We start from the raw sequence: 72,089 nt of genomic DNA, 5'->3' as shown, positions 1-72,089 counted from the left end.
TAAACATTCTTTACCTTTTAAAAATATATCAATACAGAGAATAACATAACTATTTTAAAAATATTTGTGGTATAAACATATATCAACCCTTTTCAAACAAAAAAGACTAATGTTTAAAATAATATTAATTAATTATCATAGCTTGCATCCTGAAATGTGAGATAATTTAAGTGAAACAATGTGCCAAAGTTTTATATTTGTTTTAGAAATTACGGAAAGTATATAATGCATCCTACTTTTTTAATTACTCTACATTTTTACATTATTCTATATATATATATATATATATATATATATATATATATATATATATATATATATATATATATATATCTATGAATCTTATAAGTTAAATTAAATTAACATCAAACATTGCATTTCTACAGTTAGCATGGCCTCGATTTAGAATTCATATTGGTTTTCTTTTTTGCATACTAATTAAAAAGACTTTTCCATTAATAAACTCTAGCAACGAATTTGTATAATTATTTACAAATATTCTTCTCACGTGTCAAAATTGTTAGAAATGACTTGTGGGCTTTAACTCAAATTTCAAGCTAAGTTGGTGGTGATAGTATAACCTTTTCACTACAATTGTGTTGTTGTGGTCGGACGAACTCGAGCTTGGGTAACTGTGCTTGCGCATAATTTTTTATTACCTATTCTTTTGGTAATTTACCCTTTTATCCCTTATACATTCCATGCCAAGGCCTGGACACCTCTTAACACAATCATTGTTAGTCAGACTATTTCGTTTAACGTGCGCGCGTCGTCCTATTCCGACATTCACTCCCTGTCATGACGTTCCAATGATCGCTCTCCTTATTTTTTCGAAAATTACTCTCAGCCACATCCTGCCATCTTCAACTTTCGATAAATTGGACGGAATTCATTTGGTTTCATCACATTGAAAACATACATTCCATTACTCTCTTTTCTTATTCACATTCTCTCAAAGTTTTGAGCGTTTCATATAGTTTTGTTTCTATTCCCTGTTCCGACTGGAAAGCTGTGTTAACTTTGGGGAACAACCGGCATCACGATTAGCACCACACTCAGCCGAAATTGCTTTCAGGGCAATGATTCGTCATGACACGACAATTACCTATTGATCGATATTCTCACATTATTCCAACAAAAATAATAGTAAGGATGACTTCTATTTAATTCGTTAAGATAGTGTAATTTGTTTTTGTTAGTTCATTTCATATTTGTATTAAAAGATTGGTGTGAATGTATTCTCATTTTTAGTTTAATTTTCAAAAAGGAAAATTAGAATGGTAGAAGTAAAGTAATTGAATAAATTCTATTTGACTGAATAAATGGAATGATTTAACAAAAGATTTGCAAAATTAGATTCTTTCTTATCCCATTTTCCCCTCTTATTACTATTAAATCAAAATTAACCTACCAAATTACATCTAAACAACTTGTCAAAATTTATGTTAAAAGGACCATTTATGTTTTTTTTTTTAATTATAAAGATAAGTAATTTTAATTAGGTTAATAATTTAATTCCAATTTTATTATTTGATACCATATTCCATTATTTTATATTATATTATACACCTAAAAGAGACAATGAGGGGAGTTTTTTTTTTTTTTTTTAATTTTAATTTTTTTTTGCTATACAAGGAGTTTCATCAAATTAGTTTTTGAAGCATATTTCTTCTTTAGGCCTTCCAACAACTTTGTTTATGACTTTTAAAAGGTTAGTGGTCAATTACTTGGTTTTTATTCTAATTTTACTTTTCTCAAAATTGTGAAGGATGGCGTGATTGAGGTTTTTTCTTATAAAACTAGCCCTATTTTTTTTTTTTAATTTATTGAAACATCTCCCTTTTCAAACGAGATCTATCATCGAAATTTCACTAAAACGTTAAAAATTTTTAATTTTTCATTTAAAATTTTCCAACTTATCATTCTCCACTTTATTGATTGTTTTGGTTTGTCCATGTATGTAGATAGATATTGTATCGATATCTACGACATTCTAACTATTTTTTAAATTTTAATTATTTTTTTTCATATTTAGGAGAATTTTGAAAATCCAGATTTACGTGGATATTTCAAATTTTCTTAAATCTTTTTGTAATAAATTTTTTAGTGTTTCATGAATTTAATGAATCAAAGAGTTTGGTGGATTTTCAACCCTTTTATTCAATATTTCTCCCTACCTCATAACTATTATCCTTGGGTTTTAATATGTTTTGTTTTTACTTTTATGGAAATGTAGATTGTAGATTTTCTATAAAAAAAATTGATTTTTTAATTATTTTTTTTCCAGAACTTTGATGGTGTAAATTTGGATATATATATATTTTTTTTTTGTAGATTTTCAACCCTAATCAAGATTTCTCCCTCACTCTCATATTGTTGCCTTTAATATATATATATATATATATATATATATATATATATATATAATTAGTTTCTACTTTTATGAGAATGCAGATTTTTTATAATATTATTTATTGTATTCTATCTTTACACATTTCTTGTCAATTGAGTTCATTTATTTTTGTGGAGAAGAAGTAGATGAAATTTCAAACTTTTGCCATTTTGATTGAAAATGAATTGAGTCTAACATTCATATTTCAACAACAAACCTCTTTTAGTAATTTAATCTCAATTGGTTCATCAAATTTCCCTTATTACTACCATGGGAATCCAAATCATACACTAAACTAAGTGATATTCTATAATCGTATTGATAATAACGATGAGATGACACAATATCAAACTCGTTAACATTAATCAAATCCAGACAATAAAAATAAAAAAGGACTGATTTCATATTTAAGAGAGAAGATGGTGATAAGAAATTAATGAGTAATTTTGACGGGGAATATATGTATGTAGTAGCGTTATACTAACCCTCCATTGAATTGATTTGTTGAGGGATGTGATTAGTCAATTGAGCATCTTTAGATTTCCTCTCTTTTTTTTTTTTTCTTAATTCCCCCTTCCACTAATTATTAATTATTAAATAACAAACTTTTAATGCTTATTAACTTTATTATTTTCTCAAAATATTTAATTTATAAATTCTTGCGGACCACATTTTTCATAAAGTTCTTTCTTTTGCAAATTCTTATGCAATTTTTGAAGTGCCACCTACCTAAATGCTACATTATTATTCCAATGTTATCTCCCCAACTACATTTAATTACAATTAAATATCCTACCAATATTTTTTATTACAAATATATATATATATATATATATATATATATATATATTTTATTCTCCCCATTAAAAAAAATCCCTTCTTTTAAGTTTGGGGAAAATGTTTATGGTTTTGCTTTTTTGTTTTTAATTGATTATTAATTTCGTCCTAAGTTTAATTCAATCTTAATTTTAATCTTGTTTTTGAAAATTATTGATAAGAAAAATGTACTACTAAGTTTGAACTAGAAAAAAAAAGTGTTTTTAAGTTTGTAATCTGCCTAATAAAATACAATATTAGTTTAATTTATTTCAAGACATTATATATTTAATAAATTAATGTCTAAACAAACTTTTCATTAATTCGATTGAATAATAAATATATCATATAGCAACTAACTTTGGTTACCTTAAGATTCAACTATTATACGTACGGAGATTTTATCGACCTTTTTAATATATTTAAAAGTTATTTTTAGAAGTTGTCAAGTAAATAAAAAAATTAAAATATTTTACTTTTTAAATTAAATATTTGAAAATATACTTCAATTTTTCACTTAGTAATTAGTATTTTATTTGGTATGTATTTGTTTGAATTGATCTTTTAATAATTTAAAATTTTTAATTTAGACTTAGACTTAGTTTTGAGATTGTTGTAACTTTTAAAATTACTACGGACAACCGTTTTTATTGATAAATTAATTGTTCGTATTCATTTTTCTAATCATTTGTTTTTTTATTTTAATTTTAGTTCAATAGAGTTAAGTTTATAAATATCATTTTATCTATAAGGTTGTAAAGTTTGTTATATGCTTAGAAAAATAATAGTTTAAAAAATAATAGTTATTATTTTTAGAAATTGACTAGAAATTCAAGTATTTGTTGAACATTACATGTTAAGCAAAAGTAAAAACTAAGAAATTGTCTTTTATTCAATTAACTAAGCGGACTTTATATAATGTTTTTGACTTTAAAGCATAGTAGGGTGTAATGTAGAGTATATATCCAAGTAACATTAATGTATACCCAAATAGAAAAATATTCAATATGGGTAAAGACAATAATAATAATAATTTGTGAATTTGAGCAAACCATAAAAACTAAATATTAATTATTAATGCTTGATTTTTCTCAAAAAATAAAAAAAATAAATGGAGAGGCTTATCATAAAATCCGTTCAACCAAATTCCAAGTTAATACTTTTATTCTAAAGTTAATTAAACTTTTATCTTCAAAAGCGTATCATATTGTTTTTGTGTCGCCACCAACCAACGGCACCGGCACCGGCACCGGCCACGGCGCTTGTGGTTTAATATTAATCATTATTAAATCCTCATAATTACATACAAAATTTAAAATTATGCTTCTAAGTTTGTACCATACCTTAACCTTAACACACTTTGTTCCCCAACTAACAACCTTCATTACTCTCCAACTAATAACTACCACTCTTTTTTCTCCATCTCTCTTTTATATCAGTTTCTAACCATGATTTCCATTTCCATTTCAATTTCAAATTTATTTTTTAATTTAACTTTTTTTTTATTCCTTTAATTTCTATACCATTTACATTTTTCTTAATATAAGCAGTGGCGCTTTTTTTTTTTTTTTGTCGTGTATCGTTTATTAATTATGTTAGCATTATGTCACATTCATAAAAGAATATGTTTATGTTTATGTTAATAGAAATAAAATATGTTTACGTTAATAGAAATATTTTATTCAATCTTAGAATTTATTTCTATCGACCAGACTTAGAAAAAAAAAAGAATATTTTAGAACATACCTCAACTAATATCAAATTTGTACTTTCAAAATTAAGATAAAAGATTCAATCACATCACTTCACGGATTGTCAAAGAATTGTGAATTGTGTATATTAATACCATCAAAATTAATAATAAAACAAAATTATTTTGAAATATGTCAATACGAACTAAAATATTTATTTAAATTTTAAGTAGTTCACACCCATGTGTGTGACCGACCTCCTATCAAATAGTTGACTTTTCTTATCCATGCTTTAAGTTTGACTTTTCACTCCACGCTCATTTAATTCTTTTCCATAAACGTTGATGTCAAATTCATATTTTGACTTCTCGCCAATAATGAAAATAAATTACTTATTTATATTATCCATTTATACTTTATAAATACGTATATCTCATTCTTCGATTAATATCCAATAAAAATAGAAACCCAAGTTGCCCATTTTATTTATTTATTTATTTATTTATTTATTTATTTATTTATTTATTTATTTATGGCACGTATAATGAAAGCTGTTTTTGTCAAGAGCTTAATTTAATACTAGAGGAAGGAAATATTTTATCTTATTATTTATTTAAAGAAAGTCTTCCCATTTTTGCATTTTTAAGTCATCAAATATACTATTATATAATTTATATACTAAACGTTCACACAAAACCAAAAATGGAAACAAAATAATTTATTGTTATCTTGCCTTAAACAGAAGTGTATATATATTTATAGACAAATATTAGTATTTTATTATATCATATTGAAATAAAAAATAAAATTAACATTTCTATTTAAAGTCTTAAGTATATATGAAATTCTATAATTATTTGCTAGAATGTATAGGAGAGTGGCCATTGTTTACTCAAAATGTACAAATGATATTTAATTTAATAAAATACAAAAATAGAAGTACAAATCATTGAAACAAATAATAGATTTTGTTTAATTTACTCAAATTGGACAGGTCATTGAAATAGATTGGCTTTGTAAAATTAATAACTTTAACCAAATATTATTTTTAGTATAAGTGCAAGCCATGACCTCACCTCTACTTATCTCTCATCCACGAATTCATGTATTGGATAACGTCTCTTTTGTTTTGTTATTTATTTCTCAAAAATATGTTTCAAAATTTATAGCAAATTTTGAAAGCTATGTATAAGAATAATAATGGAAAAATAGAATTTGATTAAGAATTCAAATAAAACTTATTAAGAAAAGAAAAACGATAAACAAAATTGTGAGATGATAATTACGAATATCTCTTAACCAAATATTTATTAAATGTAGGCTAAAAAATTAATTTATACATGTACAATAACAAAGAAGAAGTTGATTTATTTATCAAATTTTTAATACACCAAAATTGACCCCTATCTTTCTTTTTTCCTTCATTTAAAAGTTGGATTGGAATTCACAAATAAACTTGTCACTCTCTCCCCATCATTATATTTAATAAAGGTCTCATTAATTTCTGTATTAGTTGACATTCTTTTTTTTTTATTATTATTTGATCTCACACAAATATATATTTATTGTTTCTTAATTAAATAATTGTGAGGTAGAGATCCAATCATCTTAAAATTGTTTACCATAATTAAGCTTTGAAATATGATTTAATCGCATGTTAACTCGATACAAAATTTTATAAAAATTGACATAAACAAAGCAATATGAGTGATAGAATTCAAACCACATACTTTGTTATCGTTAATGCATAATGCACATATATTTATCAATTGAGTTAGCATATCGTACATAGATAACTATTTTTTTTCATGCTTATCTCAAAATGTGATTATTATTACATTACAGTTTTTTTTTTTTTTGGTATAGAATGTGAAAGGAAAAATAAAATTAATAGTAAGGAGAAATGGCCCAGAACACATGCCGAAGTTAAACTTAGGTTAATTAAAAGACTAAATTAGAGGAATATGTGCATTTCTCTTCCACAATCAGCTGCATAAAAGTTGCCCTAAGAAAAGGTATTCTATAAATTCTTCTTCTTCTTCTTCATCATCATCATCATCATCAATTTTTGTTATTTTTATTTTATTGTTTCCTTTTTGGTTCCCTGTAATTCATGATTGTTTCTTTTGATTTCCTTCCAAGTGAAAATTAGATTCCTTTTAGGGATTCTCTATTGGAGTTGGGATCCTTCTAAATTCCAAATAATGATTGAAGTCATTTGAAAAATAATTATGACTTTTTTGGGAATATATATTTTTAGTTATTTTCCACTTATTTAGTAATGAATTATGTGATAGATTAATAGTTGAATTTATTGGGATAATTTTGTGATAATTTTCAATGGAATAGATAAAGTGAAAGAAAATGTTAGGAATAGATAGGGAGAATTTATATTCTAATTTTGATTCGATTAGAGTTTTTATTGATAAAACAATTATTTGTTTTAGAATTTTTTATTTATTAGCTAATATTTTCAGCTCAATAAACTAAGAAAACTTGGATTGGATCCACCTTTCACCTCCTGGTTGTGAGTAAACTAACTAAATTTGTCTTATATACAAATGAGTATTAATTTATCTAAATTATTACAAATTACAGTTTTAGAGTATAAAATGATTGGTTAATATATATAAGTTTAATCCTTAACCTTTAAAGTTTATGTTTATTTGATTTTTGTATTTTAAAAGTATTTATTAAATTCCTTTGATTTAAATTTGTGTTTATTAGGTTCATGACAAGTTCGAAATTTAATAATTAATTTATATTTTATGTTTACTAAACCTTTAAATTTCAAACTTTAATTATATTTGTCCTATCTATTACTAAAAATTAAAAATTTATTTTTATAGGACACAAATTTTTAAAATGATGCTTTTATTTTTCCTCCTAATTTATTCGAAAACTATGTTAAAAGAGGAGTTGTGTCTATCCTATTAAAATTCCATTTCGATTTTGGAGATGATAACGTCTGTGAATTTTATTTTAAATGGGAAAAGAACATATTACTTATGCCTACAATAAGATTCCTTCTTTTCAATTACACTAATCTTTTATTTTCATCTTTTATTTTTTACATTTGAGATAAACTACGAATTTTATTTAGATATAAAAGAACATGTGGATCTAAAAAGATAAAATGTCATCGACAATATATCTGACAAATGGTCGTTACGACAATCAGTAGAAAAATAATAATACGAAAATTGATAACTCATTTAGATGCAAAGTCACCTACGTTTAGAAAGCAGTGTATCTAATGAAACAAAACTTCACTATATAAAGAATTTAGCAATTACAACAAAAATATTTATGTGAAAGAGTGAGATCCCTTCATAATAGCTATATTTAGGCTCTCTCTAAATATTAGATCAAAAGAGAACAACCTCTCAAGATCTACTTAATGACGACTCCATAGAAATACTCAATAACAATACTTGAAGGTTGAGAGGTTTAGACAAACATGTTATTACCAATAATGTCTTTGACATGTAGCTAAAATTTTATCTTTAATAGAATCAGCTAAGTAAAGGAATAATAGAAGCAAAAAGAAAAAAGATATATGATATTGTGCTCTGTTTTTTATATGTTATTAAAAATATTTTGCTCATGTTCTGTTACTGTGGTAGGGTAGGCTGCTGCATGCATGTTTTCGTCAAGCAAAATGTGTTCTTCATTCTTTATTTTTTGCGATTTTAAGTTTTTGATTATTATTAGATGCCTTTGTACAAGTAGAATAATGAATGCATGGGTAAATATACTCCAAACTCAAAAATTAATTAAGAATATTAAGGAATGAAATCAGCTAATAAATGTACTAATTATGTATTTGTTTAGAAGAATATATTTGACAATAGCATGAGGTGGTGATATATAATGAGGTGATGCTTTCATGTTTGTATATAGTTGCGAGCGAATAACTTTTACTTTGAGTAAATCTTTATGCATTAATTATATTTTGTACTAGGAGTGACTCTATGACACGTCTATTCATTTTTTAGGTTTTTAGATGGTTAAAATAGACTGTGGTGACAATCATATATTATTAGGGGAGCCTAAATGTTATAGTTTGATGAGATCTCAACATTTTGTGCTTTTTAGATCAGTTTTTGAAAGTGAAAGAGATCTTAAACTTCACCGAGTCTAAGTTAAAATCATTGAAAATCAACTTTGTAGTGAGGTATTGTTAAGTATATATGTCTAACGAATAAACTATATTGTACCCGTTGAACTTTAATTTATTACTAAATGAAGTTGTTTGCTTCCACCTAAATTTAGACCACTAGATATTTAGGTGACATTACATAGAATTAGATTACCAACTTTTGTATTATAATTTTGTTGTGCTATAGGTTGTTACATGATGTCCTCTGACTTTATGGTCGACAAGAATCATGCCGATAGATACTCATTTTTAAAATTTAATTTTTCTACCCACCTTAAATTTGAGCAATTGTAACCATTTAATTTCTTGGTATTCTTAATTTTGGTAAACAAACATAAACTTTAAAAAATAACAATATTCCAAACAAGACTTTTGTATCCACTTAAATAAATATTTTTTCATATTTATAGAGATTATATGCCACACACAAAACTGTAGAATAAAGAGAATGAAAAGCAAAATCGAAAACTTCAAAATTAATAAGGATAAGAAAGCATATTATTACATATGTGTGTGTATAGTATATATATTAATTAATATATATATATATATATATATATATACACACACCATGATTTCAATAAGTGAATTTGGTGGGTGTGAAAAGAAAGAAGAAAAGTTCTAAGTTAATTAATTATCAAACATACACTCATATCCCTTTCATCCAATCAATTCTTTTTTTGGTGATAACTCTTTAATGAATCACAATTTCGGAGAAATGTCTTAAAAATTAATTTACTTTTTTGTTAATTCATATCTTATTCCTATTTTAGAAAAGGAAAGAAAAAAAAAAAAAAAAAAAAAACAAAAATGAATTCCATATTTCTTTTTGGGTTTACCTAAATTTATCCAAATGGTCAAAAGTTTTAATTTTAAAGTCGTTAGAGGCAGCCTCTCATATTTATTTATATATTCTTTTCTGTTTTTGGGTGTCTTTCTTTCTTTTTTTTTTTCTTTTCATGAATCCTCTCTTTTATACTTTCCGATAAATTATAGTAAAAAGACGTGTTATTTTAAAATTTAAATCTTCCCTTTGTAGACTTTTCTATTCTTGTAACATTTGAATTTTTGTCTACACTTAATAACAATAATAGGAATATGCAAATTGACGGAAGCAACGAATTATTCAAGAATGTACCACGATTATTCATGTTGAAAGTGACAACCTATGATTAGTTTGAGACTACAAAATGGAGTTTGGCTTGCACCTTGCTCACGTGCTCAACAAGTCGAGAACTTCACAAAATTCTTAATGAGGTATGTCTCGTGTATGCCTCGGCACAGCTCAAGGAATCATCTTAGGCCCAAAATATGGCTAAGGGAAAATGTTAAACATCAACCATAGTAAAATATCTAATGGAATATGCCTCTCACCCACCCAAGTCTTGTGAGTAATGCAACTGATCTGAAACCTCTATGGAAAAGGAAACAGGTCAATCACATTTATAAATATATCATGATGGGAAGGGATAAGTCTCTAATCTCAAACTTTTTACTTATTAATTACACAAAATATACTGTATACGTGTGACTTAAACATAAGAGTTGGTTTGTATAGTAAGTTCGTCATACCAATGTGCAAATCTTTTTATTTTATAGGCCATGTTTTCCTTAAATTACAAATCTACCGTTGTTGTTACTTGAAGATCAAGTGTATTTGTCACAATCGAAACATAAAATGAGTTGATTATTGGATTAAAGTATTATATAATAATAATTCGCTAAGAGATTAAAAATTTAAATATATTTATGTAATTAATAGTGGTTGATTAAAATTGTTTTTACTTTAATCTAAAAACCAAAATTTATTTGAATGTGATTAGAAAAAGAATTAAACTAAATCTAACTTTAATAAGTTTTAAGTAAGTGAGAGATCACATCTCTTAAACCCAAACCACTTCAATATGTTGGCCATAAGAAACTCCCGTGTGAACGTTATATAATTAATGTGCTTGATATATATATTATTCGTGAAGACGTCGTAATTTAAGGCAATATCATATCAAATCTTATACATACATATATTTTAGATAATATCTATACTACACGAGAAAACATTATAATTGAAACAAGATCATATCAAATCTCAAACACGATATTGAATACGGAAAAAGTTACCATCGATAAAATAAAGTTTGAATGAATGTCCAGAAAGCAATAGAATGATCATAAATAATTTAGACATTAATTAATTAACTATTTATCCATATGAATGGAGGTTGGTGGAGGGACCAAAATAGAAGACCAAAACTAACTTTTTTCTTTTTAAATAAAGAACCTTGAAGATCAACCAACATTTTCAAATAGGAGTAGTTATAATGACTTAAACTTCCTTCTTTCCTACCAACTAATGACAACTTTTAATTTAAATATTTATTAAGCAAATCCTAAAAAGAGGAAAAACAAAAATAAAATTAGTTTTGAGAGGATTTTCAAGGTCCCATATTGATTTGATGGGGTCCCAATTCTCTTGAAAATTCTACAATTTTTGCTTTGGTTTTCACAAATTTTTCTATACATTTTGATTGAGAAAAAAAAAAAAAAACAATCTTTTCTTTATTTTCTATGTGATGGATATTTATGTGACATATATAGTAAATTGTATTATTGTAAATGTCGGTATGTTATTTCAATTATACATATGAAATTTATTATGAATCATGTAAGGTCTATTTTATTCTTGATACATGTGATTGCAACTTAAAAGTGTGTATTTTTCTTATGGTTATTTTTTAATCATATGCTTGATTGATCTATGAAATTTGGTCACTATACTATTCAATTATTTATATATTGTCTTAATAATTTGCTTGGTTAAATTCCCGTGGCTTGAAATGATGTAGGGTTTTTCTCGTATAAAATTGAATTCTAGCTATAACCACACATGGATGATTTGATAGGCCTCGACCCATAATTTTTGAAAAACAATAGGACTACCTTAGGGTTAGGGTGATTTAAAATGAACATATATTAAAATTGAATTTTTGTATTCATATTTTTATATAATGTGAACTTAAACATACAATTTAATTAGTTAATGGATTTTGGATCGTGACCACAATTTATGTATTATATTATTGTCTAAAAAGACAAATTGTGTAGGAACAATATAAGATTCTATTTGTCTTGTATTTCTCACCAAACAATTGTTGGTGATTACATAGCTCAGGATAATATTATTTTAGTTCTACAAATGTTAGGGTGACAGAAAATTTTAACATTTTTACAAATTAAAAGTTTCTTTTTTTTTTTTTGGTTTAGTTATATTAATTTGAATTCCCAATATTTTCAATATAATCTTCTTTTTAATTACTTATATTTATACATATATGTGTGTGTGTTCTTTAATTTCCATTCCACTTTTATCTCATAAATAGGTCTCTAACTCTTTGTTTAATTGAAGAATTATTGTTGGCATAACTAGTTGTTTTTTTTTTTAAAACAAAAATAATTATTAAAACATACTTTACTTGGTCTTTTTCTTTAAAAGAAATTGTGAATGACTTTTCTTACATGGAAAAAGACATGGAAAGTTTAATTTCTTCACTTTGAAGATTAAAGGCTCCTAAACAAGAACACATTTTAAGTCAAAAATTGGATGCTTCTTTAAACCCCAATATGGAACATATGTTATTGTTTAAGCCTTTATTGTTCTTAAAAAAAGTAGATAATTTTATGTAAAAGTAAAGTAAATTAAAAGAAATGAGCATTGAGGTTGTAAATTATGTATGTATAGTGTTCAAAATTTGAATATATACCGAGTAATCATACATTTGATTGTATGTAAACACGACCAAGTGATTAGACTCTAATTTTTACTTTTAAATATTATATTCTCTATTATTCCCTTAACTAAAACTCCTTTATGAATATTAGTACTACGTTAATATACCATAGATCGAATATATCTTTTGTCGAACTTTTTTCATTATTAGAATACATCAAGTGTTTTAATGTTTAAATAATCGAGATCGAGTTTCAATTAATCTTATTTTAAATGATCATAGTAAAAAGCTACAAGATCTCTTTTCTTTATTTATATCTCTATTTTTTCTAACACTAGCTTTTTAGAACACTCGTACGTTGGATCCATATTTTACTAGTCTTTTTTGTTTTAAAAATGTAAATTATCATTTTTCTTGCATCGTAAAAGATTAACCGAACCCATGACATATATATCTCGAAAGGGGCCTCTAAACAAGAGAATTTGAAGTCAAAATTTGTATTCCTTTTAAACCTCAATAAGGAATTTTTTGCCAAATAAAGGAAAAAAGAAAAAGAAAAAAAAAAGTTGTATATGACAAGAAGAATCAATTAGGGCAAAACTCAAATCAATTATATGAGAGCTATGCTTTTCTTATTATTCACTGTTGAATAGAACATGATGTGTGGGCTATGTTTTTTTGTATACCTAAGCTTTTATAAGCAATATGAGAGGTTAAGGACAAAAGTAGTCATAACTATTTTAAATATATATATAATAATAATAATTAAGTGGAATAAAATTTGCCACATCTCTCTTCATGTGAAATATAATTGTTGTCTATTAATTCTAATTTAGTTAGTGCCTTCAACCCCACATGTTATCAACATTAGCCTTTGATTTCTTTCTCCCCTTAGATTAAACAAAAATTATATAATATATATATACATTATATAATATGATCTAAACTTTGACATTTCCTAGGTGACACATTATATCATAGACCTTTAATGAAATCAAAAGGCCAAACAAAGGAAAGCCACCATCCTTAATTTTAATTATATTAACCCATTGTTTGATGAGTTGGACATGAGCAAAAAAAAAAAAAAAAATTCCATGGTGCATTCGACAAGGGATGGTCTCTGCATAGGCTATTAGCTTCAACTTAGCTCAAACCAATCCTTTTTTTTTAGATCCATTTTGACATTTCATTATCAAATTTAGCTTCATGTTATGTTTTTCTTTAACTTTGTTATTTCTAGATGTTAATCATACCCATTGGTGGGATTTTTTTAATTGAAGGAGCGGAATTAAATGTTATGTTAAGATTTGTTTTTAAAACCATTAATAAAAATAAGTTTTAAACATGTATAAGGCATAATGGAACTAATGTAATATTAAAAACAAATGCTATTAGAATTAATTTAATTAATATGAGTTTTTTTTTTTTTTTTTTGTTCTTTTCTTTGCTTATTTGAAGGAGGATCCAATGATTTTTTCTGCTTGCAACAGTTTTGGTAGGTTTTTTAGTGGAATTATCGTGAAATGTAGAATTACTAAAATATTTATAAAAATACATTAATATTTTAATATTTTTTTAAAAAAATGCAATGATATTTTGAGATTCTATTATTAATAGATCACTCCTACGAGGGTCTAATGTCTAGCACGTAAGATTTAGAACCCTATCATATCAATAATATTAATAGGTACTAATAGAAATTTATATTAGTGCTCATTACCGATGAAATTTGAAATTTTTCTACACTTTAAAAATAACATTGATCTATTTTAATATATTTGAAAATGTTTTTTTTTTCATTCATGTTAACTTAATTTGAGTTTTAATATGATGTCTTTCAAAAATATATCAAACGACAAAATATTTATATTATAGAGAACGATTTAAAAAACAGAAAAAGCTCACAGGACCGTAATAGAAAATATAAAAAAGGTCCCGTCAACGACGCATGTAATATATTTGGTACACGATCGTTTATCCAAATTTAAATGATTTATTTTTTCAATTCTTTATACACCATTATTTAATTTGATAGATTTGATCGTGGCTCCAAATCTAAACAATTTTTTTTAAAAGATTTGATGTTCAGATTTTGCTAAACGATTTTTTTAAAGATTCTTTTCGACATGATCGTTTATATTTGGGTAAACGATTTTTTTTTTTAATTAAGATTGTTTTGGTACACGATCATTTAGATTTGTCTACATAATCGTTTATTTTTTTCGTACATGATCACATATAAAAAGGAGAAGAAAGACAATAAAAGGGAAAGACAAACTTGAAATATTTAAAAAATAACCAACTTCATAGATTTTGTTACACGGATGATAATTATTTTATCGATTTACTATATTTATGAAAATTTTCCTTTCAAGAAAACAAGAGCTATATGTCACAAGGTAGAGGTCTAAATCACTTCTAAAAAATTATGGTTCAAATTTGACATAATAATTTGTTTGAAGTTTTAATGCATAAAAATGGATTTTTTTCCCTAGACTTATAATAAATGCATTATGTATATGGTCTTCCATGTTTGAGTATTATAAAATTATACAAATTATTGTTGGTAGTCTTTTTTGTTCATGGAGGACCCATTCGTTAATAATTGTCTAAATTAATTTACACATTCATTTTGATGATAGATATGAAGTTTTGTTTCTAAACTCAAAATTTAAAACATTGTAGTAGTTGTTGTTTAACTAATCATACCTAAAAAGGATTCTGCAACATCTAATTCTATATCAGATAAACATAAAAAAAAAAAAAAAAACAAATGGATTTTCTTCGAAATAAAACATGAATACAAAATTTCATCGAGATATCGATGATTGTGAATTTAAATATAGCAAAATGAGCTAAAATAATTATAAAATATAGCAAAATTTCAACATCATTAATAATAAACATCGATGAATTTCTATTGATATCTATTGATGATATTGATACTTATTAATAGAAATGTATCAGCGTTTATCATTGTTTATTAATGGAAATGTATCGATGTGTATCATTGATAGAATCTCAAATTTTACTATCTTTTTGTAAGTATTTTCAACATTTTTGTCATTTACGATAATTTCTCTTTACTTACGATACAATTAGATTATAATTAAAATTTAATATAAAATCAAAAAAGTGTAATGTTGCATTTGGATTGCATTTTCAAATGTATAAGTTATTTTAAAAAAAAAATAAAGTGTTTCGAAGTCACTCAAAATAGTTTTTTAAATGTATTTTATACAATTTCAAAAAAAAAAAAAAGAGTTTCTTCCTAAATATTATTTTCAAGTCAGTCCAAACAGACCTTAAATGTAACCTTCCACATTAAAACTAAATGTAATGAGTTACAACTCAAATATAACCTAAAATGGAATGAAACAATGTAACTCAAAAATATGAAAATTACATTAAAAACACATAAATTAGAGAATTGAAAAAAAAAATGAAGTTTGAGATACACTTAATTCAACTTGACTTCATTTGATGTGACATGAATTTAATTCGACACTTTATCATAGATAAAATCCGAATGCATTTAATAAAAGTAGATTTAAAAACTGTTATTCAGGTAAAATAAGTGAAAAGAACTCGATTGACGTATTTCAAAGGACAAATTTAAGCTTTGAGAATGGATGAGATATTTGTAGTCGAAAATAATTATAAGAATGGGTGAATGATTGAGTTGAGTTGCCCCCGGTGGATTGACGTTGGTTTAATACATAAATCACGTTCATGCAAAAGCCCAGTTGAATTGTGGACCATTACTCATTGCCCACACACCCTCCCTATGAGGATTCGTTTTTCTCCAAACGGGACCATATGCATATTTGGTGTCTATTACTCCAACTTGTGTGGTCACTCAAACCTTTTCATTGGACCACCATCATCTACGTGACTTACCTCTTCTTCGTCGTAGTAGTCGTAGAGATTGGTACATTTTTTAACAATATGTAGAGAGTGGAAATCTGATCTTTTAACCTCTAGGTTAGTAATATAAATATTTCGTCACTTTTTAATTTTTAAATAATTGAGAAAGAAAGAAAAAGAGAAATATGTATTAACTTTGTAGATCTAAATTTTAAGTACTAAGTACTTCTTTACCTTTACCTTTACCTTTGCTTTGAAAATTGCATCAAAATACATAACATCACTCACTCTTACTTCTCTCTCTTCTAATTTATTTGTTGGACATCAATTGGCCAAAAGAGATTGTGTTCTTTGGTGGGAAGCTTTTACCTCAATCTCTCTCCTACAACATTTTAGTTGGGTTATTGTATCCTAAAGGTAACAAATTGGAAAATATTTGTTCCACCAATGGTTGATATATATATATATATATATATATATATATATATATATATATATATATATATATATATATATATATATATATATATATATATATATAAATACAATACATATCATACAAGGTTTCAATTTTCTTAAAGAAAATGAGATACTCGTTCCCAAACATAATTGTTTACATGTTTGTTTTTCAATATTTACTCCAACTTTCTCTATTATTTGTAATCCTCTCAATTATTAAAATTTTACTATCCTTATGTACATCATGTTAACATAGAATCTTCGAGTATAAGAAAAAAGAAGTTGTAAAAACCTCTAAATTATAGAGTCATGTGGAGCATGATTTGAGTTTATTGGATTGTAAGTATAGTGGTCCAAAGCAACAAGAGCTATAATAGCAAATTTTATTATTAAATCAAGGTAGGTCAACTAACAGATGATTACGTCAGAGGCAACCATGTTGTCTTTTATTAGGAAAGAAAAACTTAGGTGCAGTTATACTCTTGTGCGCATAATTAAAAGTTGTCAACTTGCCGTTTGACAATTTGTTTTTTTTTTTTTTTAAGAAGAAAAAACTATTAAAAACTATCTTTTTAGATGGATGATGGGGAAGGGGAAGAGGGGAGCAATGTGTAGATTGCACCTATGTATTGATCATCATTTAATTTGAAGGAAGAAGTGTTATTGTAATGGAAGAAATTCAAAGGCTAATATCTAAAATGAAGAGTTATCATATGGCTGTGATAAATTTAGCATTCATTTGCATTGTTTTAGAGTAAGAAAATTCCAAGGATTTATTAGCTCTATAACACCCATTTATGACTTCTAAGAGAATCTTTGAACAATTAATTTCGCCCACCACATGTTTGTCAAAATAACACCCATGCATTATTAATTTGGTTATGAAGATGGAATTGTGACATGGGAGACCCACTTAGGCAATTAATGTGTGATATTATAAAATGATGATGCTACTTTGGGGACATTGAATCTAAAGTGACATACTTTCCAACTATGTCACCTACCATTAGGCCCAATTAACACAATTATTTACATTTATATGTCACTTACAATTTACAAATATTGCATTCTTTTATTACTTATAGATGTTGATTGCCTCAGATAGATGTCTATTAGTGTCTATCACTAGTACACATTTGCATTTTGCTATATCTGTAAATGTTTTTAGTAGTTTTGTCACTTACAACTATTCTCCTTTAATATGAGATGATCAATTAGATGAATATATATGCATAGTCATATTTGAGGTAATAGAAGGATATGTTGCGAATATAACCTTTAAGCCCAAAGTAGTAGTAGATGTAGTACAATGCAAAAATAATATATTTAGGTGAATCTTAGGTAATATTTATGTTTGTGTATCTCACCAAATTGTCTAATCATAAGTTGTCGTGTTATGTGGCAAATTCTTTTTATCATTTTAATTTATTTTTATGTTTGAGATGAGGGTGGGATGCGTAGAGATAGATGCTGCCCGAAATGTATTTAAATATTACTAATGTAGAAAAGTTTGCAAATAGAGTGAAATTTAATTCTATCTTAAAGTCTATGGAATAATAGACCATACAACCAATAAGCATATGAAGAATAAAAACACCTCTTGAAGCAAGTTGTGCTAGTACTCTTCTGATTAGCCCCTTGATGAAGAGTCGGCCGAGTCAAGATCATTGGGAGCTCCTCTGGTCAAGTGGAAGTTGAACATTGATGCTTCTTGGCGTGAGAAAGATGGATGGGGTGGTGTGGGTTGGGTTGTTCATGACTTTATTGGACTTTAATTGGTGTTGGTTGTCAACGAATTAATAAACACTGAAAAATCAAAGTTTTAGAGATGAAAGCAATGGAGGTTGGGCTTCGGGCGTTGATTGTTAGGTGTGGCATGGTGCCCTCATCTTCTCACCTGCTAATCGTGGAATCGGATTGTGATGAGGCCATTGATGCGTTGTTGAATGCAGAGGGCGAATCTTCGAAAATTAAAGTCTTTAACTGGTTTTGTTTTATTCTTGGCTAACCATGATTTTGTTTCTTTCTCCTTTTGCTCGTGTGCTTATAATATATTTGCACACTTTTTTGGATTCGAGCATGTGTCGTCCTCTTCGTCGGAACACTTGAAGGTCTGTTTTTGGGGGAGGATGTCTCTGCTGTATTTTTCTTGACTTGAAGTTGTAGTTTATATTTGTGGTTTGATTGTTCTACTCTTCAAAATTAAAATAATAATAATAATAATAATAAAATACAAATTTACTATATTTACAATTTTTTTTAAATGTTGTAATATAGTAAAGTATTAAAATTTGAAAAACTAATTTTGAGTATTGGATTATTTATGAAATTGGAGCAATGGGCCATGAACAATTTTGAATGAGTAGAATTTTCTTATAGGATATATAAAAACAAAATTGAAGGTACCCTAAACAGATTTGGTGGACCCATTCTCAAAAGATTCTTCATCTCAACCTTCCTCTCCCTCTCACCATATTTCTTTTTCTTATAAATAACTAACAACTATTATCATAATTTAATCCCCAATTTTTCTTTTTTCTTTTTTTATTTATTTATATTTTTACCTTTCTTCTTCAAGATCTTCTAAAAAAATATAACAAAACAACAAAATATTTATAAAACAATTCCGAAAACAGAAAAAGTGCATAAGCCCACAATGAAAAATATAAAAAATCTCTCATCTCATCAACCACAACGTAATATATTTGGCATACAATCATCTAGATTTGACGTTACACGATTTGGTTGTTTAGATTTTAATAGACAAATCTAAACAATTTATTTTTTCAATTCTTTGGTTATTTAGATTTGATTACAGAATCGTTTAGATGTAACTACACGATTTTTTTCAAAATTTGGTACACACGATCATTTATTTTTTCAAGATTCTCGGTTACACAATTGTTTACATTTACCTAAACGATTTTTTTTTTAATTCTTTTGATGCACAATCCTATTTTTTATTTAGATTTGGCTACTTCAATCTAAAAGATTTTTTAAAAGAAAAAAAGAAAAAGACAATGGAAAGAAATTAGATTTGGTTACCCAAATCTAAACGGCGTAAAAAGAAGGGAGGGGAAAAGAAGAAAGATGATGGAAAGCGCAAAAAAAGATGAGAAAAGGAAGAAAGACGATAGAAAAAAATAGCAGCGTTAGGAAGAAGAGAGCAAACTTGAAATATTTAAAAAATGGCTAATTTTATGGCCTGGACCGTAAATATTTTAGTAGTTTATCATATTTATGAAAATTTAGTTTTTATAGATATATATGTGTTATATTTAGAGTACGAATGAAAATGTTGATTCTTTTTGTGTGTATGTAAATATTAAAAACGAAAACGGGGCATATAATTTTAGATAACAATGGGCATTAGAGTTTTTATATAGGAAAAAAGAAAATTTTGATTGGTGCCTTAATCAATTTTATTTTTGATGTAAAATTATGTTTTACTAAATTAACGAGTTTATGAAGTAGTCTACAAAATAAATTAGCAGATGAATTAAAGAAATTAGATAAAGGAGTAAAAAATGCTGATAATTGTTTAATAGGATGTATCAAAGATTTAATTTAAAAAATAAGTTATTTTGAAAAATTTTAGAGCGTTTGTAAACCACTAAAAATAGATTTTTAAGTATATTTTAAAAGAATTTCATAAAAAAAATAGTTTAAAAAAGTGATTTTTTTTTTTTAAAAAAGACTATCCAAATGAAATTTCTTCACAAAGAATCTCTTTGCGTTTTGGTCTAATTTAAAGAAATTAAATGATACAACTTAATCAATTTATGGTTAAATTTGATTTTTAGTTATATATATATTATTTGTACTTTACATTTCCCCATTAATATCTTAGAATGGTTTTTTAGTGTAAATAGTTTGCTCTTGAAAAATCTCTATTTTTTTCTTCATTTTTGTACAATTGAGTATTTTTTTTCTCTTCTTTATGATATGAGTGATGAAAACAAAATTAATTAAAGATTGGGGCACAACGTGAGATTTGTACTAAAGCCCAACAACACAAATATTGTGTTTTCAATGGGCTTAAATTGGGCCACTCCTTCAATTACAAACCAGCCCACCATTGAGCCCATTGACTCTTTAACTGTATTTCTAGGGTTGACTAGATAAATGGCCAAATTTATTATTGTCGGTTTGGACAAATAGCAAAAATAAATTCTAAATCTACTCTACTCTACTCTACTCTACTCTACTCTCTATGTGTAAAGAAATTCCTTGTCCCAAAAAGAGAGAGATGAGGTGAATGAGAAAGAGAGAAAGATCCATGAGGAGTGGAATTGTATGGTAAAACATTGAAGAAACTTATGAGATTGTTAGTGCAGTAAAAGCTTTTGTTGGTGCAAATGATCAGGAGGAGAAGGAAGGAAGGAAGGGAGGCCCCCAAGATAGCTTAACTTAACTTTTCTTTTCTTTTCTTTTCTTTTATTTGAATCTTAACCCCTACCCCTACCCCTACCCCTACGTATATGTATATCTTCCAACTTAAATTAAATTATTCTTTTTCATATTTTTTTTTATAAGAAAACTATATTATTTTTAATTTAATCGTCTCTAATTCTAGTTTATTTTTTTTCAAAATTAAAACTATATCAAATCTGAGAAAATAAATTAAATTTTAAATACTTTGAAAAATTAGGAATTGATAGGAAAATAAAAGAAATCATGGACTATGATTTTAATAGTTACAAATACAATATGTAAAAAAAAAAAAAAAAAAAAAAAAGTCAACATCCTAGATATAGTATAGAAGATATATGAAAATAGATAATGGTGAAAAAATCAAGAAGAATCTCCCATTTAAATTAATATAAACAAGATTTTGTTTTAATTAGAAATTATGGATCATGATAGAATAAAATCTTATAATTTTATATTTCCATTCCATAAAATAAAATAGAACGTATATTTCAAATAGTTTAAATTGATATAATAATATATTTTGAGATAAAAGTAGATAACGAATTAAAATATATCAACATGAACTTAAAATAATAAAGATATATAATATAAAATGAAAGATATATTATAAATTAAAATAAAAATGTTGAGAAAGTCAAATAAATTTTTTTTTATATATTTTTTAAAAGGAACTTAATCAAATATTTTTAAAAAGTGGTTAAAAAAATCAAATCTAATGTAAATCCATCAATTCAAATATCAAAAGGGTAGAAAAATTCAGCTCCTTTCTTTTCTAAAATATATTTTTTTCATAAAAAGAAGAGAAAAAAACTCATTGCTTATTTAAAATCTTTTAATAAAAAGAAATTAAAAATACACTTCAAAATAGATTTAGATTTTGAAGGATTATTAAACACTCTAATTTTTTAGATTAAATCTTTGAAAATACTTTACAAACACACTCATAATCAAATAATTTACGCGGAAAGAAATGATGAGAAAATTATAAAAGTAATAAAACATGAGTTGGATATTAGGAGGGAAGATCTTAGGATATTCCAAAGTAGATACTTATTGGAATCATATAAAATTGGGTAGAATACAAAAGTGTTAGGAAAAAAAAAGAATGAGTAAAACATTTGAAAATAAAAGTCAAAATTAGGGAAGTGTGGTTGTATTGTATTTGTATGTGTATGAATGGGAAATGGGAAATGGGAAATGGGAAATTGGTTAGTGATTGTCCAAAGAAAACAACAAATGAGGAAGGGGGAGGGCAGCTAGACATACTCGTGGAGAATGACAGGTGGCGCTATCTATCTGCCCCTTTACAAACAACGAAGCTACCAATGCAAAATCCAATAATATTTGAAAGATATGTCAATAAAAAAAAGCCTTGGAGTTGGACTTCCCTGCCTCTCACCACACCACACCACACCACATCGTACCCTTTTCAACCCATCAATATATATAACACTAAACATGTATTATATAACACTAAACATGTATTCTACTCCAATCTTACCAAATTCACTAGTCACATTTGGTGTGCCCAACATCCAAAATATTCACACAAACCCAAATCTTTTACCATTTTTATTTTTCCTCTTTTTTTCTTTTTTTTTTAATTTCTTTATTTCTTTATTATATTATAATTATTTTAATCTTATATTTTCTCGTTTCGGTTTCACCTTATTCTTACCGCAAAATCTAATTTTTAAGTTTTAATATAATTCTAAACAATTGTTTTAACTCAGTTAACTTTATCTCTATTTTATCTATTAATGTAATAAAAAAATTTGTAATTAAAAATATATTATTTGTTTCCTTATTTATCATATAGGCCTTTGTAATTATTTGTTTCCTCATTTTTCATATAGGCATTTGTATTTATCCTCCATGTTCCTTGACATAATGTATACAATAATTATATTCAATAAAATACAAGCACATGGTATCAGAGCCTTTAACCTAGGTTACTGTTCTGTCGTCGCTGCCACCTATCCTGCAGTGAAACTTGCTAACGTCTGCGTTTCTTCTGTCTTCGTTGCACTCTTTGATCTTCGACGTCCGCGCTTCTTCTGTCTCCGCTACACGCTCCGCAGTATGCGTTTCTCCATACGTGTTTTTCGATACGTGTTTCTCCGGTCGCCGTCGGCAGCACACCCCGATCTTCAACCTCTGATCTCAGCTCTTTGTTCTCTGGTCTCTGTGAAACCCAATCGAAGCCGACCACCGATCTCAGTTCTCAACTCTCTACACTCTTTGATCTCTGATCTCTACACTCTTCGAAGCCATCCTTCGGTCCGTTCTCAGTTCTTCATTCGGCCCCATTGCTCATTGCCGCCGTGATTTCTGTTTGACCTCGCTGTTCATTGTCGCTGCTCTCTGAATTTTATTTCTTATGTAAAACTACTCAGATCTGTTGACCAATATTGTGTTTTGTTTATACGATAGCTGACTTATTTCTTTATTGTGAGTAGATGGAGAAAAGTGAAATTGCTCGTCCAATCAACACGATTCCTGATGGCTCTAATTATATTACATGGGCAAATCAAATGAAAAGCTTTTTAATTAGACATAAATTATGGCGTATTGTCATCGGCGATATTACCAAACCGACCAAACAAGACAAGGAAGATGATAGCAAATTTATCAAACGTCTTGAAGAATGGGACAACAAAAATCATCAGATTTTTACCTGGCTTAGTAACATATCAATCCCTGCTATCCATACCCAATTTAATGCTTTTGGAAATGCTAAGGATTTATGGAATTTTTTATCTACACGGTTTAAATCCGTCGGATTAGCTCATTACTATCAGTTGCATAATAGCCTTGTCAATCTCAATTAAGAAGTTGATCAATCGGTTAATGAATATCTAGCAGCGCTTCAACCCATATGGACTCAACTTGATCAAGCTAAAATCAGTAAAGAACATCTTCGTCTTATTAAAGTCCTTATGGGACTACGCCAAGAATATGAACCTGTTAGGGCCGCCTTACTACACCGCAGTCCCTTGCCCTCATTGGATGCAACTATCCAAGAGATATTATTTGAAGAAAACCGTCTTGGCATCAATCTCTCCAAACATTACGATGTTGTTCTTGCAGGCACTTATTCACCATCTAGAGCATCAAGCACATTTTGTAAGAATTGTGAGCTCACTGGTCACAAATTCATTTGTCCTAAAATAGAATGCAGGTACTGCCATAAGCCAGGTCATATTCTGGATAACTGTCCCATAAAACTGCCTCGACCTCGAAGCTATCCTACAAGAACAAAGAACTTTACTAAACCTGCTACCTTCTCTATTGTTGCTGGTGCTTCAGATAATTCCACCCCCCCCTCCCGTTTTTAGATAAGTGATCTTCAAAGCCTGTTAAATCAGTTAATTTCATCATCTTCCTCTGCACTTACCGTCTCACCAGGTAATCATGGCTTCTTGACTCTATCTGTTGCAATCATATGACATCTAATTATTCTCTTGCGAACACTCCTAGCCTACTAAATCTTTACCACCCATTTATGCTGCTGATGGCAATTGTATGAACATCACTCACATTGGCACCATTAATACCCCCAGTTTAAATCTTCCTCATACTTACTGTGTCCCAAACTTAACCTTTAATCTAGTGTCCGTTGGTCAACTGTGCGATCTTGGCTTAACTGTCTCTTTTTCTCCCAATGGTTGTCAGGTTCAGGATCCGCATACGGGACAAACGATTGGGACGAGTCGTAAAGTGGAAAGATTGTTTGAGCTCCTATCACTTCATGTTCCTCCTTCTTCATCTATCTCTGCTCCTGTCACTGATTCTGATACATATTAGTGGCATCTTCGTCTTGGTCATGCTTCTCCTGAAAAACCGCGTCATTTAATTTCTGTTAACATTTTAAACAATGTTACCAAGTTTGTCCCTTTTAATTGTTTAAATTGTAAAGTTGCTAAGCAACCTGCTTTGTCTTTTTCTCCGTCCACTTTTATATGTGATAAACCTTTTGATTTAATCCATTCAGACATTTTGGGTCCTGCCCCTACTACCATTGTCCATAGTTATCACTATTATGTTTTATTCATTGATGATTTCTCTCGATTTACATGGATTTATTTTCTCAAACACCGCTTTGAATTATCTCCCACTTATATTGAGTTTGCTAATATAATTCACACCAAATTCTCTTGTCCTATTAAAACCCTTCACACTGACTCAGTATGTGCCCTCCTTCTTTCTGCCTCATGCCCTGAGAAATTTTGGGGTGAAGCAGCTCTTACATCCATCTATACCATCAACCCTATTCCTTCCTCTGTTCTTCAGAACATCTTTCCATTCGTAGACTATATGATACTCCTCCAACTACTCTAACCTTAACGTCTTTGGTTGTGCGTGCTTTGTTCTCCTGCATCCTCGTGAACACACTAAACTTGAACCACGTGCTCGCCTCTGTTGTTTCCTTGGCTGTGACACATAACATAAAGATTTTCGTTGTTGGGATCCTCTTTCTAATAGACTTCATATATGTCGCCATGTCACATTTTGGGAGCACACTATGTTCTTTCGCTCGTCCTCCTTCCATTCCTTCTTCTCTAGTCCTCAGCTTTTCTTCACCGATACATCTGTTGAACTTTTTCCTCTCTCTGAGTCCACTCCTGATACCGAGCTTGCTTAATTTGCACCTACTTCTGTAAACTCAAACCATTCGTCCGTCTCTAATAATGGTCCTAAACTTACTCCAGACACCCCTCATCGTCGTTCTACTCGGGTAAGGGAACCTCTCATTCATCTTCAAGATTATCACTATTTTTCCATTATTGTTTCCCTTGTTGAACCTACCTCTTATCAAAAGGCTAGTACTAACCCTTTATGGCAGAAAACTATGAATGATGAATTACAGGCTCTTGAAAAGACACACACTTGGATCTATGTTGACTTACCTCTCGACAAAAGACCCATTGGCTGCAAGTGGATCTACATGATCAAGGCTCACTCTGATGGTACTATTGAGCATTATAAAACTCATCTTTTTGCAAAAGGATATTCGCAAGAATATGGTATTGACTATAAAGAAACATTTGCTCCTGTATCTCGGATGACGTCTGTTTGAAGTTTGTTAGTTGTTGCTGTAGCTAAGCAATGGCCTCTTCTTTAGATGGATGTAAAAAATGTTTTCCTTAATGGGACTCTTTCTAAAGAAGTCTATATGAAGCCTCATCCTAATACTTCTCCTCCTCACAAGGTGTGCCTCCTTTGTTCAGCATTATATGGTCTGAAATAGGCTCCACAGGCTTGGTTTGCCACATTTAGCTCTACAATCACTCAACTTGAATTTTCTTCTAGCCCTCATGATACTGCGCTCTTTACTCGGCACACACCCCAGGGTATTGTTCTTCTCCTCCTTTGTGTTGATGACATGATTATTACTAGTAATGATCCACAAGCCATATATGATCTCCAACGTTATCTTGATCAACATTTTGAGATGAAAGACCTTGGGTCTCTTAACTACTTTCTTGGTCTTGAAATCTTTCGGCGCTCAGACGGGTATTTCTTATCAAGCCAAATATGCCTCGGATCTCTTAGTCCGCTCAAGAATTACTAACTCCAACACAGCTTCGACACCATTAGATCCCAATGTTCATTTGACCCCTTATGATGGTGTTCCTCTTGAAGATGTGAGTATGTATTGACAATTTGTTGGCAATCTCATCTATCTAATAGTGATCGCCCAAACATTGCATATGCTGTTCATATTGTCAGTCAGTTTATGGCTATTCCTAGAACCATTCATTTTACTGTTGTGTTACGTATTCTTCGCTACATCAAGGGAACCTTGGGGCATGGACTTCAGTTTTCTTCTCAATCCTCTCTCATATTATCTGGCTACTCTGATGCAGATTGGGCTGGGGGTCCCATTGATCGACGTTCTACAACAGGTTACTGTTTCTACTTAGGTGATTCTCTCATTTCTTGGCGTAGTAAGAAACAAAGTGTTGTCTCTCGTTCCAGCACTAAATCAGAATATTGTGCCCTTGCTGATGCTACCGCTGAACTCATATGGCTTCGTTGGCTTCTTGCTAATATGGGTGTTCCCTAGCGGGGACCCACTCTCCTTCATTGTGATAATCGTAGTGCCATCCAAATTGTCCACAATGATGTTTTCCATGAACGTACAAAACACATCGAAAATGAGTGTCACTTCATTCGTCGTCATCTCTTGAGCAACACACTTCTTTTACAACCTGTTTCCACCGTGGAGCAACCAACAGATATCTTCACCAAAGCTTTACCATCTACCAGTTTTAATCAGTTACTTACCAAACTCAAGCTGACAGATATCTACCACCTTGAGATTGAGGGAGAGTATTAATGTAATAAAATCTTTTGTAATTAAGAATATATTATTTGTTTCCTTATTTATCATATAGGCCTTTGTAATTATTTGTTTCCTTATGTATCATATAGGCCTTTGTATTTATCCCCTGTTTCTTGATGTAATATATATAATAATTATATTCAATAAAATACAAGCACATTATCTATTTTAGAAACAAATGGGGATAAGGAAGTTGGTGCCTTTTCTTTTCTTTCTTTTTTCTTTTTTGAGGTTTAGAGATGTAACCAATGATTTGATTAAATTGGTCAATTTCCATATATATTGGAAAGAAAAATATCCAATGTTTCTCAACTTTCGAACAAACTTTAAATTTTTCATTTTCAAAATTATATTTGAATACGCAATTTCAATTATAATATAATTTTACATGGAATAATATCGGGTCATTTATAATCTAAAATAAATATAAACATGAATATTGCAAAATGAAAAATATGTATATATTATCATTCATTATTTATTAAAAAAATTATATATTGGACCCATATATATACGGGGCTCTTGCAAATATAGCAATTATAGTATCATAAATTAGGCTCATAGCACATTATTTTTACATTTACAAAAATTGCAAAATTGAAGTCCAGCCCACATTTTAAAAATACAAAATTATGAAGCTACCTTTCAGTCATTTCACATATTTTTCTTCCCTTCACGTTTTAACTTTTCATCTGATACCAAAATATACGGTTGATACACCAATATATACTATTGATACACCTGATTTGTTTCACTGATGTACTGCTCATATTTTTTTTTTTTACTCATACACTTTCTTTTACTCTCTAAGACTTCACTGAAACACTTAATATGTTATTGATACACTTGCTCAACTGTTGATACACTCAATCAATTAAATACACTTGATGCACTAAACATGATACACTTTATGTATTGTTGATACAATTGTTATAGTATGTTTACAATCTTAAGGACATGTTGAACATCATTACCGCCTATAGGCAACAAATTAAAATCGAAAGTTCAATACATAACTCGACCTGAATTTCGGTATGAATCAAGTTCACAGAAGAATTAAATGATGATATCACTCCATCAACCAAAACACAATTTGTTTTGTAATCCATGTAGCAATGTTGCTCATCCCATTGATCGCTCTGAAAAACAATTACTGCAAGCTTAACCATAACTATAATGAAATGCAACAATTTTGTGAAAATAAAAAACACGTAGTAAGTGTATTAGTCAATTAATACATATAATATCAGTACATCATACCACTGATATAAAAAACTGATACAAATTAAAAAAAAAAACGTAACTAAATAAAACCTAACGAATCTGCAAAGTCCCTTTCGGTAAAAGATATAAGGAACAAATAAAAGAGATGAGGAATAACAAATTGTAGCCTTAATTTCAATAAATAATAAATATGAGTGATTCACATAAAGAAGAAGGAAAAGATAATGATCAAACTCCCTTACCAATTTCGGACACCAAAATACGTACATAAGTATAAGAAAGAATATTAGGGCTTTAAAAAAGGGAAAGAAATACGTACATAATTCTTGTTTTCTCTGGAGAAAAAATGAGGAGAATAGGAGAAGAAGACGAGGAGAAGACGATAAAAAAAAAAAAAGCAGACGAAGAGGGAGAAATCTAAAAGAACGAAACAGAAGAGAGAAGAGAAGGACGGTGGAGAAGAGGGAGAAGAAGACGAAGAGGAGAAACTGTGAAGAAGAACGGTGGAGAAGAGGAGAAAAACAAAGAATGAAGGAGAACAATAAAAGAAAGAAACGGAAGAGGGAAGAGAAAAAAGTGGAGATTCAAAGAAGGACAATTTTGGAATAATGAAAAATTAAAATAAAAAATATCAACAAAAATTAAAAAGTTGCTATATTTACAAAATTAAAAAGGTTAGTGCTAATATTGTTAAATTAGAATTTTATTGTGCCACCCAATACAATTTTCCTATATATATATACTACTAATTAGTTTTATTTAACTAGGTAATCTCTTTCATAACTTTCCAAAAGCATAAAGAAAGAAAAATGATAGGAGGTCAAGCTCAAAAAATAAATAAAGCTCAAACGACACACAAATTGGTGACTCGATTTAGTGCAATATCACCCATGTAAATGGACATTTTGTTTGATCGAAATAAATTTTTCTAATAAAAAATTAAGTGTTCATAATGACGTCGTGCTTATCTGTTAGATATTTTCTACTACCTCTCGTACAACTTACTCACACTACAAGAAATAATCGGTATTATGTGGCTATTGGAAAAACCAATAACATACCTTTTGTAGTCTTTTTTTTTTCTTTTAAATTCTAGATATCCTAATTTTATTGAAAGTTGAAAGTTTTGATAGCATTTTTGTATAACTATAATGGATCGCGTACTAGCGTGCTAAGATATAGTTTATATATTTTTTGATAAAAACATTTTGGAGCATTTAGTTTTATTAGAGCTATAATACATTTAAGTAGGGATACCTATAATTTATAATAACTTTTCTTTGTGGTTATAACGAACTTGAATCTTATCCCATACTTAATGTATATATCAATTTTTGTACATTCTTAGTAGCTAAAGTAAATTGTTGGAATTGAACTCTTCAGCCAACACCAGAAAGCAACCTCACAGAGAGTTCTGCAACACATGGCTCTCCCACAAAACTCCCAAAATAAGTTTTCAACACTATATATTTGTTTAGTTTTTACAAAGCTTAACTTTATAAAATAAAAAACGAAAAATGAAAGGCCATCAAAGAGGACCTAACCTTTTCGGTTTCAAAACATGGTTTGGTTTTTAAACTATATATGATTAAATGGTAGATAACAAATTAAGAAAATTGAATAGGTGTTTGTAGGCTTAGAGTTATTAATGTAGTATGATTTGTAAATGTTAAAATTGGCAGATGATAATTTCATTTATAGGGTATTTAGACACTCGTAATGAAATATGGATTATTGCATTGTAATGCAATAAAATAATAATTCATATATAGACCGAGTATTTTGAATCCAAGTTGTAATACTAAATCCTTTCGTTTTGACAGTTTTCAATTAGAGTCTATTTTCAATTCTTTTTATTTTTTATTATTTCATTTTCGTTCCACCCTCAACATTCCAACACTTTGATGAATTCTAGTAGTCCTCGTTACATTCTATCTCCCAAACGTTCTCTTCTCGACAAAAACTTGAAGGAAAAATGTTTTCTAATAAATAAAAATTTAAAATAAATAACGGATATTAACACACCAAGGATAGAAAACATAGTATTTAATGAAAAATCAATAGCAAAATTGTAAATTTCAAACTATTTTTTTCAGGTACCTAAATCTTATTCATCATCCCCTAATTCTAATAATCAAATTTTAAAAATAGTTTTTGACTCCATTTGAGTAACAATCTTGTTTTGAGTTTTCTAAAATTAAGTCTATCTTATTTCTTTTCCATCATAATCCACGTCTTTGTTGAGTAGTTTAATTAAAGTCTTATCCAAATATAAAAAACTAATGGGATGTAAATGTATATATGTTTAATTAAAGAAAATTAGGAAATAGGAGGATAATAGGTTTGGTTGTGTCTCCTAAATAGGGAATTTAGTTAAAATTGGGAGTCACATTAAGCAAAAAAAAAAAAAAAAAAAAAAAAAAAAAAAAAGAAAGAAGAAGGAATTGATGAAATATAATAAAATATGAGATATTAAAAATGGATAAGTAATTATATGTAGGTGGTGTATGAGTTTAGGTGTGATATACATTATACATAAATACATACTCTACTTGTTGGGAGCGGCCACGAAACCATGTAACCTAAACAACCGGTAAAAGTGGAGGATAAAGCACACCTCTACCCCACACGTCATTGAAGCCCAAACCCCCACGTGTCCGTTCTTATCCCTTCCCACTTTCTCCCTTTTTTTTAAATCCCCACTCAAAAAGCAACGCCACCATTTCCCCTTTCCCTCTCTCTCTACAAACCACTTTTCCGATCCCCTCTCTCTACAATGGCCACCAATCTCCTCACTTTCACCCCCGCCGGCATCCGTGCCTGTGCCGCCTCCGCCGACCGCCGCTCCGACCTTAACCGTCGCAAAGCCTCATCCTCTACCAACTGGTGGGCCCCGGTCTTCGGCTGGTCCTCCGAACCCGACTATATTGACTCCGCCGCCAACAAGGCTGAACCTCAGAACCTTGCCGGCGCTGCTTCCAAACCAGATCTGGAGACGAAGTCCGTTAGGGGTCGATTTTCCCCTGGCTGCTTCACCGAAGCGAAGGCTCGACAGCTGCGAATGATGACGACGGAAACAGAGTCGTTTCACGACGTTATGTACCACTCGGCGATCGCATCTCGTCTGGCTTCCGACTTCAAAAGTCGTGGCGATTCTTGATTCCGCGGCCGTCGGTCCCTCTTATCTACTACTTTTGCAATTATGTATGTTAAATTTTGTACAAATTAATTGCAAATTCAGGGATTAAAGAGTTGTAAATTTTTAAATTCTGATCTTCAATCATGAGGTTTTATTGAAGAAGCAAGAAGAAGAAGATGATGTTGGTGTAATATTAAATGTATTAAAATAACTTTTAATTTGGGGTTTAGGGGTGAATTATTTTAATTAAAAATTGGGGTACAGCTGCCCACCATGACGTGACATTCTTAAATAACTGATTAATTTGTGGTTATGGGATGTAAGCACTGATCACCAATTTGATTAGGCTATAACAATTTGAGGGGTGCTAATTAACCTTACTTCCCAATATAGAAGAAGAGTAACAATAACCCAATGATATCTATAAACTAGAAAGGTAAATAATTTGTTATAATAATAACAAATCTAATAACCACTTTCTAATCGACTAACTAAACTTCACCTCTCAATCAACTCTTCCAATACTCTCCCTCTCCCTCTCCCTCAAGATGGGAAGAGAATATCTCTCAACTCCCTTCCTGCTTAAAAGAGGAAACAGATATACAGGTGGAATACAAATGTTAGCTTTGAAGAGCTAGTTGACTAGGGGAAGGAGCCTTATAACACCTTTTCAGAACCATCTATGACTCCGTCTCAAACAGTTCCATATGTTTAGTTGGAATTCTCAAGAAAGGCACAAAATCCAGTGACCCCCAATTAGCATAAAGCAAATGCCCGAATTGAGATGTCTTGAACCTTGGATAAGAAAATCCCTTTGCCAGGGGAACTTTTGATATATCTCAACAGATGAGCGGGAAACAATTGACTGAGTTTACGTACAACAAATATGATATCAGGTCTTGAAATGGTTAGATAAAACAATCTTCCAACTAATCTCCTGTAAGCAGTTGGGTCATGAAGGATATCCATCTAAGAAGCAGTCAACTTTAGTGAAGGATCAATGGGCACTGTTGTGGGCTTGACACCAAGAAGTCAGTCCAACATCTTCAAGAAGATGCGAATGTAAATTGTATAGGGTCTTTGTGATAAAAACAAGCCAGAAGAAGATCGGTCAAACGCAAGACCAAGAAAAAACTTTGAGAGATCCCCAAATCTTTAAGTCAGAATTTGTCATTAAGAGCACTCTTGAGCAGCTAAATATGAGAGACATTTTCTGTTATTGTATTTCGGTCTTCAATGCAAAAAATCGTCCAGGTCCGACAAATAATGATGAAAGAAACAAGGCAACAATTGAACGGATTGTTAAAAGGAACAAAGACTGCAAAATAGAAGCTGGATTAGTGAAAGACTGAGTCGTGGAACACGCTCTTTTTAATACGTTTCACGGTTCTGCTCTGAATCGTGCAACAGAATTATGTTTCGTCGTCCTCAAGATAAAACAGACCTTTTTCGTCAATTAGTTTTGTATAGAAACTAATTGGAACCGAAACGTTAAAAAAAGAATAGCTTGGAAAACTTTTAAGAGAATGAGAATTTGAGAGAAGATTGTTTTTTTTTTCTTGTGTGTTTTGAGAATGAGAGTGAGGGATCTATTTATAGTGTGGGCGGATTACCAACGGTCATATTCACAATGGTCACAAATTAATTTTGTAAACGATCAATTTAATTCTTAACGGTCAAACGGTCAAAAAATTAATTTTGTAACGTTTAACGGTCAATAAATTAATTTGTAATAAACGTTTCATAATTCCTTATAAATATTTCATCCAATAATCCCCCACTTGAAAAAGTTTTACTAGTCTTCCACTTGAAAATTTTTAAAAGCATTTTCATCGAGCAGTGTCTGTCTCTATAATATTGTGTTTAAGTAAAGGTGTCTGATGACTTGAACCTTTACGTAGTGACAATAGTTTAGAATATTGTAAAGTAACTGTAGTTTTGAACTTTACTTCTAACACTATCGCACACACAATATTATTTGAGTGAAGTTCTAAAATAGTCTGTGCTTGGCATGCATATCCCAGTTTAGTAATTGCTCTAGGAATCTGCCCAGAATTCCATAAAAAGCGGTCCTCACATCCACATTCACAAAGGTGAATCTATCAAGAATACTCCTGTAGCTAGGTACCCTACTTAATATCAAGTATAGATTTCATTAAGAACAAAGTTTAGCCTCATCATACGCTTCACGATGTCATACTAATCACTAAAACATAAGAATGAGACTTTTAAATATTTAGCATGGTTCTCATTATCTTACTTGTGATCAGTTATTACCCATTGAACTTGTTTCTTGGGATCTCCAGTCTTTCAAATTAGATTTACCTCACAGTAATTCAAGTTTTAATAGGCTTGAGTCTCATTCTTTTTTAGGTTTTAAAAATCTTTTCTCTAGTGAGTCCTTTCGTCAAAGGATCAGTCAAGTTATCGTCGGACCGTACTTAATCCACTATCACTACACCAGTAGTGAGCAATTCTCTAATGGTATTGTGCTTACGACGTATCTATCGTCTCTTACCATTATAATAACAATTTTGAACTTTTGCAATAGTTGCATTACTATCACAATGGATTAGTATGGCTGGTATCGATCTTTCCCATGTGGGAATCTTTGATAGCAAGCTTCGAAGCCAGCTTGCTTCTTCAGTAGCAGCAGCTAGTGCTATCATCTCTGACTCCATCGTTGACTGGGCTAAGATTGTCTGTTTCTTGGATTTCCAAGCCACAGCTCCTCCTGTTATATTAAAAATATAGTCACTTGTAGCCTTTGAGTCATCTGAGAGGGAGTTCCAATTAGCATCGTTGTAACCTTCAAGTACAGCGGGAAACTTGTTATAATGTAATCCTACGTTTTGGGTTTTCTTAAGGTATCTCATTATTCTCTTTATCGCATTCCAATGTTCTAGACTGGGTCTGCTGGTAAACCTACATAGTAATCCTACGGTGTAAGCTATGCTGGTCTAGTGCAATCAGCAGCATACCTCAAACTACCTATTATACTAGCGTACTTGGATTGGTTAACACTGTCACCAGTGTTCTTGAATAATTTTACACTAGAGTCATAAAGTGTACAAGCTGGTTTACTATCGAAGTAGTTGTACTTCTTTAGAATCTTTTCTATGTAATTAGATTGATCAAAAGAAATTCCATTTTCAGTTCTTGTAATTTTGATGTCTAAGATTACATCAACTTAACTTAGGTCTTTCATGTCAAGATTTGCACTTAACATAGATTTTACATCATTTATGATGTGCAAGTTTGATCCAAAGATTAACATGTCATCTACGTATAGGGATATGATAATACATAGCCTACCATCAGTCTTATAGTAGATACATTTGTCACTTTCATTTATTTTGAATCCTTTTGACATGAGTAAGTTGTCAAACTTTTAGTACCATTGCTTGAGAGCTTGTTTTAGGCCATAGAAGGATTTATCTAGTTTGCAAACCTTAGATTCTTGACCGTGAACTATGAACCTTCAGGTTGTTCCATGTAAATCTCTTCTTCTAAATCACCATTTAGGAAAGCAGTTTTAACATCCATCTGATGGATTAAAAGATTGTTTAGGGCGGCTATAGATATCAACACTCTAATAGAGGTGATTCTAATGACCGGGGAAAAAGTATCAAAGAAGTCTATGTTTTTCCTCTGCCTAAATCCTTTTGCTACTAATCTAGCGCCCTTATACTTATCTACTGATCCATCAGGTTTGAGTTTCTTCTTTAAAACTTATTTGTAGCCTATAGCTTTACATCCAGGGGTAAGTCAACTAGGTGTCAAGTTCTATTGGATTCAAAAGAGTCCATTTCATCATTGATAGCTTTTTGCCATAAGTTGACATCTACTAAGGATAATGCTTCTGTTAGATCTTTTGAATCTTCTACGTTGTACATTTCGAAGTCTTCTCCAAAATCTTTTACTGTTATAGCTCTCTTGTTTCTTCTAGGTTTAAGATCTACTTCCTTGTCTTGGGTTTGGATCCTAATTGAAGGTAGACTACTAGAACTTGAGCCCCCACTAGTTTGACTATATAGGCCCCTACTATTTCTAGTTTTAAAAGGAAATTTATCCTCGAAAAAATCTACGTCATTCGATTATATGATTACTTTGTTTTTTAAGTTATAGAATCTATAGGCTTTACTATTTTCAGCATATCCTATGAAGACACATTCATAGGCTCTACTTGCTAATTTTCTTCTTTTTGGATCAGGTATTCTAACATAAGCTAAACAACCCCAAGTTCTAAGATAAGACAAGTTTGGTGTTTTATGTTTCAGGACTTCGTATGGTGAAGTTTGTTTGATTTAGGAATCCTATTAAGAACATAATTAACAGTCTTAATTATTTCACCTCACCAAGATGGTGCTGCTCCTGACTCAAGTAAGATAGCAACTACTAACTCAGTTAGAGTTCTATTTTTTCTTTTTGTTTTTCCATTCATTTCAAGAAAATAAGGAGCAGTAATTTCATGTATTCTTCCTTTTAAGTTATAAAACTCATTGAAAGCAACTGAATCATATTCAATTCCTCTATCACTACGAAGTGTTAAACTGGTTCTTTATTTCAGTTACAAAGACTTTGAACATTTCATAGGCATCACTTTTATTTTTAAGCAGATAAATAAAAGTGTAGTGGTAATTACATACCTTTTACTATTTCTAGTTAAAATGTCATCAAATTCACATAAGTCAGAATGAATTAATTCTAAAGGCTCTATTACTCTAGTTATAGACTTATGCGAGGTTTTAGTTATCTTAGCTTGACTACAACATGCATATTTCTCAAAATCATGTAGAGATAATTTAGGTATAAGATTTAACCTGCTCATGTTACTAATTAATCTTTTATTAACATGACAAAGTCTAGCATGCCAAACATTAAAAGAAGTAACATGTAAGTTGAAGATACAATTTTATTAAACATAGACAACGAAGTCTATTAATGTTATTGATAGAAGCATATTAATGTCTATCATGCATAAGATTATGTTGTACTTTATAAATATTTTTATCAAATTTGTTATTTTTGATCATTTTTCTTCTTATTACTATTTTTAATATTGATAAAAAGTAAATAACAACTATTTGTATTTACTTTAACTCTTAGAAACTAAAAATAAAATAGAGCTTTAAGAATATGCCCGAGTAATTTTCTATTATTATCTTAAAGCTTTACATGCCATTTTAAAAAAATTTAGAAAATGATCAAAAGATCATTTAAAAAATTTCATAACTATAAGTCAGAATTTAATTTAATGGAAAATTAAATTAAAAAGAGAGAATTGGAGGAGAAATTGACCTCGCGGATAAGAATAGCCGCCGGTTCCGCCAAGGTAAAGCATGTTCCCACCGCAAGGTGGCAGATTAAACAAGAACTGACCAGATTCCATTCGAATCTCCTACTCCTTTCTTCAACCCCAGCGCCTCAGAGGTGAAATTAGTAAGGAATTTCAAATTTATGCAAGGCGAAGATTTAGTACTAACCTAAAACAAGAACAGTAATCTCGAGAAGGAAATAGAAATTAAGTAAAAGAAAAAAAAGAAAATCAAGATCGCTTATGGCGGAAGAAGTTGGTAGTCCACAATAACCTAGCTGAAATTTCCAACGGAATCGCGAAAAATCCCACCATGCCTTCTATTTTTTGGTTCACAGCTAATTTCCGATGAGGATCGGTTGGTATTTCCAGTGATAGATAGCCAAAACAAGAAGGGCGATTCGATCGGGAATAGGAAACAGATGCTGGCGGAGATTTGATTTCCGGCCATCACAGTAGAGAAGAAATCGTCTTAAAATTGTTGTTGCACTTCGGTCTTTAATGCAAAAAATCGTCCAAATCCAGCAAATAATGATGAAAGAAACAAGACAGCAATCGAACGAATTGTTAAAAGGAACAAAGACTGCAAAATAGAAATTGAATTAGTGAAAGACTAGAAATTGAATTAGTGAAAGACGGCTCTCTTTAAGACGTTTCGCGACTCTTCTCCGAATCGTGCAAACAGAATTATGTCTCGTCGTCCCAAGATAAGACAGCCCTTCTTCGTCAATTAGTTGCACATCGTCAATTAGTTGCACAAAAACTAATTGAAATCGAAACAATAAAAAAAGATCAGCTCGAAAAACTTTTAAGAGAATGAGAATTTGAGAGAAGATTGTTTTTTTTTTTTTGTGTGTTCTGAGAATGAGAGTGAGGGATCTATTTATAGTGTGGACGGATTACCAACGGTCATATTCACAATTTATAGTGTGGACGGATTACCAACGGTCATATTCACAATATTCACAAATTAATTTTGTAAACAATTAATTTAATTATTAACGGTCAAATGATAAAAAAATTAATTTTGTAACGTTTAACGGTCAATAAATTAATTTGTAATAAACGTTTCATAATTCCTTATAAATATAATCTCCCACTTGAAAAATTTTTACTATCATTTTCTCCTATAATTATTAAGTCATCAACATAAACAAGAAGTCTCAGGAATCATTACCTTTACGTTCAATAAACAATGAGTAATTAAACTGTGGATTAATGGAATCCCAAAGATACAATGAACATCAAGAACTTAGCTATTAACAACAATTAGTCTAAATAAATAAATAAAAAAAGCGTCTTTGGCAAAGCATTTAAGTTATAAAATCTCTAAATAAAATGTGTAATAAAAACATCAAGAGATTTTAGAACTTAAATGCTTCGCCAAACTCATGAGTTAAAATACTTTATTAAAGGGTGATGTCTTTTATTTATTTGTACGGAAGAAGAGTTAGGAGAGAAGAAAATCATCCATCTTTCTGTGAATGTGGGTATAGTACTTTTCTTTCTCTTTATCTAAGATACCTCCGTATGAACTTTTTGTGGTCTTCTTGACTCGTTTTTTTTTTTTTAAATTATTTTCTTAAAGAAATGTGTCTCAAATTCTTTGAGTTTTGCCGTCATAGATGATGACGTTTCTCAATTGGGGCTGATTTACTCCCTCACTTTCAGTATATTCCCCCGATGTTCTAGCTTTTCTCAGCCTCTGGAAGAAGGGGGTGCGGTAGAACTGTAAAAACTCTAGAGTTGAACTGCACGTCTCAATCCTTTTAACTTTTTCTACAAAGCATTTAAGTGGTTCTGGGTATCTTTGAACCTTTTTAAAAAATTAAATAAATCCTTTTACACCGACTACAAAGTTTGGGGGTATTTTATATATATATATATATATATATATATATATATATATATATATATATATATATATATATATATATATATATATATAATTTAATTAACTTAAACATTTTGAATAATTATTGTGAATTGTTTAGGTTAGAATCCCATTTAGGAATATGGAACTCTATTTTAGTTGAATATGATTGTTTTGGATGAGATGTTAAGGTTCGTTTGGATGATAATTTGGAAAGTAAAAGTTGTTTTAGGCAGATATATATATGTGTGGTAGCTTAATTAATTTATAAGTTGGATTCTGATAGTTCTCTATAAGTTATTGCTCAATTATTATTAGTTAATTTTTTAACATGTTTTATATTTAAATAATTATTGTTTTGAAAGTACACTTGAAGAATTTTGGCCTTTAATGTCGGTTTAAAACCAACATTAAAGGCCTTTAATGTCACTTGGCAACCGACATCTTTGTGAGTGTTATTAAAGGCCTTTAATGTCGGTTGGGCTTTAATGTCGGTTTAAAAACGACATTAAAGGCCTCTTTAATGTCGGGTTAAAAACGACATCAAAGGCCTTTAATGTCAGTTTTCAACCGACATCTTTGATGGTGTTATTGATGCCCTTTAATGTCGGTTGGGCTTTAATGTCGGTTTAAAAACGACATTAAAGGCCTCTTTAATGTCGGTTTGTCAGTTTTCAACCGACATCTTTGATAGTGTTATTGAAGCCCTTTAATGTCGGTTGAACTTTGATGTCTGTTTAAAACCGACATTAAAGCCTAGTTTTTGGATTCATTTTTACAAATTTATTTTTATTTAATTGTCACATTATTATCCTATAGACCGACATTGGATCAATGTAGATAAATATGTTTTTCACACGCCAACAAATCAATGAAATTCATATTATGTTAGAAACTATAATATTTGTCTTTTATACACAAAATAAAATCTTAATATTATGTATATACATTCTACAATAGTACATGAAAAAATATTCTAATACAAGAATTAAATAATTAAAAATCCTAAATGCCTTCTCAGTCTTCAATTTTCAACGGTCGCTTGGCAATCTCTGCACAATCGCTTAGCTTTCAACCCGATATGACTTCAATTATCTATAAACAATATCCAAATAAACCATTTATATAGAATAACAAAGCTGTTTGAAGTACTAAAATTGCAGAGAAGGATGAAAAGTTTTTAAGATTTTATATCCACACCCCAATCCACATAACTCTCTTTAGTCTACCTCAGCCATCAGGCTTTCCTAAATCTCTTCAATCTATTATTAGAAATATTCCATAGATGCAATCATATACAATCCTTTTCCCAAATAAAAAAAAAAAACATTTTATGTGGCAACCTATGAACTCTTGTAATTGATTAGCTCATAATATTGCCCGCCAAATGAATAATCAACATTTTTTTACATAACATTATTATGAAAACCAATATCAATCTATAAAGAAATAAGCAACATCAACACAATAAGTTGAAAAGTAAAGCAATCAATGAGACTGTAAGCATGAAACAACTTGAAATGGCTTTTAAGGACCCAAACATTATAGATATATTATTTGCTTCTAGAGAATATTTGCCAAATTTTCACTCAAGAGTTAATAAAATAGTATGTGAAGCAAAGGAAACTAACAAACTTCTAAGCTCAAAGTTCATTACTGATAAAGAACGTCATAAATCATTTTTCTGTTTAATGAGAATTAGAGAAAAGAACACAAACAATACTGACCTTTGCAAATGTGCATTTTCCAGAACCATTCTTTCCCATGATGGCGTGAACCTACTAGGGTCAGAAAAATAATTCCAATTGAACAAAAAATCAATGAAAAATTCAAAATGTGAGAATCCGCTCCTAAAACAATAGTAAAGATTAATTTTGAGCTAACCTCTCCTTCGTAAACAACAAGATTAACACCCTTGAGAATCTTTTTCCCCATCTTTCCCAATGCCAAACAAAACATTTATGCACCTTAAACATAGACTTCTATAACTCCAACATAAAAACTCAAATCCAATTAACTTCCCAATTTCATAACTCAAATCAACACTCTAAACAAACCCTTTAGGAAGCACTAAACCATTTCACATCCAAAAGTCCTCCTATTTCTTCCAACGAAGACAACACATATAGAGAAAAAGCTTACCCATAGACATCCGCAAACCTAAAAAACACATGATCAAATAATAATGAAGTTCAGTACTCAACTAAAGATATAGAGAAAAGACTAACCCATAATTCTTCAAAATTATCAATCAAGACATGTAGATAAAGCATGACATTACAGTAAAACTCAACAAAGAATTAACGTACTATACAATGGCTCACCAAATAAAACTTCTAATAGGCTTATGAAACCTACCAAGGTTTAAAAACTCCTCAATCCAAATAAGTACTTGACCAAGCAAGGTGAGCAACATAGATGTCTCGATTTTACACTAATTAGGAGAGAAATGAAAGAGATTTGAAATGAAGCTGTATAACATCTCTAGTTTTTAGGGAAAAAAAATGTAAACACAACCAACAAAAAAAGGTCAAACCTAAACAAGATGAATTTGAATAATAGAAAACATCAATATCAAAGCACCCTAAGTTGAACTTATTAATGATTATCAACATGACCTCATAAATAATATAAACTATGTTCATTGTGCATCACAAATAAAATTCCTCATATCTTTATTCTAACATAAACGGTTAAAAGGCAAAGCTGAGCAAAGAAACTTTAAAAATTGAAATCATGGAACCTTCTCCTTCCTCTAGACCAGTTTCAGCCGACTTCAGTTTGAGACATCGTGTGTTTTATTTCATGATTTGTTAGATCATTTATTCTTCAATAATTCTTAACAACATTTTTAACACGCTTGGAAATTATAGAAAATTTATAGTGCTAATTTAAATTGAGATGCTAATTTTAATTCAATGTATTAAAATAATCGTAGTATTATTTATTCATTTCTAAAAGCAAGAATATAAAGAAATGAATCTGAGTGTCACAAATTAATGCAACTCAAATATTTCATTATTGGACTAGGTTGAATTCATTATTTAAAGAACTCAAACAATTAAATTTAGTCTAAAAAGCAATTTCAAGAACATTTACTTAAGGGTAATTGTTAACACATATTCACTAAAATGTATGCCCAATAACATATTTAAATAATTATAAATATAACAAAATTTATTAATAATAAATTTTACAAATTTTATTATAATAAATTTTATTATTGAATTGAGAAGAGAATAAAAAACTTATTAGTAAAAAGTTTTACAAAATTTATCAATATCTCACAAACCGACAAATAAAAAACTTAAAAAGTCTCCAAATAATAAGTAAAAGTAAGAAAAATTTAAAGAATTGAGAAGAGAAAGTCAGTAGCAGTACTAAACGTGAGCCTTGGAATTTGGTATATTATGGCTGGCTGGCTGTGGCTTGTGTTGATTGCACTATACATAGATAGCTACCAATATAATATATACAGAGAAATGGTTATTTGTGTATTTGCGTGCAAATAAAGCTGCTATGTTGTTGAAAATTGACCATTCATATAAATGCCCTTATAATAAGAAAAAGAAAAAGAAAGCCCTATTAACTTTCTCTTTAAAAAATTTCTCAAACCTACCCTTCAACATTAGGCCGGCTCACTCCCTTAACCCTAAAACTCTAGCCCTAAACCCTAAATACACACCTTTTTTCTTTTAATGGGATTGTGAAGCATTTTACCATTACTAAAGACAGGAGGGAAAAAGCAAGAAACAACAACACTAAGGATAATGGAAATTGTTAAATCTTCTCCTTTACCGGCCAATTATAGCAACATCAAAAGTTGACCCATGTTCAATTCCTCACTAGAAATACAGTGTAGCCATACCGAGTCAATCAATCTCAACAAATAATAATAAAGGATTTGAAAACCAAACAAAATCAGACAGTGAGTACAAGAATCCAACACGCGAAAAAGAAAACGCGAAACACCGAAAGAAAACGCGAAACGCGAGTAGTTGACAAATTTGCAGCTGCAGAAATGAATCCAATCCAAACATCAATGAATCAATATCTCCAGTATTGTAGATTATGTTTACAATTCGAAAAAGAAAACGCGAAACACCGAAATCATGGTAAAGGATAACGAAGAAGTGAAAGAAAAATCCACAACTAACTGACCAACAAATAGGAGTGATTGTGAAGATATGAAGAGATAAGAGAGAAAGAGGATGAACCTGGTGAGGGTCTGAAGAGACAACAAAGGAGCGTTCCTCCATTTCCATTTCCATTTCGGCCATTTCCATTCCGCAAGAGTACTTGGTTCCAAGATCGATTCCGATCGCCGGACCTTCTCCTTTACTGGCCATAGTAAATCTTCAAATCGTCGATGGAAAAAATAATCTACGAGGATAGGAAATGAAAGCAAGAAAATTTGATTGGTGGCTGCAGAATTTAGGGTTAGAAGATTTCAAAGTTAAAGAAGAGAGGAGGAGGAAGAAGAGAGGAGGAGAATTTATATAGAAATTTTAAGGAAAAAGAAAAGGTAAAGTAAGAGAGAGAAAAACTTGATTTTTTACCAAATTAAAAAAATTAAAAAAAAATTACAAAGGGGCTGATGTTTAATGTCGGTTTTAAACCGACATTAAACATCCGCCTTTTGAAAACCGACATTAAAGCCCATTTTTTATTTTTTCCACCCGACATTAAAGGTCAGATTTGTTGTAGTGGTATTATATATTTTTGTAGGATACATTCAAATTTTTGTCTTTTAATTTCAAGGAACTTAAATTTAGGTCTTATGGTTTATTTTTCAAATTTACCCTATACATAACATATCATAAAAGGATTATCTATAAAATTAAATCAAACCACAAAAACCAAAATTCTAACTTCAAAATTGCATGGAATAATTTAACCCAATTTCATTTGTAATGCATATATGTATTTTTAAGTTGAACTACATTTATAACATACGATATTTCTAAATATGTTTATCTTTATTTAATATAATTCTGTATTTTAAATTTTAAATTTTAAATTTTAAATTTTAAATTTTAAATTCATAATAAAATGAAAATGCGAAAATTATTGTTTTTATAATTTGCACTTTGCTGCGAGGGTTGAATCCGAGAACTTATATTTGTGATATTGATTATCAGTATGCCTTTAAGTTTTTGAAATTTGGTGTAACAATTTGGGAGGATAGAAAAAATGTCGAATTTGTGATCATCTTACACCAGCAAAATGTAAAATCGAATTATTGTTGAGTATGAGGTGGACGTGTTAAAGCTTTCACTATAAGAAAATTGGCGTTTGAAAAAGCATTTAATAGACTTTTGATATATACAATGGTTTACTAATCTTAAAAAATTATTAATTTTCAAATTTGAGAATAAATTTGAACTTTATTAACAACATAAGAGGACGTGAGATTGTGGCCTTCACAAGGAGAACCATGCTCAAGGAGCGCTTTGAGTAAGGTCGTTGTAGAACCCATTTAAAAACACTGTCTTAAAAGTTAAAAGTCATAACAAAGATTATTTTGGATGCTCATAATACTGGGTAACATGATGGAATTTTAATCAGTGAAAACAAATTGCTAAGACTCCACCTCCAAGTGCCAATTATGGACCTCTAAGGATATATATGCATGCTCGGTTATTAACTTGCTGATTTAGTATTGTGGAAGGGGGATCATATAATGCCCAACATGATGGCCAAGTCTTGAACTGATATGATGGGCCTTAGACTTTTTCTTTACTCCTGCAAGACATAGTTATTTCAGTAGACATTGAACCAACCATACATCGAGACTCAGTTTAAATATATGTAATCATGCGGTTATAGAACTATATATGCATTGAAGTTAAAAATAAGATGTTACAACATACATATATATATATATGCACAAACATATATATGCACATATTATGTACTACGTGTACACATGTACACATATAGATATGTACGTGTAGACGGTGTACCTATGTATATATATTTTATGCATATATAGCTTTTATGTATAAATATGTATACAAAAATACTTATATATTATGTGTGCAAACTGGAGAGGTAGAAAAAATTTATGCGTGTTCAAAGAGAAAAATCTAGAATTTTTACGAGAAATTGTCAAAAATATTATATTTGACAAAATATTTACATTTCATAGAAAAAAAAACAAAGTAAATTTCGTTTTTTAATAGGCTTAAATAATTTGTCAATTTTTTCGATTTTTGAAAAAATCTCAGTTTTTAATATGTATATGTATTTTTTAACATATAAATCTTTTTCAACCGTTTTTAAATAATCTTCGATAAAACATATATTATTTTGAAAAGTTTTTCTTTTTTAAAAAAGAAAGATAATAGTTTCGAGAAAAGAAGTATATATATAGAGAGAAGTTAATATATATTTTTCAAAAAGATTTGTGTCATCGATCAAATAAACATTTGGAAACTTTAATAAATATATAGATGTTTTTGAAATATTTCAGTGGTTTTTAATTGCTTTGATAAGTATATTTTAGAGGTTTTCAATACACTTCAAATTGAAAATATATGAAATTCATTTATTAAATTCTAAAATGGAGCGAAAACGAGTCACAATCGAAATATAAAAATCGAAAAAAAATATAATATTAAAATAATAAAATAATAAAATATAATAGATAATATTAATTAATTAATTAATTAAAGAAATCTTTACCTTCTCCAATTTTTTTGAATTTCTCTACGTTGGTGTGTCTAACAACTCCACCAAATTGTAGTTAAGTATTTGATAAACACATGACATGAATGTTGGATGGCTAATGAGTTGACATGTGGCTATGGCAACTAAGCAAACTAATGGATAATAATTATCTATATATTATCCTTAGATGCCTATTACATATATGAAACGTGCTTCGTTAAAAACCTTATTGTGGAAAAATCAAATGGGAAAAAATCCTAGTAAAGAAAAAAGAGCATATATTTCATATATACTTGTAAAAATCAAAATTTACTCCCTCTCATAGAAACATCACTTGAGATCTTTGAGTCGTCACATTTCAATGTTGTGCACCAATTTTTCACAGGTTGCAGTAGGTAGTGATTTTAGTAAATAAATCTATCAGGTTATCCTTTGAACAAATTTGTTTTACTATCAAGTCGCCATTTTCTTCAAGATCATGAGTATAGAAAAGTTTCGATGAAATGTGCTTTGTTCTATCACCATTAATATAACCTCATTTTATTTGAGTTATACACGTCATATTATCTTCGTATAATGTTGTTGGATACTAGAAGGCAAACCACATGATTCCTGAATGTGTTGAGTCATCGATTTTAACCATATACATTCTCGCCTAGTCTCATGAATTGCAAAAATTTCAACATGATTTGAGGAGGTGGATATTATGGTCTGCTTTACTGATCGCCAAGATATAACAGTTCCTCCACATGTGAAGAGATAACCCGTTTGAGATCTAGCTTTGTGTAGATCAGATCAATATCCAAAATTTGCAAAACCAATTAGGTTAAAGTTTGATTTATTTGAATAAAATAATCTCATATGAATTGTTGCTCGAAGATAACGAAATATATGTTTAATTTCATTCCAATGCCTTTTTGTTGGAGGGGAACTGTATCTAGCTAATAAATTAATTACTAAAAATGCAATATCTGGTCTTGTATTATTAGCAATATACATAAATGCACCAATTGCACTAAGAGATGATAATGAAGAACTCCTTAGTCCAAAAGTATTTTTAAAACTTCTTGACCAAGGAGTTCTTCATTATCATCTCGAGGTCGAAATATATCTTTATTCGCATCTAGTAAATGAACTTGCATTGGAATGTTCAATGGATGTGTTTTATCCATATAAAATATTTTCAAAATTTTTCTATATAAGTTGATGGGGTGTAAACGGGTTAGGTTGTTGGGTAGTATTGTTTTTTTTTTCTTTATAAACTCTAATGCTTAAAATGCTAATGTCATCATAAGTCTTAACATAGTCTTTGGATCCACATTACAAAATCTTATCCTGTCAATTTTTAACAAGGCAAACAAATCATGCTCATGTCGGAACTTCCTTTCAACTATAAAAAAAAAAGTTAAAGCAGCAAAAAATCCAGTTGAGCAGAACACTCCAAAAGAAACTAAACTCATCATCCAGTAAAAGACTTTACAGATTTAGAGAAGAAAGCAGCAGAAAGCAACATAAATCCTTCACTTCAATCCATCCAAGGTTTCCCTAGAAGCCAACAAACAATACCCATTCATACAAATCATCAACAATCAAACAAAAACAAACAAAAGAGATAATTAATCACCAGAAGATGAAGAAAACGAAGTGGTGGGGGTAGAGAAAAGTTGAATTTACGTCAAACTCAAAAAGAAAAAACAAAAGAGAAAATGAATTTGATGGAAGAAGGGAGAGTGTAGTAAGGTTGAAAGAAAAGAGTAGAGGGATGGTTTTGATGAAGAAACAAAGCACCCTGGAATCAAAGGGTTTGTCTAGAACAACTTTTCCATGGTTGCATTAGAGATAGACAATACAAAGGTATGTTTTTGTCGCCATTGATTTTTCCTTCTTTGGTAGGATCAGAAGAATAAGGAATTTCAACTTTAAAACTACAGAGGCCAAGAAAGAAAGCAAAGAACTTTCATTTTTTTTTTTTAATTTCTCCCAAAACCCACATAGATTTTTTCTCAAAATAAGACAAAGAAGACAAGGAGACGGAGAACGGAGAAGAGAGATTTCTCCTCATAGCCGTTCGAAAAGCAAAGAAGACGAATAAGACAAGGAGATGTTGAGAACGAAGAAGAGGTTGTGCTGGGAATAGATAAGAGATTATAAGATGAGGGAGATGGAGAAGACGAATAGAGGAGAACGGAGAAGACGAGGATTGAAGGAGAAGACAAAGACAAGGAGAACGGAGAATAGAGAAAATGAGGAGAAGGCGAATCGACTGAAAAAGACGAAAAAGACTGAAGAGAGCGGTGCAAAGTTAGAAAAATAAAAACTTAACCTAATTACTTATATTTATTAAAATAAATAAATAAATATATATATTATCGGTTGAGTAATCCGAGTTATCGGGTTACCCGGGTTATTCTTATACTCCTATAAGTTGATTAATGAATAAATATCCCATTTTTCAAATGCTTGATTTGTAAGTCAAGACAAAATTTTATTTTTTCGATATCTTTCATCTTGAATTCTTTCTTTAAATCATCTATTGCATTTGAAAGCTCTTCAAGACTACAAGTCCAAAAACTTGATGTTTGGAAAGTGAATTTAATTATGCCTCAATTGTTTCTATCAATAAAAACCAATCTTCTCCCTGTCTACATTCTTCAACATATTTTGGTTTAGAATACTCGTTTTCGGATATAATATCAAAAGCAACATTATATAAAAAAAATGTTGTCAACAACTACATTCGTTCGTTTCCATCTTTTTCTTGTCATGACATAGTTTATCGAGATCTCATTATTATCCTCGATTGTTTTATCTTCTTTGACATTTTTGTCAAAAGTCAAATTTTAGATTTCTTCTAGAACATCCACATCTTTGATTGGACTCGATTTCTTTTTCGAGGATTTTTATCTTTGGAACTAATTGGTCTACCACGCTTCTAGCGTGTTCCAAATTCATTAACGATAACATGCTGTGTAGGGATATCAATCTTTGATGGGATATTTGCAGCTGTTATATGTGATTTAGTTACTTTCTTTGCATTTACAAATGCATCTAGTAACTGATTTGCTATATTTTGAAAATGAATTATTTTTTTGAACTTTAAGTTCACATTGGTCTGTACGAGGATCTAAATGAGACAATAATGATAGGTTCCATGTAATTTCTCTTTCCAACTTCTTAATTTCTCCCCCTAATGTTGGAAATTTGTCTCATTAAAATGACAATCAGCAAATCGTGTGGTAAACATATCACGCGTTAGGGGTTCAAGATATTTAATAATTGAAGGGGAGTCAAATCCAACATATATTCCTAGCCTCCTTTGAAGACTCATCTTAGTACGTTGTGGTAGAGCGATTGTAACATATACTGCACATCCAAAAATTCTCAAATGAGAAATATTTGGCTTATGACCATATGTTAATTGTAATGACGAATACTTTAATCAGCTGCTAGTCTAATACGCACAAGTGACGCAACATGCAAAATAAGATGTCCCCATACAGATGTAAGGAGTTTAGCTCTCATATGCAAGGGTCTAACAATTAATTGCAAACGTTTTATAAATGATTCTGCTAAACCATTTTGTGTATGACAAGATGTTCAACACTTATTCCAATAGACATATAATAATTATCAAATGTTGGGGATGTAAATTCATAAACATTATCAAGTTGAATATTCTTAATTGTATAATCAGGAAACTCTGTGATAAGCTCCCAATATGCTTTAAGTTAACAAAGCTAGAGGTCCTTCTAGGATCCTTGTAAACGGACACAAATGAGTCTAACTTACCGAATGATTCCAACCAAGAGTTTAGTTAGAGGATGAATCACTCTTAGATCAAACTTAGAATCTATGATGGTCTCTCCTAGATCCTAAGACGACTCACTCCAGAATTAGATGGATCAAAACTAATCCAATGAATCGATTGAACGTCAAACCTAAGACAAGATTTGATAGAAAAAGACAACACCAAAGGGGTTGAATAAGCAAAAGCTTTTTTTAGTATTCATTCTGTTCCATTTCATAAGCATTACAAGCCTTTTTATAGGCCAAATGGTCATGGATAAACCAAGGAACTCAAAAGTCATTCAAATACACTTAATTGCAAATTGTAGAAAATAAGACCTAGGAACTTAAAACTTGATTACACATCAAACGAGCAACCATTTCTCAAAATTAAAAGATAGAATTGTTTTTAAATTGTCTTAAATATGTGATATGTAATCCGCCCCTCATAATGATAATGTTTGACAACCTTGACATCACGAAATTCCAAGAGATGCAAGTTGGATAGCTACCTCTTCACAAATTCTGCACACTTTTTTCGTTTCACGTGTCATCTTGACTCTTACACAACTTTTCCCGTGCCATCTTGACTCCATGCTCTTCTTGACTTGCTGAACTAATATTATACAAGAATTTGAGTTCAAAATTCTTGGTTTCTCGTTGTGCATTTGCCAGCTTTTGAACATGCAGTATGAAAGCCTCTTGTATCTTCAGGTACATGTAATAAATTATTGATTGAATCCACATCACTCTGCCCTTAACTTAATTATTTGAGTAAGTAATTTTGCAAATGCAAGATTTCGATTTGATAATAAACACACATGTGACCATCTGCTGGATGTGTCTATTAAGAACATAAAATACTTAAGTGGTCAACTTGATGAGTTAATCGATCCATAAATATCACCATGAATTCGTTCAAAAAATATAGGTGATTTGATTCCCACTTTAGCTGGTGATGGTCTAATTATTAATTTGCCCTGAGAGTGAACATCACATGATAATTCATTAGATTGAAGAATCTTCTGGTTCAAGATTCTTCAATAATTCTTCTCATCATTATGGATTCTGGAAGACACAATCGATTGTGCCAAATTGCAAATATGTCTGAATTCATGAACTTCAAACTCATTGTTGCATATGTTTCAATTACTCGTATATGAGTATAATATAATCCAGAAGATAAAGTAGATAACCTTTGTTTTTCTAAACCCTTCGATTAGGTTTGCAGAACCTGATATTGTATTGGCTTTTGCTTCCAACATTGTTAATTTGGAAAAATATTTTTACTTGTCGGTATTGTGTGCGGTAGTTGCACTATCAGCTTGACACATAACTTCATTGCTCATTTTTAAGTTATTTAGCTAAGAAAATTATTCATGCTTCTTCATTAAACAAAATAATTATAATCAGGAAAAAAAACTTAGCATATATATAAAAATGAGAGATAACTGGATGGGTCAAATATATTATCAGTTTGATATGCAAAATTTGCTTCTACATTTTTTTTCTCTCTTTTTTTGTGGACTTTTATTTCCTATGATCATTGTTTAATGTGGTTCTTTTGAGATTTGGATGATTATAACAACCAACCACGCAAAGTAATCATTTTTTATTTTATTATAGTTATAACAATCGTCAAATTTAGAATGTGATTGTTCCTAGTCAAGATTAATTACTTTCATTCATCACTACTAAAATTTACAACATTCACTTGAGGAAAATGTTGTTTCTTTAGTCGACTGATGTTTATGATTTTTTAATCAATAACTCATCATCTCTTTCAATCATAAAAAGATATTAAGATAAGTGTTAGAATTATTAGAATTAGTGGGCTTAGCCCATTGGGAAGATTTACCCTAAATATTCTTTCCTTTTTTTTTTTTATCTCTTTGTACTTTTCTATTTATTCCCTCTTGTACCTATTGTATGAAAAATCAAAAAAATAATAAAACTATAAACATCGTGGTTTTTCTCCCGGTTCTTAGGTTTCCACGTAAGTTAGTTTCTTGTTTATTGCTTTCAATATGGTATCAAAGCGAAGCAACAACGAAACCTTAGAAAAAATTTTAAGAATCACCTAGACCAAAACAGATGCCGTCGCCGCCACTACCGCCGCCTCCACCGCCGTGGACACCACCATGGAAAAACTACTCCAACGGATTCAGACGCCACCGATCTATCCAATGGGCCAACCCTCGTCGCCGTCCGTGCAACCTTTCGGCCAGAAACGACTTCACGCACCACCTCTGTCGGGCACCTGGGTCCATCCATTAATCTCACCGCCCATCCAAACCGCTTCTACGCGACGTCGTCTGTCCAATCATCTCATCCTTCTGTTCCTCCGCCGCTGCACGTGCCACCCATTGTTGACGGACAGCAACCTTCAAAACTGTCAAATCTGTACAGCAGTGCAAATCTATCCGTCGACCCTTTACTGCATCCTTTCTTCTATAGGAACGAGGCTGATCAACCCCATAACTGATCAGGGACTGAAGCAAGCGAGTCATCGGCACCCTCCGGTTATGGACAGCCATATGTTCGTGGTCTCGGGATTAATCAAACCTACAGGAGAACTGTTTTTTAAGATAGTAGTCCTTGGCACAGACTGATCTACCGATGTATTCCAAGAACCCGGTAATTTCGCTTCCTCACATGTCTTCAAATTATATAACTAACTTTGTTGCCTTTAGTGCTCAATCCTTGACCAATGATAATGAGAAACCAATTCTCGTTTGTGAGCACTGCAAGAAACAACGGTATACCAAGGATCAGTGTTGGAAACTCCACAGTCGGCCCCTAAGAGGTAACAAGCGCTCCTCCAACGACCAACAGAACTCAGAGCGTATCGATATTAGGGAGACTATCAGCACCTCTAAGCCTATTAGCCCTACTGCTAGTCAAAACAGCTCTCCTACTCTAAGCGCCATTGTTCAATCAGGTATGTCTTAGTCCCTTGGCTTTATTAGTGTTGATAGGACGAATTCCTGAATTTTAAACTCGGGGGCCACAGATCACTTGACAGGTTTCTCGGAGCACTTTGTTTTTTATACCCCCTGTACCGGTAATGAGAAAATTTGGATAGCTGATGGCTCTTTAGCCCCGATTGCTGGGAAAGGACAAATAGTCCTCTTTGACGGTTTCTCCCTCCAGAATGTTTTGCATGTCCCTAAGTTTTCTTACAATTTGTTATCTATCAGTAAGATCACCCGTGAGCTGCACTGTAAAGCTACTTTTTTACCGGAGTCTGTTTGCTTTCAGGACTTGAATTCGAGAAGGACGATTGGCACTGCCCGGCATAGCAGGGGACTTTACATCCTTAATGATGATACCTCCGGTAGTAGTATCTCTACGACTAGTTTACTGTCTTCCTATTTCAGCACCTCTGAACATGATTTTATGTTGTGGCATTTTTTGTTAGGTCACCTGAACTTTACGTATATGAAATATTTGTTTCCCCATCTCTTTATTAAAATAGATGTCTCCTCGTTATCTTGTGATGTGTGCATTCGAGCAAAACAACATCGTGTTTCTTTTCCATCACAATCATATAAACCCACACAACCGTTCACCCTTATCCATATTGACGTTTGGGGTCCCTCCAAGGTCACCATCTTATCTGAGAAAAGGTGATTTGTAACCTTCATTGATGATCATACCCGTCTTACCTGGGTCTACCTTATCACCGATAAATCTAAGGTTTTCGCTATTTTTCAAAGCTTCTACCACACCATTGAAACACAATTCCATAAAAAAATTGATATTCTTCGGAGTGATAATGGTCGGGAATTCCAAAACCATAACCTTAGTGAATTTCTAGCCTCTAAAGGGATTGTTCACCAAAACTCATGCGCCTACACTCCTCAACAGAATGGAGTGGTCGAGCGACAAAATTGTCGCCCTCTGGAAGTAGCCCTTCCCTTATGCTTTCCACTTTCCCTCCTTCATACCTGTGGGGAGATGCTATTCTTACAGCAGCTCATTTACCAATAGAATGCCTTCTCGTATTCTTCACCTTCAAACTCCCTTAGAATGTCTTAAGGAGTCCTACCCCTCTACTCGTCTTGTTTCAGAGGTTCTTCTTCGTGTGTTTGAGTGTACTGCTTATATCCATAGTTTTGGCCCTAATCAGACCAAATTCACCCTTCGGGCTCAGGCTTGTGTGTTTGTTGGGTATCCCCTTCACCAGTGTGGTTATAAATGCTTTCACCCGCCATCTAGAAAATACTTTATCACTATGGATGTTACTTTCTGTGAGGACCGATCCTATTTTTCCATTAGCCATCTTCAGAGGGAGAGTGTGAGTGAAGAGTCTAACAGCACCTTTGAACTTATCGAACCTACTCTTAGTACCGTGTCTGACATTGATCCTCACCCTATAATCCTACCCACAAACCAAGTTCCTTGGAAAACATATTATATGAGGAATCTTAGAAAGGAAGTCGAGTCCCCCACCAGTCAATCGCCGGCTCCAGTCCAAGACTCCAAACCTCCTCGAGATCAAGGTATGGAAAATCCTACTGAACCTTGCACTAATAATACAATGAATGAGAATGGCAGGTCTGATGTTGCTGTTCTTGAAAATGTGGAAGAAAAGAATAGTGGTGATGAGACTAAGGTTAGAACAGAAACCAATAACAATGAAACTAAACAAGATCATACAGGGAAACTTAACAAGTATGACCCTTCTCTTGATCTTCTTATTACACTGAGAAAAGGTACTAGGTCTTGTACAAAACACTCCATATCTAATTATGTCATACGAGAATCTCTTACCACAGTTCAGAACTTTTACTGCCAACCTTGACTCTACCACAATACCGAAAAATATTCATATTGCTTTAGAGTGCCCTGAATGGAAGAATGTTGTCATGGAAGAGATGAAAGCTCTTGAAAAGAATAACACTTGGGAGATCTGCGCTCTACCCAATGGACATAAGCCTGTGGGATGGAACACTTGACAGACACAAGGTAAGGTTAGTTGCAAAAGGATTTACTCAGACCTATGGTGTTGATTATTTAGAAACTTTTTCTCCTGTTACTAAGTTGAATACAGTCAGAGTCCTTTTTTCTGTTGTTGTAAACAAAGATTGGCCTCTATATCAGCTGGATGTTAAAAATGCTTTTCTGAATGGAGATCTAGTAGAGGAGGTCTACATGAGCCCTCTACCTGGTTTTGAAGCCCAGTTTGGTCAACAGGTTTGTAAACTTCAGAAATCCTTATATGGTCTAAAACAGTCACCCAAAGCATGGTTTGACAGATTCACTACTTTTGTCAAGTCCCAATGATACAGTAAGGGACACTCTAATCACACTTTATTTACAAAAGTTTCCGAGACAGGGAAGATTGCAGTTCTAATAGTTTATGTGGATGACATCGTTTTGTCTGGAGATGATCAGGTAGAAATCAGTCAACTTAAGTAGAGAATGAGTAATGAATTTGAAATCAAGGATTTGAAAAATCTGAAATATTTCCTTGGAATGGAAGTGGTCAGATCTAAAGAAGGTATCTCCGTGTCTCAGAGAAAATACACCATTGATCTGTTAACCGAGACAGGTATGTTGGGATGTTGTCCCGCTGACACTCCTATTGAATTCAACTGTAAATTAGGAAACTTTGATGATCAAGTTCCAGTTGATAAAAAACAATATCAACGCCTTGTGGGTAAATTGATTTACTTATCTCATACTCGTCTTTATTTCCTTTGTTGTGAGTACTGTCAGCCAGTTTATGCAGGCTCCTTATGAGGAACACATGGAAGCTGTCAAAAGAATTCTGAGATACTTAAAAACAACACCTGGTAAAGGGTTGATGTTTAGAAAGATAGACAAAAAGACCATTGAGGCCTATACTGACTCGGATTGGGTAGGATCTGTTGTTGACAAAAAGTTTACCTCCGATTATTGTACCTTTGTTTGGGGCAATCTTGTAACTTGGAGGAGTAAGAAGCAAATTGTTGTGGTTAGGAGCAGTATTGAGGTCGAATATAGAGCTATGAGTTTGGGAATATGTGAGGAAATTTGGCTCCAGAAAGTCCTGTCTGATCTTCATCAGGAATGTGAAACACTATTGAAGCTCTTTTGTGATAATAAAGCTGCTATTAGTATTGCTAACAACCTAGTTCAACACGATAGAACTAAACATGTTTAGATTGATCGGCATTTCATCAAAGAAACTCTTGACAGTGGGAGCATATGCATTCCATCCCTTCGAGGCTACAGGTTGCTGATGTCCTCACCAAGGGGCTTCTCAGACCAAACTTCGACTTTTGTGTTAGCAAGTTAGGCCTCATTGATATTTACGTCCCAACTTAAGGGAGAGTGTTAGAATTATTAGAAATAATGAGCTTAGCCCATTGGGAAGATTTACCCTAAATATTTTTTCCTTTTTTTTATCTCTTTGTACTTTTTCTATTTATTCCCTCTTGTATCTTTTGTATGAAAAATAAAAAAAATAATAATAAAACTAAAAACATCGTGGTTTTTCTCCCGGTTTTTAGGTTTCCACGTAAGCCGGTTTCTTTTTTATTGCTTTCAATAATAAGAACATAATATTCTTCAAAATATATATTTTTCTCGATATTGCTAATGCAGGAGCATATCCAAAATATAAAAGAATTGTTTTCTGATGACCATATGCTTAATTTCATTTTAGTGTATCAAACTTTCATGATAAATAAGTATCCTATAATAGAAATTTAATATTTATCAAATATGCAAAATAATGTTTATTTTATTAATTAGAACGAGTAAGGAAAAATCAATATAGGACGAGATGAAATGATATGTGGCTATGATTAGTAAGCATATATAGATCTATATTTATTTTGATATTTGGGGGGTGGGGGTGAGAGAGAAAATAGTGTAAAAACAGCGCTCAAAATTCAAAAAACTCAGAACATTCCAATTCCACGAAAGAGAAAAACAACGATGGAGCGTGATTCCACTACGGATCCAACGGTCAGAAAAATAGCTTCATTTGAAAGCCAACTACAGCTTACTCTCTATAAACCCTCCTCTTCACCTCTCAAATCCCCATTTTTAACCTAAATCTATCGCCGATTTCTTCATCTCCCACTCCATTTTCAATTCGACGCTATCCTATGGTGATCATTCCTCTCTCTTTCTTTTTACTCTCTCTTCTTCTTCACCCCCTTACTCTTTCTCACTATTTTCTTTATTCTGTTTCCTTTTCGTTTTCCTAGGCTTTGCCGGACCAGAAGACTGTTGATTATCCTAGTTTCAAGCTTGTCATTGTTGGTGATGGTGGCACTGGTATGTTCTTTTTCTTCCTGGCTGGTACTGGTAGTATTCTTTTCAATTTGGAGAGTCAAGAACGAAGCTTAAAACTTTCAAATGTTTTAATGCCGTTGGTTTTAACAAAGATCGATGGGGCATTGGATTCTTTATCTGAGAAGAAAACTTGTCTCTGGTCTATTAGGGTTTTAATCCCTCTGATAGCACCCGATAGTCGAAGGGTATTCTAGATTATTTCTTTAAAGAGCATGTATAATATAATCCAGTTACTTTGTTTCTGTTTTTGGCTTAGATAATTTAAATAGGAAATTCGTCATTCTTCGTTGTATAAAAACTCGAAAGTTCTCATGAGATTTCCTGGTAAATGAGAATTTTGAAACGGTATCGACAAAAAAAAAATGAAAAGTAAAAGATAAAGATAAAGAAAGAAATATTTCGAACTTTCAGAATATTAGATTTTGTTCATCAGGTAGATTTTAATTGTTTGATTTGCTTCAGTTTGAAGGCCCTTCCTTCGTTGAGATGGATTCATCTTATACTTAACAAGGCTTCAAATTACGAGTATGACTGAATCATGTATGTTATGTTTGCTCAGGGAAAACCACATTTGTGAAAAGACATCTCACAGGGGAGTTCGAAAAGAAATATGAACGTAAGAATTGTTGCTATCCCCCCAATTTTTTTTTATTCATTGTTAGAGATAGGGTTTTAGTTAAAATTAATGAACAACTCATAAATATGGGTTTGGCCTTCTGTTGTTTCTTATGAACTTAGCAACCATTGGCGTGGAAGTGCACCCTTTGGACTTCTTCACAAACTGTGGAAAAATTAGGTTTTACTGCTGGGACACTGCTGGGCAGGAGAAGTTCGGTGGTTTACGGGATGGCTACTAGTAAGTTAATAAATTGGGTCTCTTCTATTCTTTCGTATGTTATATGCTCCCAAGTTTAAATATTCCCAGTTGTACTTTGTTGTTTCACTAGCACATTTTCCTCGTTTCTGTAGGCAGCTTGTTTCCCTCTTGCAACAATGTTAAGTTTTATATTTTTCTTTTTGTACATTTATTTGATCTGATAGATTATTTTATCTTTACAATCTTGTTATGCCTTGATAGTATTTTTTCCGGTGGTCCTTCATTTCTGTTAATTACTTTTCTGATTTCAATTTCCTCCTCTGATGAAGTTCCTTATTTGGTGTCTTAATTCATGATTGCAGCATCCATGGGCAATGTGCAATCATCATGTTTGATGTTACTGCTAGATTGACATACAAAAATGTTCCTACATGGCATCGTGATCTTTGCAGGTAATCTAACTTTTGTCTGTAGGAAACTGAATTGTTTCAACGTCAGGGCACTCTTCTTCAAGCTGCCTGCCATCTGATGACTTATTAACCTGCAGGGTGTGTGAGAATATTCCAATTGTTCTTTGTGGAAACAAGGTAGATGTGAAAAACAGGCAGGTTAAGGCCAAGCAAGTCACATTCCACAGGAAGAAGAACCTACAGTACTATGAAATATCTGCAAAGAGTAACTACAATTTTGAAAAACCATTCCTCTACTTGGCCAGGAAATTAGCTGGGTAAATCCATTTCCCGGTTCACTTTGTATTACATTTTTCTTTAATGTGGGAACTTTCATGACAATGGATTTCCTTTTGTTATGGCGATTCAGGGATGCAAACATTCATTTTGTTGAGTCTCCTGCCCTTGCTCCTCCAGAAGTACACATTGACTTGGCTGCCCAGCAACAGTGAGATTTTTGGATCCTAAGTCATTACTAATGAAACCATTCGCATTCTTTGGAGTAACCCATATCTATATGTTTATTTTCTGCAGGCATGAAGCTGAATTGGTAGCAGCTGCCAGTCAACCTCTTCCTGATGATGATGACGATGCTTTTGACTAAAACTGGTCGATCAACTGGTGATGTTGCCCTCTGCGTATCTATTTTAAGTGAGATCTTTTTTCTCCTTGCTAGGATTATTAGAAGGGAATAGTGCGCAGGGTATGGGTGAGGATTGAAACTTGAATTTTGAGAACGTTAGTTTTCTTCCTCCTGGATAAAAGAAATTTGTTGTGAATGTAGATGGTGGGTTTTTTCTGTTGGTGAGATTCTCTATCGATTATAATAGAGCCACATGGCCTTTGTTGAAAGTTCATCATGCAGAAAATTTTCTAATGAGAGTGTTGCACTATTTGATTTGTGTTCATTGTTCCCTTGTTTCTTCTCTAGGGTTATCATTTGTTCCAGAAAAATGGGTTTAGTGAGGTGTTGAATGCTTGATGAAGAAACTTAGGTAATCAAAACTTTAGGAACTCGGTTTATGTTTGACGTTGAGATAAAGTAGGATGATTAGTGGGTTTTTTTTGTGGGTTATATGGGTATAATTAAAGCAAAAGCTAATAGATCCAAAATCTTATTAAATATGAGCGATGAAAATGATGGTTCAGTATTTTTTATTGTTTGGTGTCGCATTAAATATCATAATCGTCTTCTAATCAAATGTGTGCACTTGTGTTTTTATGGGGAAGGAATCTTAACATATCAAACCAACGTCAAAATAGATTGGTGTTTTGAAAAACATATGTAATAATAAAGTTGTTATTTGTTAGTTGATGAGCCATGTATGTTTCAATTTAGTTAATTTGGATTATTTCATTTGATTTTGAGTTGAGCTTAGAGCTAGATGTCCATAAAATCTACAAAATCCAGTAGTTCTAGGTTTCTATTCTTATTGTAACCCAATTTAGGGAAACTGTTGTTGTAGCTTATTGAATGAGATATCCATTTGAGAGATAAAAGACATTGAGAGGGAAAGGTGGTGGTTAAGATAGGAGAGAGATAGATATGTGAGACCAGATAATCTATCTTAGGTGTCGTGCTCTTTTTTATAATTCCTTTTTGACTATTCACATAAAAAAAAAAAATATCAAAATGTTCAAAAGATTGAATGGGACGTTTTCTTTAAAATTAATAATTTTAAAATGTTAGATCATAATTTAATTAAAGTAATAAAGACTAATTTAGAAACCAGCAGATAATTGTTAGTGTTGTTTACTCATCAGTCACTAGACATTCACTTTCTCTAAACTTATTTTAGAAACAGCGATCATACTTTTAAAAGTATAGGTAGATATCGGTGATAAAGCATATCACTAGTTGACTTTTCTACTACATTTGCAACTTCTTAAAAACTTCGTTATATACGTAATTATTATCGTGCTATATAATTCAATTATCTTTTAATCTTTCTTGGCACACAAACAAATCCTTTGTTAAAAAATCACCTACCAAACTTTTGAATAAGTAACCTTGTAAAGTGAACCAAATCCCCAAGAATAATTTGTGGTATCTTTATAAGATGTTGAACAACAAAGTAGAAAATGAGGTTCAACAAGCTCATATCAACTCAAATAAAGAAAATGAATCTTACCAAACTCGACCTAACTCAAATGAAGCACATGTTAGAAATTCATGGGACAACTTTCTAAGTCAAACCTGTCAAACCAATTAAGAGGTAATCATTATGCCTCAAGGTTCAATGACGAAGGTTCAATGACGACAAAAGTTAGAGCTAAAAGACTTCAAGATGGATTAAATGCTTGTTTACAAACTAAATTTCAGCCTTAACGACTAGTTAGGAACTTCAAGAGTCACTTGAACATTTAAAGATCATAATAAATCTAGAAATTCAGATTCTTTCACATCTTTAAAGGTATTGTTGAGTAAAAACATGGAACCAGTTTCAAGGTCGGTCAAGAGAGATAGCAACCTAGACTCTTCGAGCCTTCGGATCGCTACGTGGGGGGTGCTGCCAATTTTCTAGTAGTTCGTAAGTTCTGGCCTGTGCCACTCCAATCGTGTGAGACTTTATCTGCTTTCAGCTTATCCTGCTAGCTTCTGCTTTTTGTTCATGGATTTTCTTTCTGAAACATTGACCTGGTTGTTTCAAGTTTGACTTATTTAATGTTATGTATTTTCATTCACTATAAGTTGAAATGGTATAAAATTAAATGTTGTGTCCATTTATATAACGTTCTTAATTAATATTTATCATAGTGTTATCTTTCGAGCTTTATGCTTTTCTTTGAATTCTCGTGTTAAAATGCATGTTTAGAACTTTCAATCTAGTTTGATCAACTAGATTATGTAGAGTTCGAAATCTTAAAGTTAGGAACAAATTCTCCTTCCTTCTTGATCTTTGATCAATCTTTCCAAGCTAAAATCTATTTAGTTTTCTTGGAGTTGTATAATTATTTGTTTAATCAAGGTTATTCATATTACTATTGTGGGGGTTTCACTTAAAATAAAGAAAATTCTCAAACATGATTGAATTAGTTCTATTTATCACATCTACAAGTCTCGTATGATTGAAAAGTACTGAAAATAGAATATGATTTTGGGAGTTAGTTTTAATTTTCTTTTTTTTTTTTAAATAAAAAGTTCTAAGACAAGTGAGGTAGTGACATATTCAAATTACCCCTGGTAAAAAGAAACTCTAAGATGTTGGTCCCTTTTCTCCTGTTTCCTCCATCTTCGTGATTCTCATATTCTCTCACGCCATAGGTGATTTTTACTAACGATGATGATGAGGCAGCACAACAGGGTAGGTTCGAAAGCGACTTTAGCCGTGAGTGAGGCAATTTATTTAAAGCGGCGACGCAAGAAGGAGCCACAATCAACCTGAGCAAAGTTTAGTGGCTTCTTTGTCCTTTACAGTTTTGTTTGTACAACAGTTTCCGGTAATTACAAAAAAAAAAAAAACCTGAACGATCATTTAGAGAAACTAGCTCCAATAATTCATAATGACAAAAATATCATCAAAATCAAGAAACTATAAAAAGCTGAAAGAACTTGCTCAAACTTTTTATCTTCTTTATAATCTTTTATCTTCTTCACTACTTTTTCGTCCATCATCTTTCTCGTCAATCATTTATATCTTCGTAACTACTTCAACAGAACTGTCTCGATCTATCACGATCTGTCTCGCATACAAAAAGGTTGAATCTATATCCTCGTACTCTACATTCTAATCTAAAAAAAAAAAGAAAATATAATTATATATTAAATATTTAATGGTGAAAGGAAGAATTAGATAAATATCTATCACATAATAAGAGAATAAAATGTATTAAACAATGCAAAAAATAAATAAACGATCATGTAAAAAAGATAATAAATACTAAATGATCATTTAACAACGGTCGTATAAAATAAATTAAACCATCGTATAGAATAAACTAAACGATAATTTAAAGACGCTTATCGTTTAAACCATCGTATTGACTTAGATACACGATCGTTTAAAGACGCTGATCATACAAAATATTGAAAATTTTTGTGTTCATAAAGATGAGCGACCGTATTCATATACCAAAACAATGATCTCTAAATTGATAAACGATGATGTTGATAGAGGTAAATGATTAAGTAATTCAATGAAAATTATCGTGAAAAACTTCAAACTATCGATCTTCATAATGAAATACACAATTCTTAGAGTGATTCTTAAAAGTTTTAAACGAAAAAAAAAACTTTAAATTCTTACAAACAACAAAAAAACAAAAACGACATTCATACTGAAATATAAATTTTTAGTTCGACGTAAACAATCATCAAAATCTTCAATGATCTTCATCAAAATATGATGTTTTACATTAATACCTACAAATTCTAAACATTCTATCTTGACGCTAAAATATATAATTTTGAACGAAATTTTATAATCAACTAAATAACTCAAACAAAAAACAACATTTAGAATATTCACCGAAACCAAAATCACTGAGACAATATTAACAGAGTAATATAGACAATCTTGATTGTCCAAGATGACAAGAAAAGAAATGGTGTTATCGAAGATGATGAATATGAGAGCGAATGTTGTCGAAAATTACGAAAAAGGCAAAGAATGACCAAGATGAAAGATATATAAAAGACGAGATGAATAACTCGAAAACGACGATCGTGAAAAAATCGGGAAGAGAAGAACTATCAGATTTGAAATATTGTTATAAAAGAGTGAGGGCAAATAAGGAATTCTAAAAAAATAATTTGTCTTAATGAGCTTGTTATACAGGCCGTAAATAGTTTACAGTTTTGTTATATTCATAAAATTTTTCTTATGAAAAATCTAACAAAACATGTAAATATTTAAATTTTAAACTCATTTTAAAGAAAGTGTTTAAAAGAAAATGTATACATTAAAAACAGTTTTTAAAAAAACATTTTTCTGCGTAAATAATCAAAACGCATTCTAAATCACCTAAAGACTTGTATAAAATTGGTTTGGAGATGTATATTACAACTTTTGAATTTGAGAGATATTTGCAATATGTCTATGAGATAAAAACAGTAGCTAAAAACTTCATAAAACATATATAAAATCATTTTAGATCACCTAAAACAAGTACAACGTTGATTTGAAGTTGATTATTTCAAGTTTTGAAGTTGCGAGATATTTACGAGATATTTACGAGAAATTTGTATATAAAACAACTAAAAAATTCAATAAAACAGGGGTAAAAACACCCTAAATATCTAAAATAAGTATAGAATTAATTTGAAGTTGGAAAAAAAAGGTATACTACATTCACCAATTTCTCAATTCCAAGTCTACTTTTACTATTAATGGAGGATTAGTCAACCAAAAACAATCAACTGTTTAGTTAAGCCACTGCCATCACCACCAAAATGCAATCGCTATTCTAAAAGTAGAAATTTACTCCCTTTGAATACCCTAGTTCAAAATTGTAGATGCTCTTGAAGTTTTAGCTGTTGTTCGTCGTAGCAACCGTACGTCGTAAAAATCACAACAGTCAAGGGTATTGGAACCAAAGGCACCAGAGAAGGGCTAGACATGAGGTGAAGAAGAGCAAGAGAGATGAGAAGTTGAAATTTAGGACTTTTACACTAAGGGGCAGTTTTAACTTTTCATAACTTCAATGGTCTCAAAAGTTTTTAAATTTAAAATCCATCTCAAAGATCTTTACACTCATTTTTGGCAATCTTTCAAGTTTCCTCAAACTAAGTGAAGAAATTTTCAAAAATGAAAGGTAGAAAGTTAATATGAAAACAATATAACATACTTTAAAAGGAGACTGGTAAATTTTGCTGAAAATTTAGACTGGAAAGGTATTAATGGAATTTTTAAGTTAAGAAATATTAATGAAACAAGAAACGATGTTATGATGGGATTTTGAGAACCTATCAGATTCAAGGTCGAAAATGAATTTGACATGTACGAAGATATCTATTTTATGATGTCATTGTGCTATTATAAAATAAATGTAATGATATGTATTCATCAACCATGCACCTAAATAAACGTATGCCGAAGAGAGGATAGCACAATTAATATACGTGTGTTAATAACAATAAAATCTGTGTTTCGAATCTCTTTGCCTCTCATTAGACTCCAAAATGACACCAAAAGATAACCCTAAAAGGGGAAAATGAGCACATAAATCAATAAGTGGAACATTCGATAGAGAAATTTCTTCATAACGAACTTTTATCAGAGGCCATATGGCTCTCTATTAATCGATAGAGAATGTCACCAACAGAAACGATCCATCTACACCACAATTTTCATTCATCCCAGGGGAAAACCAACATTTTCATAATTCAAGTTTCAATCCTCAGCCACACCCCGCCCACCTATTCCTTTCTATTAATCATCCTAGCAAGGAGAGAGTATCTTACTCAGAGGGCAACAGTAGGAAATAGATAAGCAAACAGCATCATCACCATATGGTCGACCATTTCTACTCAAAAGCATCGTCGTCGTCATCTGGAAGAGGTTGACTTGCTGCTGCTGCTAATTCAGCTTCATGCCTGCAGAAATAAGCAACATATAGATAAGAATGAGGATGGTTTCATTAGTAATGACTTAGGATTCAAAAGTCTCACTGTTGCTGGGCAGCCAAGTCAATGTGTACTTCTGGAGGAGCAAGGGCAGGAGACTCGACAAAATGAATGTTTGCATCCCTGAATCGCCATAACAAAAGGAAGTCCATTGTCATGAAAGTTCCCACATTAAAGAAAAATGTAATACAAAGTAAACCGGGAAATGGATTTACCCAGCTAATTTCCTGGCCAAGTAAAGGAATGGTTTTTCAAAGTTGTAGTTACTCTTTGCAGATATTTCATAGTATTGAAGGTTCTTCTTCCTGTGGAATGTAACTTGCTTGGCCTTAACCTGCCTGTTTTTCACGTCCACCTTGTTTCCACAAAGAACAATTGGAATATTCTCACACACCCTGAGAGTTATTAAGTTATCAAATGTTAAGCAACTTCAAGAATAATGCACTGACGATACAAGAACACATTCATAAACAATTGTTCTTACAACAAATGATAAATTACCTGCAAAGATCACGGTGCCACGTGGGAACATTTTTATATGTCAATCTGGCAGTAACGTCAAACATGATGATTGCACATTGCCCGTGGATGCTGCAACAATCATTAAAAACACAAAATGAGCAATTTCAGCGCTAGGATAATCGAAATCAGAACAGAAATGAAAGTCCATCACGAAAAAAAAAATCACAACATAACAAAACTCTCAAAGCAGGTCCCATAAGTACGGTAAAGATAAAACAATCTAACAAACCAAATGTGCTAGAGAATATTGAAATTTCAACAATACTGTTCGGAGTAAAATGTAAAGGCCAACTTATGAGGGAAAATGATAATTGAAACAGACTCCGTACAGGTAAGAGGAAATAGTGCAATAGAGTATTTAATGGGAAACAGAGGAGTTTGTAAGGATAGAAACACATCCGAAAGAATAAATTGTCTAATTCTTTAACTTACTAGTAGCCATCACGTAAACCACCAAATTTCTCCTGCCCAGCAGTGTCCCAACAGTAAAATCTAATTTTTCCACAATTTGTAAAGAAGTCCAATGGGTGCACCTCCACGCCAATGGTTGCTAAAAGTTCAAAGAAACAGAACAAATTCACAATTATAAGGTGTTTGTTCATTTTAACTAAATCCATAACAAGGGATAAACCACACAATGGAGAAAATTTGCAATATTTCTTACGTTCGTATTTCTTTTCGAACTCCCCAGTGAGATGTCTTTTCACAAAAGTTGTTTTTCCTGAGCAACAAAAACGTAACCAATTCAGCTATACTTTTAATTTCAAGTATCATATGAATCCATCTTGACAGAGAAAGATCATTCAAAATGAAGCAATAAAAACAATCTAACATGCCTGTTTGGATTGACTTTCTAAGTGTTTATAAACATATTTTTTGCACTTATAAACACTTATTTAGACAGTTAGAAAGTTAATCCAAACACACCAAACATCTAACTTGATTTACAAAACCCAATATTCTAATTCATGAATCTCTTTTTGTTTCTTTCTTCCTTTCTTACTACCGTTATATCATAGCCCTACAGATTCATATGGATATAAAGAAGTCCAGACCTCAACTGCAAAACAATGTCATGAATTTTCAAGTTTTAATAGTGAACCAAACAAACAATGACGAAAGGGAGAAATCTTCATGTTCAAATGACCTCAGCCAAAAAGATAAAGAAGTTCAAGTGGATTTATAATATATTAAAACAATCAATCATGAATACAATTAAACAAAAATTTAAAAGCACAATAAATCATGGACAAGTTTCCTTTTGGAACAGGAATCGTATTCCCCATCCGTTTTTTGTTAAAATTATACGCCATTGATACAGTTTCAAGTTTTCTAAAGTTTTAAGTTTTCTTCTTATCTCTTTAAGCTCAAACTAGAACTACTAGCTAGCAAAGACCATGATATATTGGTATCACCATAAGATATTATACAGCTATTTCCAAGGCAAACTGAGGGAAAAGAACATACCAGTTCCACCATCACCAACAATCACAAGCTTGAAACTCGGATAATCAACAGTCTTTTGGTCGGGCAAAGCCTACAAAATTCACACAAAAAAAAAAAAAAAAACCAACAAATACTCAGGAAAGTAAAAGAGCGTATCCAGAAGTAAGAGCAAACGAGAGGGTACCCACCATTGGAATGAATCGAAATGGAAATGCGAAACAGAGAGCAAAGGATCGACAATTTAGGTTAAAGTGGGTTGAGATTTGAGGACGAGGGTTTACGGTAAGCATTAATGAGTTTTTTCTCCCCTCTCTCTCTTTTTTCTTTTTTTTTTCTTTTTCTTTTTCCTCCTCTTTTTTTTTTCTTTTTTAATTTCTTCTTCAAATTTAAATTTAGCAAAAAAAAAAAAAAAAGATTCTTTTTAAATTGAAAAAATTAAAAACATATTCACATTCCATAAATTAAAAAAATTCATTATACTTTTAATTTAAATAATTTGTCAAATGTTATATTTTTAACAATTTACCAAAAAAAATATTTACACTATACTAAAAAAACCACTAAAAATTAAAATTTATTAAGTAATTTGTCCATTTTACTTTTTTTTTTCTTTTTGACAATTTCCTTCACATTCATATACTTAATTAATATTGCAAAATTTAGTAATATATTGGTTTAAATACTATTATTGTTCCACATATTTTTTAGGGTTTTTACTTTTTAAATCTTAATTTTTTTATAAAAAAACTCCATGGAGTTTAAAAAACAGCCCCCGAGAGGATATTCAAAACAAAATTCGTTATTAAGAAAACAAATCATAATTACGTGGGACTTCTTAAATTAGGAAAAAATGTACGGATGACTTTTTTCTAAAGTTCCAAATGAAATTTGGATGAATATTATAAAAACAAATGAAAAATGACTTTCTGTTGATGTCATCCACATATGAAGTATCTATTTGACTTCAAAACAATGTGAAATACCGATTTGACCTCAAAATGTGTTTGAGAGCTTGTTTCTAACTCTCATCCCCCAATCCCGTTTCTACAACTGCAAACCTTTTCTTCATATTTCTTTTCATTTGTTCAAATTCTTCCTCTTGCTTCCTACTTCCACTCCTCGCTCTTATTCTTCATCACACACACTTGCTATTTTTTTTTCTTTGAGAAAAAAAGTACATAAGAAAGATGGAATAGAAAAAGTCCCAAAGCAAAGATGGAAAAGAGAGAAAAAATTGCAGAACAAAAAAAGAAATGCATAAAGAACACAAAGAAAATGACAATTTTAGGTGATGAAAACATTAGCAAAAAGATCAAAATTAATTGAAATTTAAATCTGATTTGGACCCTTAATGCAATTCTTCCCCTAAATTATATTCATAGTAATTTCTTATCTTTTAAGATACACTAAAATTAATAATTAAACTGCTTTATTATTTATTACAAACATGTATTAATAAAAATAAAATAAAATAAAATATGAGATAACAAAATTTTGTCGTGTGGTGAGGAAATAGCAAAACTGCGCCCCAAAATTCAAAATAAAATAAAAACTCACGAGATTCAATTCGATCGAGAAAAGCAACGGTGGAGAGTGATCCCATTACAAATCCAACGCTCCAAAAGATAGCGTGAGTTGAAAGCCAGTTGAGAGCAATAGCCTATAAACCCTCCTCTTCAACTCTCTCAACCCCCATTTCTTAACCTAAATCTATCGCCGATTTCTTCATTCTCTCTCACTCACACCCATTTCCAATTCGACGCATTCCCCATGGTGATTTTATTACTCTCCCTCTCTTTCTTCTTCATCCCCCTTACTCTTTTTTTATGCCTATTTGTTCATTCTATTTTCTTTTCAATTTCCTAGGCTTTGCCGGACCAGAAGACTGTTGATTATCCTAGTTTCAAGCTCGTCATTGTTGGTGATGGCGGCACTGGTATCTTCTTTCTTCTCACTCTTTTTTTTTATTATTATTATTATTTATATAGAATAATAATCACTTCCGATCGCTGTATCATACCTTTTGGTCATCTTTGCTAGTCAGTAGTACTAGTTTTGAGCTTGTAGTGAGAAAGAAGAAGGCTTAAAACTTTGAATAATATCTTAATGCCGTACCATTTGAACAAAGATTGGTTGACTGGCGGATTGGATTCTTGTTAAGAGAAGAAAACTTGTCTTTGATTTATTTGGGTTTTATTTTTTCAGCATTCAATCGATCGTCTAAAGGTTATCTAGATTAATTATTTTTAGATCATGTATGATCCATTCATAGTAACTTCTTTATGTTCTTGGCTGAGACAATTTAAACAGGAAATTCGTCCTCCTTCCTTATTGTCTGTTGAATCATTGATCGTTTATAAAAACTTGGCAATCCATGACATTGCCTTGTAAATGACGATTTTTGAAACGATTACAATAAAGGAAGGAAGGAAGGAAGGAAGGAAGGAAAGGGATTCGCGAATTTTTCGGACATTGGATTTCAATTGTTTGTAATGCTTGGGTTTAAAAGGCTCTTCCTTGGTTGAGATGGATTCATCTAATTCTTAACAAGACTTGAAAGTTTGATTATGACATAAACTATTTATGTTATGTTGCTCAGGAAAAACCACTTTTGTGAAAAGACATCTCACAGGGGAGTTCGAAAAGAAATATGAACGTAAGCTTTTTTGCTATTTTTTTTCTTCTATCTTTTAGCTTATTCGTTCTCTGGGGTTTCTTTTAAAATAAACAAACAGCTTATAAGTATGAATTTTTCCTTCTATTGTTTCTTTATGAACTTAGCAACCATTGGCGTGGAAGTGCACCCTTTGGACTTCTTCACAAACTGTGGAAAAATTAGATTTTACTGCTGGGACACTGCTGGGCAGGAGAAGTTCGGTGGTTTACGGGATGGCTACTAGTAAGTTCATAGATTAGGTCTTCTGTTCTTTCGCATGTATTTTTCTGCTCCCAAGTTTAAATATTCCCAGTTTGTACTTTGTTGTTGCACTTGCACAGTTTCCTCATTTCTGTAGGGAGCTTGTTTCCACACAATTATGCCTTTACTGTTTATCCTAAACATGAATTGAAACTCACAAGACTAATTGTAACTAATTCCTCTTGCTACATTGTTGGATTTTCTATATTTCTCTTGTACATTTATTTGATCTGATGGACAATATTTTCTATAACCTTTTTGGATCTGCTTTGGGATCTTGTTATGTCTTGGTATCATTTTCATGGGGAACTCTTGTTTCTGTTCAATTCTGTTCTGATTTTAATTTCCTCCTACTGATGAAATTCCTATTCCTTATTTCAGCATTCATGGGCAATGTGCAATCATCATGTTTGATGTTACTGCCAGATTGACATACAAAAATGTTCCTACATGGCATCGTGATCTTTGCAGGTATTCTAACATTTGTTTTTAGGAAACAAAACAAATGTGTAAGAACGAACTGTTGCAAATGCATTCTTCTGGAAGCTGCTTACCATCTGATGACTGATTAACCTGCAGGGTGTGTGAGAATATTCCAATTGTTCTTTGTGGAAACAAGGTGGATGTAAAAAACAGGCAGGTTAAGGCCAAGCAAGTCACATTCCACAGGAAGAAGAACCTACAGTACTATGAAATATCTGCGAAGAGTAACTACAACTTTGAAAAACCATTCCTTTACTTGGCCAGGAAATTAGCTGGGTAAATCCATTTCCCGGTTTACTTTGTATTACGTTTTTCTTTAATGTGGGAACTTTCACGACAATGGACTTCCTTTTGTTATGGCGATTCAGGGATGCAAACATTCATTTTGTTGAGTCTCCTGCCCTTGCTCCTCCAGAAGTACACATTGACTTGGCTGCCCAACAACAGTAAGACTTTCTTCAACACAACTCATAACCAATGAACCATTGAAGTTCTCTCACCTTGCTGATATTCTTCTGCAGGCATGAAGCTGAGTTGGCGGCAGCTGCCAGTCAACCACTGCCAGATGACGATGACGATGCATTTGAATAGAAACGTGGCTTGAACATCTGGTGATTTTCTTTATCAGATTATCTTTATTTTCTCCTTTTCCTCCGAGTGATCTCGGTGCTAGGATTGACAGGAGGGAATTTGGATTTGGTGGGGGGCTGGATTGGGTGTGGGTATTGATAGAGATTTGAGTTTTGAAAACGTCAAGTTTTCCCGGAACAAACAGAATTTGGTGTCAATGATTGGTTTTTCTTCTTTGTTTTGTGAGTGAGTGAGTTGTGTATCGATGAATGTAACTGTGTGGATTAGATGTTACAGTATTTGAGATGAGTTGATTCCTTTCTTCTCATATCCTTTGTTCATCTTTCTTGGGATTTTCTTGAGTCAAATGTTATATGTTCTGTTCCGTTGACATCTATTTATGTCTTTATTATAACTAGTGAGTTCTCTTACATTCTTGTTATTATTTTAGCTTAATTATTTTATTAATGTTATAGAATACTTATGTAACAATCATTTTAAAATTAAAGTTGAAATTTTTAATAGATGATAATCTATTTTTGAGATATATTAAATAGACATCAAAGGAATAAGCCTGGTTTCAAAATAGTGAATTATTAGAATGTTTAATTAATGGCTATTGAGTGGTTTTAGCTTCAAATAGCAATATTTAACCATTATATCTCATGCTTTCAATTAGCATTTGCATTTTCTTTGAGTTTCTAGTTTAAGAAGTAAAGTTATGATCGACATAAGTTAATCAAGTGTTTGAAATAATCTCTTTTATAAATGTTTATATTTTACGAGGGCACATTATTATTTAGAGTTCTTCCTTTTGTTCTTCCACATTTTCATTGTGCCTTCATTTGTTTAGTCTTTTTGTCTTCATTTTATATGCTCTACTTCTTTAGCCTTTTGTACTCTTTCAAGTTTAATTTGATATAAGTTCAATTTTATTATAGTCATTGTGGTCTTTCTTTTTTACTTTGAGCTCTTAGGGTTCAAATGCATGGATGCTTACGATGCCAAATTAGATGATCCAAAGAGTATGCAATAGAAGAGAAAATGGTAGACATAGGTTTCGCTTTTACTTGGGATTTTTGGAATTACGTCTTCATTTATCTAGTTTGAAATCAGCTATC

General features: G+C 31.1%; 4 protein-coding genes and 2 long non-coding RNA genes across 6 annotated transcripts; 3 read left to right on the top strand and 3 right to left on the bottom strand.

Moving 5' to 3' along the window:
* The first annotated feature begins 31,895 nt into the window (after window positions 1–31,895).
* On the top strand, window positions 31,896–32,378 carry LOC103502747 (uncharacterized). The gene has a single exon (XM_017047804.2). It carries the CDS (start codon window positions 31,896–31,898, stop codon window positions 32,277–32,279), a length of 384 nt encoding a protein of 127 aa, XP_016903293.1. The 3' UTR covers window positions 32,280–32,378.
* On the bottom strand, window positions 32,379–38,088 carry LOC127145020 (uncharacterized). The gene is made up of 2 exons (XR_007816806.1): window positions 37,560–38,088; window positions 32,379–33,576 (listed from the first exon to the last, which is right to left on the bottom strand). It is a non-coding gene; the product is annotated as an uncharacterized LOC127145020 (long non-coding RNA).
* Window positions 38,089–40,316: 2,228 nt separating this feature from the next.
* LOC127144994 (uncharacterized) lies at window positions 40,317–43,905 on the bottom strand. Its single transcript, XR_007816786.1, has 3 exons — window positions 43,666–43,905; window positions 41,176–41,226; window positions 40,317–40,543 (listed from the first exon to the last, which is right to left on the bottom strand). It is a non-coding gene; the product is annotated as an uncharacterized LOC127144994 (long non-coding RNA).
* A 12,855-nt stretch (window positions 43,906–56,760) lies between these two features.
* LOC103502727 (GTP-binding nuclear protein Ran-3-like) lies at window positions 56,761–59,373 on the top strand. Its single transcript, XM_008466778.3, has 8 exons — window positions 56,761–57,012; window positions 57,112–57,181; window positions 57,759–57,815; window positions 57,938–58,055; window positions 58,379–58,468; window positions 58,564–58,743; window positions 58,836–58,913; window positions 59,000–59,373. Exons 1-8 carry the CDS (start codon window positions 57,010–57,012, stop codon window positions 59,067–59,069), a joined length of 666 nt encoding a protein of 221 aa, XP_008465000.1. The 5' UTR covers window positions 56,761–57,009; the 3' UTR covers window positions 59,070–59,373.
* Window positions 59,374–64,635: 5,262 nt separating this feature from the next.
* Window positions 64,636–67,381, bottom strand: LOC103502728 (GTP-binding nuclear protein Ran-3-like). Its single transcript, XM_008466779.3, has 8 exons — window positions 67,187–67,381; window positions 67,020–67,089; window positions 66,217–66,273; window positions 65,985–66,102; window positions 65,532–65,621; window positions 65,246–65,425; window positions 65,076–65,153; window positions 64,636–65,000 (listed from the first exon to the last, which is right to left on the bottom strand). Exons 1-8 carry the CDS (start codon window positions 67,286–67,288, stop codon window positions 64,931–64,933), a joined length of 765 nt encoding a protein of 254 aa, XP_008465001.1. The 5' UTR covers window positions 67,289–67,381; the 3' UTR covers window positions 64,636–64,930.
* A 1,253-nt stretch (window positions 67,382–68,634) lies between these two features.
* Window positions 68,635–71,399, top strand: LOC103502729 (GTP-binding nuclear protein Ran-3). Its single transcript, XM_008466780.3, has 8 exons — window positions 68,635–68,771; window positions 68,865–68,934; window positions 69,598–69,654; window positions 69,780–69,897; window positions 70,297–70,386; window positions 70,495–70,674; window positions 70,767–70,844; window positions 70,920–71,399. Exons 1-8 carry the CDS (start codon window positions 68,769–68,771, stop codon window positions 70,987–70,989), a joined length of 666 nt encoding a protein of 221 aa, XP_008465002.1. The 5' UTR covers window positions 68,635–68,768; the 3' UTR covers window positions 70,990–71,399.
* The last annotated feature ends 690 nt before the right edge of the window (window positions 71,400–72,089 follow it).

The sequence above is a fragment of the Cucumis melo genome, chromosome 2 (genome assembly GCF_025177605.1).
Source record: "Cucumis melo cultivar AY chromosome 2, USDA_Cmelo_AY_1.0, whole genome shotgun sequence".
NCBI lineage: Eukaryota > Viridiplantae > Streptophyta > Magnoliopsida > Cucurbitales > Cucurbitaceae > Cucumis > Cucumis melo.
This window is presented reverse-complemented; position numbering and strand designations above follow the sequence as displayed.

What these genes read in the sequence shown, in the direction of transcription:
- LOC103502727 (XM_008466778.3), top strand. An exon ending in TTGGCCAGGAAATTAGCTGG is followed by an intron (nt 58,744 to 58,835) that starts GTAAATCCATTT and finishes ATGGCGATTCAG; the next exon opens with GGATGCAAACATTCATTTTG. An exon ending in GACTTGGCTGCCCAGCAACA is followed by an intron (nt 58,914 to 58,999) that starts GTGAGATTTTTG and finishes TATTTTCTGCAG; the next exon opens with GCATGAAGCTGAATTGGTAG.
- LOC103502728 (XM_008466779.3), bottom strand. Translation starts at nt 67,288, where the DNA reads ATGCTTACCGTAAACCCTCGTCCTCAAATCTCAACCCACTTTAACCTA. An exon ending in CATTTCGATTCATTCCAATG is followed by an intron (nt 67,090 to 67,186) that starts GTGGGTACCCTC and finishes TGAATTTTGTAG; the next exon opens with GCTTTGCCCGACCAAAAGAC. An exon ending in GTTCGAAAAGAAATACGAAC is followed by an intron (nt 66,103 to 66,216) that starts GTAAGAAATATT and finishes TTGAACTTTTAG; the next exon opens with CAACCATTGGCGTGGAGGTG.
- LOC103502747 (XM_017047804.2), top strand. Translation starts at nt 31,896, where the DNA reads ATGGCCACCAATCTCCTCACTTTCACCCCCGCCGGCATCCGTGCCTGT.
- LOC103502729 (XM_008466780.3), top strand. An exon ending in GTTCGAAAAGAAATATGAAC is followed by an intron (nt 69,655 to 69,779) that starts GTAAGCTTTTTT and finishes TTATGAACTTAG; the next exon opens with CAACCATTGGCGTGGAAGTG. An exon ending in TGGCATCGTGATCTTTGCAG is followed by an intron (nt 70,387 to 70,494) that starts GTATTCTAACAT and finishes ATTAACCTGCAG; the next exon opens with GGTGTGTGAGAATATTCCAA.